Raw genomic sequence first — 72,089 nt, 5'->3', positions numbered from 1 at the left:
ATCATTAATACCAAATGCAAAAATAGAAAGAAATAAAAACTGGAGATGCATGTGAATAAGCAGTGAAAAGAAGGAAAGAAAATGAAACAAAAGGGCTCTGAGATTCTTGGGATGGCCAAGCCCAAGGAAACTCAAAAACCTATGAAGGAGAACAAGATATAGAACCTGAACATGACACCAATCTTCATTATTTCATCAATACAATTACATCCCTGCAAGAAAATACAATGGAGTTGCAAAAATACAAGATCTCTCCACAATAACACTAATGAAAATCTATATCTAGAGGAAAATTTTACTTGGTGCTTATAAAAAATTATTAGGAATCATTCCCCATAAATGGAGGAAAGTTTCTCTACCAAAATCCCTTGATTACTGGATCTAGTCCCCAATACTAGGAATCTGCATTAAATAGCAAGGAACACATTCCTAAATTTTCTCAATCATTCCCTAGAGGCAAATTCAACTTCGTACTTATAAAAAATTAATTAGGAATCATTCCCCATAAAAATCCCTTGATTAGCGGATCTGGTCCCTTGATTAGTGGAACACATTCCTAGATTTTGTCAATCATTGGAGTTCCACAATCTGTGCCATAATTCCATATTATCTTATTGATTTATTATTTATTATTGATCCTCTTGTAGTAGGGAACAGGTATCTAAATTATCTCCTCCTCCATGTCTTCATAATCTATCCAATATTCTCATAATATTCCACAAAAATAAATAATATTAGGCACAAATATCCAATTATCCATAAACCTTCCTAATGAATATATTAAAGTTAAAAATAAATTATCTAATGCAAGAAGAGAGGTTTAATATGCTGAAGGATGGTTAGATGGACTTTAATTTATGTTTAATTTCTAGGCATTGGCCTTAATTTATGTTTAATTTCTAGGCATTGGCCTTAATTTATGTCTAATTTAGAGGTCCAAGAACTGTCCACTTGAATGTTCTTCCGTTTTTTTCAAAGAAGTTATAGGGTAAGAAATTTTAGAAAACCTTTCTATAGATTAGTGATAATACTCGACCAAACCAATAAAATACCAAATATCTACATCATTTTTGGGGACAACCCATTATGGGATGGTTTTAATTTTCTCAGGATCAATAGATATTCCTTTGGATCAAATGACATGTTCGAAATATTAGATTTTGTCCTTATAAAAGTCACATTTAGTATACTTAGCATAAAGCTAGTTTTCTCGTAGGGTCTGTAGCACTAGTCGTAGATGCTCCTTGTGCTCTTCCAAATTGCTTCAATAAATCATAATATCATCAATGAAAATCAAGATAAATTTGTCTGAGGATGGAAAATACCATTCATCAAACTCATAAGTGTTGTTGGGGCAATAGTAAGCTCGAATGGTAAGAGAACAAACTCAATATGACCATAGCGAGTTTTTTATGTTATCTTACAAATATATGCCTCCTTTATCCTGATCGTGTGATAACTCGATCACAAATCAATATTAGAGAATACGGTGGTACTCTTAACTTGATCGAATAAATCGTTAATTATCAGCAACAAGTACTAATTTTTATAGTTAGCTTATTCATTTTCCTGTAATCAATACATAACCACAAAGTTCCGTCCTTCTTCCTCACAAACAATACATGAGCTCCCCAAGGTGACACACTTGGCGAAATGTATCCTTTGTCAAGAAACTCTTGCAACTGCATCTTAAGTTCTATCTTCTCATGTATGCTCATATGGTAAGGAGCTTTGACACTGGGGTTGCTCTCAGGATTAGTTCTATGGTAAATTCAATATCCCTCTTAGGTGGTAGCCCCAAATTTATTATGGAAAAGCATCAAAAAATTCTTAGATAACTCGTATATTTTTTAGAGAAGCTATCTTATCCTTAGAATTAGTATATCCTACCTGTAATGCATAGATTTGATAGATTTTTTGGGTACATAATTTAATTATTTGTGATAGGTCGCAACTTAATGCACCTTTTAATACCTTCAATTCTTGTTTAGCATCCTCATCTGTGAGGAAACTGATGGTTTTATATTTATAATTCACTAAGGACCAATGTCCTTCTAACCAGTCCATACCTATTAGCACAATATAGGACCCGAAGGACAACATGTTTAGATTTAATTAAATCTGATGCCTTTCTATTTTAATAGGACACTCTTCTACCTTAGCAGTCACCCTTCATTTAGCCCCAGTGGCCAGTTGTACTAGCCAAGGATTTTTAAATTTGACGCTTTGTAAATGACTCAACCGAACTACTTTAAGACTAACATAACTCAAACTTGCACGTGGGTCTATTAAAATGGAGTCAAAGCGATTAGCTATTTTACCTTCAATTTCTATCATCATTGGTTGATATTCAAATCGATTATCTTCCAATGCAACATTAATTCTCAGTATGTTTCTTCCACCTCCCCAGATGTAGAGGCTCCTTGAATATTAGTAGTCGGCTTTGCTATGGTACAATGAGGACATTTTACTATTAATGAACTCTCAGTCTAGCTTGTATGCTTGAACTAGGGCTTCATATAGATAGAATGTGATAACCACTAGCAAACACAGGGCCTTGTAATAGCCTTGACTTGATGAGGATGGAAAAGGTACTATACTCCTTTTTATGCACAAGTTATTTTTTGTTTAGCATTGGGGTCACCATGGGTTGTTGATTACTAGAAATATACACCCATGTTGTGATATTAGTTACTGTGCTTTCATGCTCTTCTTCATATATAATGGCCATAGATATATATTGGAATTTTTATTGAATTTTCATGATATTGTTTGGTTAGTAAGCTTTGATGAAGACATGCCTAGCTAGTGTAACAACACCTGAAATACCTTTCTTGTGTCTTATCATGGTACGATGAACATGGACTACTTGCCTTTTATTACATGAAGCTATCGTGTATGACTATGGAGTCCCTCATTTGCTAAACGGTGGAGGATTTCACCTCTTGAGTCCCTCAACTGCTGAAGGGGGGAGGAAAACACCTCTAGAGTCCCTCCACTTCTAAAAGGTGGAGGATTTCACCTCTTGAGTCTTTCATTTGTTGAAGGGTGGAGGGCTACACATATAGAGTCACTCAATTGCTAAAAGGTGGATGACTACACCTCTAAAGTCCCTCATTTACTGGAGTCCCTCAATTGCTAAAGGGTGGAGGAATGCACCTTTGGAGTCCCTCAACTACTAAAGGGTGGAGGAATAGACCTCTGGAATCCCTCATTTACTAAAGGGTGGAGGAAGCCTACCTTTGGAATCCTTGTACTAGCATATAGTTAAATACACAATTTCAAAGGGTGGAGGTCTGGTTAGACCTTTGGAATCACTGGAGTTCTAGTCATTAGGAAGGTCTTCATATGCTAGGGGGTGACAACTGGATTGGAAATCTATCAGTGGTTGAGAGGAGAACCATTAACTAAGTCTGAGTGCCCATTCTAATTTCCATAGCATTGAACGACCTATTAATGGTGATACCCAAATGTGTTGGGACCATTTATGTGATACTAAATTCTAGCTTTGTGTTTAACTCCTAATGTGCATGATCCATTGACATGAACTGATGGTCACCATTGTAGCACCAAGTGGGGATTGAAAAATATAATAGTGTGTGTTTAAACATTGTATGCCTCTTTATATACCAATATAGGCTCATGAGATGAATACATCCTATGTAATGTGATCTAACAACATGCAAATATTTTGTGTAACTTGAAGAAAATGCTAATAGGCTCATTTCATAGTCTACCCTTATAACTGATCTCAGGTTTCTTTAAAGTTGAGCTTATAGGAAATGAAATGAGGATTTGGCGCTCCAAAGATCTTATGTAGAGTACCTACGTTGTACCCACATGCCTCATGGTTTGTTATCTGTGGAACTATTATTGTTGCATTAAGTGCTAGCCGGGATGAAATGACATGTTCTCAAACACGATAACTAATTTTTTTATTAGCATCCATGATCTTCATTGTTTGTTTTATAACATAGATCATGTTTCTTTTGCTTTAGTAGGAATTGTACTATATATTCACATGATTTGGGAACCAAATATGGATGTCCAGTTGCCGTAAAAGGAAGTTATGGTATGACATGGTATCTCATGCATAGATACTGGAACTAAGGATGGTGCATGCCATATTGGTGTTTTATGTCGTCTCATAAGATAATATTTTTGTTCTAGCAAACAAATGGATAATATGATCTATTCCTTTAACTTCACCTAATGTCATAAGCCTTAAGGAAGTCACGGTTCTATTCCTTTTATGAGTTGCTACCACATAAGACTTGTGAAACCTGATTCTAAATGTTGGTTGACTAATTAGAATGGCATCATCAACATGGCATGTCCTACCATAACTACCAAAATTACAATCCTATATCATGTCATTGTGGGCCTATTATTCCTCGAATTCTAGTAAATTTCCCTACATAGGTTATGTTGATGCATGCACCTCAATATTTGTTGCTCAAACTTTGGATCTTCATAATACATTTTGGAACATTTTTCCTTCTATGAAGTATGCTACAATCACAATTATCTTGGTAGTCGAATAAATATTGCTCAGCAGAGTGAATAGAATTTTGTAATTACCATTACCATTGTACAGGAAAGTTTAGTTGTTCACATCCTCTACTCTTCATTCAAATAATATGCTATCAGTTTGGGTGAAGAACATAAGTCCATGTTGCGAAAAATTCTTTTGTTTTTTCTTATAAATGTAAATTGGAAAAAGAAGGGGTTAAACAAATTACAACCATCCATGACCATCACACACATTATTAAAGCCTAGGGTGTTAATACATAATTATTATGTATTTTATTGAATCATTCTTTCCTTTGTGTGATGCTCAAGAGAATTTGATCAAATTGAGGTTGAGAACATCAATTATATGACAAACTTACGTCAAGTGTGTGTATGTAAATCACAATCTTTTCTATCGTCCATAGTGTATAATTTCCTCCAACATTTAATATGCAAAATGTGGGTTTTCGATAGGCAAGAAAGAGCATAAAAATTTCACAAGTATAGTTATCATACTATCTCACTAGATTTACAAAGACAAATCAATGGTGTTAAGTTGAATTCAAAATGTATTGATTTAACTCTGGGTAATTAGTATTGGTTAAAGTGTGAATTCATGAACTGATTGGTACTTATAGCATACTAGCTTCACTAACACAAATCTTGGTGGAAATAAAAATCTAGTATTCATTATATGTGTCAATGAATCATTGCCAGCTCTCTAATTGTGTGTGGTACTTCAAAATAAATTTCAAGGACTCTATTCTAGAGTGAGGACTAGGTTCTAGAGTAAAAAATTTGGGTACAAAATTCTCTAAGGGCTTCTTTGCTCACTATTACTCAGAAGACATGTAAGGTTGAGTTTGGGATAGCAATTCCAATGCAATTGATAGTAGTGGGAAGCCATTACACCCGATCCATCTAAAGTAAAACAAACTCTGGTTTACAATCTCATCCACAAACTCATTGCAATCTAGTTAACATAAAGTTAGGCAAAAGCATCCATTGAATCCTTTCAATGAACTACCGATTAAATAGATTGTGTGTGGTTGCGTCACTTTTTCAATTAGTTGCCAATATTATGATAGGCATTCTCATGGTTGTCTCTAGGGTCTCTTGACTGAAGGCAAGGTAATGGAAACATGGATGAGATCTATTTCTCAGTTGTGGAATCTAATTACCTCAAGTGATCATGTCTCCGCTGTGAACCCAGATATCAAAACATTACATTACCTATCATGAAGATGTAATGTGTTTGTAGTTGTAATGGGTTCATAGTAGCGATTGGCCTTGAAAATGGAGTGAGTTTACTAAATTAACAAGGAATGTGAATATATTCCATCTTATATTAATGTACATAGTCTTATATAGGCATAAAAAGGAAACCCACAAACCTAGCTGAAACCAAATAACCAGAGGGTAATCTCCAATGGGTTATACTTGTTGAGCCCTGAAACTACATCTCTTCTACGCACTTTTCTAGACTTTTTCCCCTCACCAGTGCCTCATAAGCTATCAAAGATCATTACATATTGATTCTAAGAGTGCATTTAAGTGGTTTTCTAACTATATTTTTGTGTTTGCTATTTGAATTAGATTTTTCTCATCAGCTGCGGAATGCAGCCACTTTCCGCAGCTGACTTGAGATTCCGCAACTGTTTTTGTTGATCTCTAGGTTACAGGTGTCAGCAAGCAAAACAAGACACATGGGCAATTCAGAAATGATTTGGACATGGACTAGGTCCTATTGGTTTATCCAGATTCGTAGAGGAAAGCCTTGGTCAAACGGTGGTCAAACGAGGAGTTCTACGGCAAACAGGTCTCTATTTTCAACACGTGAAGGGTCCGAGACCGTTCCTAGATCCATGGATTCATTTTGACAATTGTAGACTGCCTCCACAACGCAAATCCAACATCCACCTTTTGGTAGATTGAATGATCATGGAAACCAACATGCTAAGCTTATGGGTGATGTCTTTTTACGTGTCTTCTGCTGAAGGTGTTCCATAGGAAAAAATAGTTATGTAATTTCCTTTATAAATAACACATTTCCAAATGTATGTAGCTAGTTTTTTTTTAAAGTAGTCTTGTTGTTAATTCATGTACTGTGCCGTGACATTGGTCCTGCTGTTGTAATGAGAGGATCCTTCCTCTGTTTTGCAATATAACAAGACTCTGTTTTATATGACTGTGTGAGCGTAATTTCAGACTGACAGCATGTTAACCAAGGCCGTGCAGAGGGCCCCTGCTGGCTAAGGTTTCGTTTCTTTATTTTTATAAAGTTTTTATATGTTGTTGTCTTATTTCCATTGTAGATATTTCATAGTTTGTTCACCTGTGTATATTTCATATTTTAGTTATGGTGTTAATGTTTCATTCCTGTACATGATTTTCCAAGCATTGTATATTTTTGCTAACACTGATCAGTGTGTTTCAAGATAGACTAGGCTTGGGCATTTTCATACAATTTTTGCAATAAAATAGTGACATGAGATTGGCCTCTTTGCTGACTTTGTTTTTCTTAGCTTTCAATTTCGGTTATGCTTTTATTTCAGTCTTATTCATTTGCTATTGATAGTTAGTTTAGATATCAAATTTTTCATGTCATTTAATGTTATCTCCAAAGCCATGGCTTAACCCTGAAAAGCTACTTGGCGAGCTATTGGATTATGAATGAGGTGATTTGATTTTACTTTCGTTTTTGCAGTTAGATATCAGTTTCTTCATGTTATTGACGTTATCTCCAGAGCCATAGCTTAACCCCAAAAAGCTACTTGGCGAGCTATCGGACTATAAGTGAAGTGACTTGATTTTATTTTCATTTTCAATTAGGTAATTTAGATATAAATTCCTCATGTTATTGACGTTATCTCCAGAGCCATGGCTTAACCCCAAAAATCTACTTGGCGAGCTATCAGACTACAAGTGAAGTGAATTGGTTTTACTTTTATTAGTTTGCATTTTTTGATTTGTTTGAGTGCAATAGCTTAACTTTTGTTTCTATATTTAGATGAGCAGCAGAGGTAGTGATTTCATGATCAGTTGTTTATCATTTGTTTGATTTGAATAGCTGCACATTTGCATTCTTGTTAAAGTACTAATTTCATCACTAGTATGTTTTGAGATCCTCTGAAGTGTTAAGCTCTGGAAGTCATCATAAAGGACATAATTTCCTTAAAATCTATATCCATACTTGCCTTCTAAAGTATTCTTAAAACTTAGGAATAGGGTTTCCATTTGCATTAGGAGACAAACCAAGATAAACCCCCCAAAAACAAAATAAAATTGAAAACAACAAAAAGTAAGAAAAAGGTTGTCTTGCACATACAGTGTGCCACATTTGATCAGTTTACGACTCCTGGATTGATAATTAATGTAGCAATTTAGGACATATTGACTAAACAATACTAACACCTAAGTGTTGTGTATGTCTCCAAAATTTGAATTCACCACTTAGACCTGTAAAGTGTGTTCAAGTGAGTGATGACTTCAATATGTATCAAATTATAGAATTATGATTTCATCATGTCACTGTATCTCGAACTTTTCAATAGTAAGGTGTTAGCAATAAGAAGTGAGAGTGCTCAATTTTAAATTATTTTGTAAATATTGGAAAGAGCTTATGTATAAAAGGAATGATGATATAATGTGGAGCACCCATATATAAAATAAGACCAACCTAACAAAGTGTCTATGCCATCATATGCACTTAAGCTTTTGTAGGAGTAAAAGAAAATAAAGATAAAAGATGGTTGTTGCAAATATGAATACAAATTCCCATGTTAAAAACCTCAGGATTGAGTAGCAATTAGATGAAAAAATTCAAATTTACTTAGAGTTCTAAGGCAAACATACATACCTTATAAATTATTCAATAATATTTGAAATGAGATTCATGTGTAATTTCATCTTTGTTTTTCAATGTTTTTTTCAATGCCCCGGAAGCTTTGGATAAATAGTGAATTTTCCCACCAAATATTCATATTTATTTAGAGTTTCAAGGCAAACATGTATACATTAAATATTATTAAAAAATATTTTAAATAAAATTTATTTATAATTTAGACTTTGTTTCATACATTATTTTGAATACACAAGAAAATTTAGATATATTTTACATGTATCACCGCACTCATTCAAAAGTTCAAATCTCTTACAAAATCAAAATATTCTTTTTTTTATTAATATAATAAAAAAAATTATAATAATTAATAAAAAAATTTGCATTTTAATTTATTAATATTTAAAATTTAATTAATATTTACAAATAATAACAAAAATAAAAACTTTAATTTAAAATCATCTATATTACAAACTTATTTCTAAACTCTTGCTTTCTTCAAGTTAAAGATCAAAGGAAAATATTAAAGATTTGAAAAAAAAATTACTTTCATTTTTAATTAATTTGAAATGTTTTCTAATTTCAAAAAATGAATCCATATAGGTGAGGATAATCTTTAGTAGTGGAGGAATGACTTGTTATATGGTTTTTTAAACCCAACGTTTCAGACTACCAAGTGAGTCATCCCTCAATAAATTTAAGAAGATATCACTAAAAGAGCTTTCATCATTTTCATAATCCTTATATATACTCTCATGATTAGCTCCTGCATACTTCAGTAATATCCTCTGAAATCCATTAAAGCATCCCTGATGATGGACTCACTTGGTAATTCAAAACATTGAATTCAAAAAACCTTATAACGAGTCATTCCTCCACTATTAAAAATATTTTCTAATTTCAAAACTCAAAACCTAAAATAAAAATTAAAAAAAAAAAAACCTAAAAATGAAAAATATTAATCAAATCAAATAAAACTTTTTTCTCACACTTTAAAATTCTAAAACGTTCAGTCAAGCCCTGTTCTATATTTTAGATAGAAAGAGATTGATTTTGGAACTGTATGATTTAGTTGTATGATTACATTAACTTATTATTAACCCCATTTCTAAATCCCATTTCTAAACCTGATTTACCTAACTACACCGCCATGCAGCTTGTTGAAACCTAATTTACCTAACTTTAAATTGTTTTTTCCCGAAGAGCTAACGCCTAAAATGATTAGAAAGTAATTATTTTAGGTTTCTTGATAGCATGTCAGAGTCAGATTGCTTGGTTTGACCCAATTCACTCATCCATTCCGTCCTTAGCTTAAAAAAGCATATCCATAACTACCGAATAAAGATTCGTAGCTAGTCAGTGAATGGAAATCCACGAGCTGCAAAAGTCAAAGATCCATCACTACTCAATAATGCAAATCCACATTCAAACGTCTCACTTAAAGATCCATCACTTCTCAATAATGCAAATCCACATTCAAAAGTCTTAACAACGTGGTTCTTGATAAGGTTAGAGATTGTGGCTAAACAATGAAAGAAAATCTACATTGACGCGATGTTTCCCAAAGGATTGTCTATATTTTTCATATATTTTAAAAATAGTTCAATAAGTGAAGTTTTGGGGTTTGAAATAGAATAATCCCCGTTGAAGAATTAACATAGTACATATATCGTCGAAGCGAACAGAGAGATTTCATTATACAGCATTATATAATCGCTGAAACGAGCGGAATTACACCGCAACACCGCGCGAAACACATCATCGGGATCAGCATCAGAAGCACATACGTCAAGAGCATCGGGATCAGCATTCATCAGCATCGGGATCAGCATCAGCAGCATCACGCCTGCAGGATTCGAACATGGCTAGGGGTGCGAAAGCCAACCGCCCCAGCCACCACATCATACACTTCTGTATTCAAAAAATATTGATGTCGGTATTAGTTTTAAATTTACCAAAAATTAAATAATTTTATTTAATATTTACTTTAATATATATATATATATATAGCCCACGGGGCTTTGGATTGACGGTGAATGGGTGCGCTGTTAAGGCACTCCTTGCGATAGGTCACTGGTTCAATTCCCCGTGGGTACTTAGTTTAGTCTTAACCTAGAAAAATATATATATATATATATTTTATTCTTTTTAAATCTAATTTTTCTACATTCTAATTAATTAAAATCTTATTCTATAATAATAATATGTACATAAACAATATGTTCACCTCTTATTTTACAATAATTACACATGTATTTGAATTGTAAAATCAAATCCCCAAAAATTATTTCTATACAACTCTCCTCACTCATTAATATTCAAAAGTTTGAATTTAATCAATGAATTAAAGCCCACGGAAACTCGCTCCCCCCTCCCCCCACCGAACGGCTTCTGTATCACATTTACAAAATTAATATTAAAAAATTCCTTTAAAACAGCCATACCCGGTGATTAATTCCTCGGAATGCCTGGAGGGCAAAGGGCGTGGAAGCGATCGTGGGTGGTGATTAGCATTTAATTATCACAGAAGGATCTTGTGGATTTCGAAAAATAAAAATTAAATCGCCGAAAAGTGGCCGCCAGCACTTCTCTCAATGTAATTATATTAATTGGCTGCGGCTGCGAGTTAACATGTTCGCCCCCTCCGCTAGCTTGTACGAACGTAGGCCCGCCTTGCTGTCGCTTTCTACCAATTTGATAAAAACAAAGACCTTTTCAAAATACAAACCCAAACCCTAAAGCGCAGGCTCATTCCCCTGAACCAAAACCAAACGAAGGTTCTTTGTTTTCTCTAGGGGACTTCACCAAGAGTTAGTTATTTCATTATTGCTTGGCTCCCACTAAGGTGGTTTTATAGGCAAATATAATAAACCCAATTAGTTTTATAATCGAATTTAAACCCATAAACCCAGTAGGTTTTATAATCAAATTAAAACCTAGTAGGTAAATGAGCACCCCATGGGGGATAGATTTGTCACAAGAATTTGGTGAGAGTGAGTCTAGTCCAATCTAACATGGTAGTGGTTTTTTCTGCATTCTATATTCTAGATTGATGTGCACATGTGCTTATAATGTTTTTCCCAATCTTATATATTCACATGGATGTATATAAGTCTTCACCATTGGCTTTTATTTATGACATGCATGGGAAGAGAGTCAAGATATTGAGTTTGAATGGCATATGGTATTTTATATCCAGTGATAATGAATGTGAATGTGAATGTTTTACATTTGATGGTATATATTTTAATATTTATTGTTTGATGAGTAGCGATTGTTATTAAATAAAGTGGCATTGCCATAGCAGGATAATAACATATTAAAAAAATATTTATGTTGACATTAATTTTAAATTTACCAAAAATTAAAGGATTTTATCTATTTTTTTTTTTTTTTAAATCTAAATTTTCTACATTCTGATTGGTTAGAGTCTTATTCTTAATGATAATATGTACTGAAACATATTAATAGCAATATGTTCACCTCTTATTTTACAATAATTACATATGTACTTTGGTTGTAAAATCACTAATTATTTCTATACAACTCTCTTCTGCGACCACAAGAATATGTGCTCAATATTTAATAATATGACGAAAGTGATGAATTGCATTTAAGGTGCGAGCATTGGTATCTACAACATTATCTATACATTAGTGATGGATTGCATTTAAGGCACAAGCACTGGTATCTACAACATTATCTATACATTAGTATCCACTTATGGCAAAAGGATTATTGCAAGGTAATAGAAAATGCAAGTTGTTGTGTGTAGTAGAGCTCCACCAGAATAGTATCTACAGCATTATCTATACATTAGTGATGGATTGCATTTAAGGTACGAGCATTGGTATCTACAACATTATCTATATATTAGTATCCACTTATGGCAAAAGGATTATTGCAAGGTAATAGAAAATGCAAGTTGTTGTGTGTAGTAGAGCTCCACATATTCTGGTGAACAGGTAATTGATGTGGGTGTATTTTTCCTATTTCTTGAAAAACTGTGTGATCTTCCAGTTACGAGTCTGTTGAAGCCATAACAGATATCTCATTGTTTCTATTTTCCCCGTTGCCTAATTGACACGTCAAATATACGACTTTCACTAGATACGTGTGGCAAAAAATGGAAATATCATGAAAATTGGGTACCAGCTTCCTTGTGAGAGGTGACAATTATTATGAAAAACATGTACGAACTTCCTTCAAATTGTTAAAGAAGAATAAGTGTTGTCATGTTCAAGTGTCATGGCAATGGTAGATAATTGGTGCAATATTTCAAAATGAGTCAATCATATTTAATGATTGGTTGAGTATGTTTTATATCAATATTTTTTAATTTTGTTTAAATAAAATTGTGGATTATTATTAATAATCAAATATAATTAAATAAAATAATTGTTCAAATTTGTTTTATGGATTAATATTAATAATCAAATATATAGATTAAGATTAATAATCAAATATAATTAAATAAAATTATTATTTATAATTAATATTTCAATAATTGAAATAGTTAATCATAATTTTATAATATAATTGTCAAAATGAATTATTGATTTAGTCAATTTTAGAAGTTTGATTAGTCAAAACTTTATATTTATCTAATTATTTAGTTAGTCCTAGTTTATTTAGTGTTTAGTTATAAATTAAAATTTAAATATGGTTTATGTATTCAGTCAAAATAAGTTATATAATTATTTAGTATTTCGTGCCACAATAAGGTAATAACGTATTAAAAAACATTGATGTTGACATTAATTTTAAAGTGACCAAAAATTAAAAATGATTTCACAAAGTTTACATTATAATATTTAAATTTAAATTTATTTATTATTAATTTAATTTATTTATTAGTTAGAGCCTTATTGTGCCATCATTGTACTTGGCGCTATAGAAATCCATGGTCAGTAGATTAGCTATTAGGGCATTTAATGGAAACGGTACGATATCTCATTTCATGCTACTTTCAATTAGATTAATTATTGAATCTCTGGAAAATCCTCTCCCTATCTCAATACCGGTTTAGCAAATAAATATTTCATATCACACGAACCTTCGACACTTCCTTGTTTTGTTTGGGCCTACTTTCATTAAAAAATCTTAAATTGATTTCTTACATTTGGAAAATCTTCTCCCGAGTCGGGAAAATCCTCTCCCTATCTCATTACCGGGTTAGCAAATAAATATTTCATATCACACAAACCTTCGACACTTGTTTTGTTAGGGCCTATTTTCATTAAAAAATCTTAAATTGATTTCTTAGATGTATCGAATATGCGGCCACCATCATGTCAATATAGAAAACAACGCCTTACCGGGTTAGCAAATAAATATTTCATATCACACGAACCTTCAACACTTGCTTGTTTTGTTTGGGCCTACTTTCATTAAAAAATCTTAAATTGATTTCTTAGATGTATCGAATATGCGGCCACCATCATGTCAATACAGAAAACAACGCCGTAAATTATTATTGAAATTATTTGGATGAATATATATATTCCAAGGTGATCTCAGTGGTTTTAATAATTATTTTAAAAATTTGTTTCTAAATGTGTACATGTACAACAATAAATTGAAAATAATTCCTATAAAATATTATTATATTTTCTTTCTAATTCACCAACAATTATGAGTAATGTCAAGTTTATGTAAAATATTATGATAAATGTAAATTAATTATATTTAATATAACATTAACAGTGTGTTTGAGTTGGAGAATACAATTTTTATATGATATAATTGCTTTTGAGTTAGTATTTTTACTTTTATTTAATTATATTTAAACTAAGCCGCAGGAACTCTAGCTATGCAGCTTTGTTATTATTAAAATAAGTTATATTGTTTTTTTGTTTTGGGTTAATTACTTTTAATACTATAATTAGTTAATACATTTCAAAATTCAATAATTAAATCAAGTAGCAGGGAAACCCTAGCGATACAGTCTTATTTATTTATGTTTTATAACAAATCTTATAATTTATATTTTTATATAATTATAAATTTCAATAATATTTTAAATCCAGAAACTAAGAAAAAAAAAATTGATGATATATCCCATTGAATAATAATTGATAAATATAAACACCTCAAAAGTTATTATATCCCCAATATTTATGTCGTGTTATGATGGAAAACGCCAAAGACAAGACTACACAATATAAAATCTTAGCAACCTGGGAAGGCCATCTGTAAATTTATATGTTCTTCATTATCATGGGCTTTCCCAATAAAATAAAACAACGACGCTCAGATTTCTGATTTTTTTAAATGTAATCTTGTCCTTCGAACCAGTTGAGATCACTACATGACATCATTAATCGTCCTTGGCATTTATATTATTCATGGATTGATTGATGTGTCGCTAGGCTGGCCGATGGATGTGGGCGATTCTTATTTCCAATCCCATAGGAAATTTATTGCGCCTGACATGCGTCCGAGATAGCCATATATAACACGCCAGTATTTTTTTTCTCTGTACCCATCACCACCGGCGTGTTATATATGGCTATCTCGGGCGCGTGTCAGGGCGCAATAAATTTCCTATGGGATTGGAAATAAGAATCGCCGATGGATGTGTGGGTGGTCTGGTCCTTCGCATTTATATTATTGATGCACAAAAAAGCCGGAATCACGTCTTACATAATTATTCAGTTTATAAACAGTGGGTCAGTCTCTTTTGTTTTTTTGAGTCAATGGTTGTCATTGCTATACAGATGACTATTATTCAAGTTATTATTATTTTAGTAAATTTTATTTTAAATTTAATTGGAATTGTATTTAAAAATTAAATATTCTTTTTTTTTTTTTGTCTATTGCATCTTAGATAGATAGTGATCAGGTTTTATAGATAGTGATGAGGTTTTCATTAATGCATTTTTTCGATGTCAAGTGGTGAGTTTAATTTTATGTCCTATAACACCTACCTATTATGTGTTGGTATTTGGAAGAAAAAATGTTAATTGTATTTTCATGAAAATAAAAATGGGAACAAGTTTAATTTTTTGAAACAAGGGTTAGAAAGGAGACCAGCCCCTTGCCAAGGCAAGGATGAGAGTTCGCATTCAGTTTTTCTATACACAGATTTCACATTCTTGCCACTGCTCACATAACCCAATTTTTTTGTATTACAATAGATCCATTTTAAATATGGATCTAACATGAGCCTAGAGGGATCCAATTTCTTCATATGCATGTTTTTTTATGAGTCGATATTATTTAAATGTTTTTTATAGTTATTTAATTTTTTTTTTTAGAATTTTTATTGTTTTGCATAGTTATTTAGTTTTTTTTTTTTAGATATTTTAAAATTTTATTTTGGCTGACATAAAAAAAGAATTCAACTTTGATGATGAATGGATAATGTTACGCATCATACTGGCCATGAGGCTATCCACTTAACAAGGAAATTATACAAAAAAACTCAATGGTTCACCTCCTCCCTCAACATATGGAACACCAACAACAAACAATCCTTCAACCCATAGTGACATAACTTTGACATTAGCTTGATATTATTATAAATTTATTAATTTTCATGTTAATCTTTTAAATTTTAAATTATATATATATAAGGGTTAGTTATAAAAATTAAATAAATGGTAAATGTTTAAAGAAATATTAAAAACTAAAAAAATTTAAATTATATATATATATATATATATATATATATATATATATATATATATATATATATATATATAATTTACATATGATTTTTTTAATTGAAATTGAAAATTAAAAAAATATATATATAAAAATAAAAACTATAAGATAATGATGATGATTAGTTTTCAATAAAACCAATGTGATTTATTGAACCTCCATAAATAAGAGATTAATTGTGACTCTTTAATTTTTTATTTCTTTGATCAAAATGAAGAGAAAGAAGCACTCTTAGATCACTATAATTTTTGTTGACTTAAGAAGTCAAGAAGGTTGGTGGTGTGGCAAATGTTTTGCAAATGAGAATAAATGTGAGTAAGAGCATGCAATCCAAGAGAAAGTGCTTTCCATTTTCAACCCACTTAGTATTGCAAAGTTCACAAATTCTTGTGTTCCAATATGTTTTGGGAAGCTCATGAAAATTAGTTCTTATCTTATAAGTAACATAATTAATATTAAAATAAAATATTTATAAATTAAAAATTATTAAATAACACAAAAGTAATGGACAAAATATGAAAGATAATTGCAATACCCATTTTATTCACAATGATGTGCATTTATACAATGTCTAATAACCCTTGGTTTTCATATTTCAAGTGGTCTCTTCGGCTCTAATGACTCTTCATATTCAAAACCATAACCCTTAGCGGATTAGGTGTCCAACAATCCCCCCCCTCTTTAATCAAAATGGTATATACGAATCCAAGAAGAGAGTTGTAATACAAAAGTCGTGGCCAATGGTTGAATATGCTCTCTCAAGTCAAGGTATAAGATGGGATAACTCGAAGTCTCAACCGACAATTGTTTAAGGATGACCACCAACACTTGAACACTTGTGCAGTTCCTGGTACTCTTCCAAATCTAGTAAGGCATTGAAGTCTTCTGCTAAAATAAGCGCTCCGTATTGTTTTGAAAAGGGATGCCATTAGGGTCTCAACCTAAAATGCTTAGTGCAGTTCCTGAAACAGTATTTTTTGAAAAGGGATATCATTAGGGTCTCAACTTAGAACGCTTAGTGCAGTTCCTGAAACAATTTTAAATATGACAATAATTCGTTAGTCTTCTACTAAAGGAAGTGTCCCTCATGCTTTGAAGAGGGAGGTCTCAACCTGTTATGGTTTAAGGAAGACCATGCTCATAAGCTAATTTGTCTCTAGCTACAACTCTAAATTTGGATATCACTAACTCTAGCTCTAAGCTTAGGTAGCAGGTTTAGGTTATGCTCAGGCTCGTTTGATTTATCTTTGAAGCTTGAAAATGACCATCAATTCCCTCATGTCAGATACAAGGTGAGAAGATGAAGAAAACTCAATTGCAAAACCTTTCAATACTCAAGAACAAATCATGTGGTTTGAGCCAAATATCTTCTTCGTTATTGAATCTCATTGTCAAGAAGCGATCCATCCAAGGTGAATCTTTGTTCTTGCAGGAGGCTTTATTTTGAAGCATTTTTTTGAAGAATGAGTGTGTTGATTGCAATGCTTACACAAGTGAAGATTGAAATAATGATCTCTAGCATGGTTAATTCTGTTACAATGTTGGCATTTTACATTTTGTTGTGGAGGAGGAAAAGGAACAAGTGAAGATGAGTTGTCTTGAAGAAATCCAACACTCTGAAACTGAATATGCTTGGAGTAGTCTGGAATATGAAAGGACACATCCTTGTCATATCCAAGATCAGTTCTATACTAGTCGCTGACAAGCTCTTACCAAGGTGTGATGATGGGCTTGGGAAGTGGGACCTGACCTTTTGCATCTTTATGTAAACTTGCTCCTGAAATGGGCACATGGTTGGAGTTAACATCAATGTCACTTGCTCCTGAAATGGGCGCATGATTGGAGTTAACGTCAATGTCACTTGCTCCTGAAATGGGCACATGATTGGAGTTAACATCAATGTCACTGATTTAATCAATTTCCGACTACACACGGGAGCCCACTTCATACTCAAAGAGAGGATTTTTTTGAGAAAAAAAAATGATGATTGTGTTGTTGTAGCTCCTCTTGCTATAACTAAGATTCAAGCTGCAAAAATTCAATTTTGTCATGTGCATTTTGCATACATGTACATATGTCAAAGAGAGTCTCTTTATTGATGTTTACCATCCCATCAATAATAAAATGTATTAAAGTATTCAACAAATCTAATGCATCATAAAGTCTAACCATTTTCTCCATCCTTACCATTAATATCTTAAAATAACACTGCTCAAATATGAATAGGCTCAGTTAATATATCATAAACTTCACATATAATATATCAATACACATATAAAAACCATTTACCCACTATTACAAATGTATATATATGATATATATCCCCTATCACATACCATACACACCTTCATACCATATATAATGCATCACATATGCATCACATACCGTATGAGGGCACTCTCTAACATATAGCATACATGCCCACGGCCTTCAAAGAGAACTCAAAGCATACATACTGTAAAGTTCACATCAACGCATACCATTCAATGTACAACATCATCACGCCAACGCACCATGTGCAGGCCACGACCATCTATACCCACAACCATCCAAATGCAACATTTTTCAGAGTAATGCGTTTTTCCAGGATGGTTCAATGTTCAACACAGGTTTGCACATTATTCAATTCATTACAGTACCAATTATATGTTGCTTATCCATGCTACGATGGTAGATTTGGTACGTATGGTAATGTTTAACGCTTTGATCAATGTAAATAAAGGGATATTTACCCAACACAACACATGAATTAGCGCTCAATACAAAGAGTCTTACTACTTTGACTCAGCGCATATATGACCAAAGCAGATTTTTTTTTTGAATATTCCGAAATCTAATGAACATGGGTGACCAAGACATGGGTGTGGTCACCAATGTCCATCAAATTCCCAAATATGGAGGGAATCCCCATCGACTTAAACTCACCGCAAAAAAATAACTCAACGCACAACCTATAATTCCCAAATATGGAGGGAATCCCCATCGACTTAAACTCACCAAAAAAATAACTCAACGCACAACCTATAATTTCCATTCAATGTAGAGAGCGCACATTCAACATAGGTATTAAAAAAGAGTGCACATTCATTGCAAGAGTAACGCATTCAAATGCATCATACACACCATATGCATTATTTGCGGGAGTTACCACATGGACTAGAGCACCCAGTGAGGAATTAAACAACGAAAAGCATGGATACTCAAAGGAACAACATAGAGAATGGATACCAATTCACGGGAAATTCATCAACCCAACGTATATATGATACCATGTTAAACACTAACAAGTTATAGACATTAGATATGATAAACGTTGAATTCTTGATCACGAAGAGACCTACTTGGGATGACTTCTCAATCTCGGTCTCCATTCTCGAGTGTTTTAATAATGATAACAAAAGTCGATTAGAGTCTCGGGCTCTATGCAACAAGGACTTGGTCAACTTACGATGAGAGAGGTGTTTGGAACGTTTGCAATGAGAGGGGCATTTGGAGGTACTATCACAGAGATAGATGAAATGGCTACCTTTGGTGATAGCGTCTGGTTTTTGTTAACATAGTTATTGATGGACGAGGGCAGGACTCATAATTCTTAGCATGACAGCTAAAAAAATGTGTAGGCAGACTGGAAAAAGCGTTTATGAAGTCTCAATGGAATTTTAACCATAGTGATACTATACACTAAGTAATCGCAGAAAATTCAGGTAAAGAAAATTGAACCGATAAAGAGTACAAATTTCTATCAACTTGTAAGAAAAAATGGTAAATTCAGGTAAAGAAAATTGAACCGATAAAGAGTACAAATTTCTATCAACTTGTAAGAAAAAATGGTTTTTGAAAAAGAGTAATGGCACGTTTTCACAATGGACAGAAATAAGCAGAATGCACTGAAATGACTATGGTACGACAAGTTGGAACGACTAATGGGCTAAGGTTGCAGAATGGACTTCCCAATCAACCTCGACCAGAAGATGGAAAGAAAATGTTGAGTGAAAAATACTGCCAAGTAGGAATAGAATAGGCATGGAAAAGACGCATTATCAAACGGCCAGAGCATAAACTGCTACACACACTGCAATAGATATAATGAAGGGCATAAATGTCCGCAAACCGGTCGCTCTCACACAATAAATCAGGCTCGGAAGGTACATGCTCTGATACCATTATTGTGGACAAGATAGGAAAGATAATACAGATATCCATTTTATTCACAATGATGTGCCTTTATACAATGTTGTATGAACCTTGGCTTTTATATATCAAGTGGTCTTTTGGAACTTAATGGCACCTAATCATTTTTAGTATTCCAAACCATAATTCTTAGAAAATTAAGTATTCAATAAAAATTAAATGAAATATGTTTGAAGTAAATACCACTAAAATACATATTATTACAAACAAGTATATTATGATGTCATATTAAATAAAAATTATATATTAAAAGTTATTATCAATCTCAAATATAGTAAAAGATGATTATCTAACTTACAAATATATACATATATAATAAAAAAAATTATTATTTAATTCGATTTTAATTGTTAAATAAATATATCTTTTAATTTTGAATATATATATATGTATATCCAAATTTTTGTATCTAATAAAACTAAAATTTTAATATCACTAAAATACATATTATTACAATCAAATATATTATGATGTCATATTAAAAAAAAATTATATATTAAAGTTATTATCAATCTCAAATATAGTAAAAGATGATTATCTAACTCACAAATATATACACATATATAATAGGAAAATTTATTATTTAATTCGATTTTAATTGTTAAATAAATATATCTTTTAATTTTGAATATATATGTATATGTATATCCAAATTTTTATACTTAATAAAACTAGAATTTTAAAATAATTAATCTCTCAACATATTATAAATATTAAATTAGAGATAATTTATATTAATAATTAAAATTATGGAATAATATAATGGGCCTAGAGTATGTATTATAAATGTTTTTGTTTGGTTAAGAGTTTGTCTTCCTAAGACTTAAAGAACTAGGTTAACTACCCAAAACCTAAAAGTATGTGGTAAGAGTGAAATTCTATCTCCTTAAAAAAACCAAGCACACTTATTTCTAGGTGGCATAGTTTTCCTTAAATAATATTTATAAGTAAGCCTATATTTGCAAATAGAAACCATAGATGGCTATTTCATTATTAGTTTCACAAGTAAGTTATGATAGATTTTCCAAAAAAAATGAAAATATATCCGTCTTTGTTTATTCAAATATTCAAGATTATTATGCATTGACACTCAATGGAAAATCACATTGTGTGTATATTGTGAGAATGGCTAAATTTCATGGATATTTATTCATATTTTCCATTTTTAATTGTTAAATATTAGTGTAGATTGTTAATGATGTTTAATTAATTTTTAAAACTTGATCATCTAGTATATATAAGCCATTCCAAATAAGATTGGAAAAAATGAAATAATCTAGCCATAGACTAAGATTCCATGAGATTGGAAAAATGAAATAATCTAGCCATAGACTAAGATGCCATAGCCATAGACTAAGCATATATTGCATGGTGGTCACTTTGTTAAGAATTCGATATGAAACTTTAGATAAGCATAAACTTTGTGCATAGTATGAGATTTGAGTCATCATGGATTGAAATCACATTGGGTCTTTGGGTGTATTAGAGAAAGAAAAAATTGTTTGTGTATTAACTCACATCATGGAATCCCCAACATGAAGGTTGAAGGCTAAAACACAAATCTTCCATTGGTCATCTAAGTTCCATACAAAGTACCAACCTATGGAAGTAATTATATGGAACCGTCTTTTAATTGTTCAATATAAATAATAGAAGTTAAACAAAAAATATTTTCTTGATTTTGAGAGTTTTTAAGTAACTTATTCAGGATGATTAGATCTCAGTCCCCTCAGTGTCTTACTTGGAAAGCTCTTGAAAATGTAAAGTAAATGTGAATAGAAGATCCTACATTCAAATCCCAAATTTCTTACCCTGGTCATGATGTGAATACGAGATCAACCTAGATGTCGATGAGTAATTGGAAATGGAAATCTCAAATGAGCGAGTAACATAGATTTATCCATTATATAAATTCATAATTGAATATGAATGTGACTAGTTTTGGTCATTTTACATCTTAAGATATTCATTGGAGAGATTTGTCCTTATTTTTTTGAACAATCATGAATTTCTTCAAAATGCATGGTGTGTATCCTATTATTACTTGAAACATTGAGATATTAGAGTCTTTTGAATTTCCTATTTAAAAGGATTAGAACTTGTTCTATTATTTATAATGTGGCTTTCAATCTAGTTTTATCATATTGAAGTTTGATATCAATTTCTTCTTTTAAAAATATGTATAATTAATGAGTTTGAGTAAGTTACTTGAAAATTTTATGAAAATAGTTTCAGATTTCTTTTTTTACTCTTAAAATATATAAATAACAACTATATATAAATGCATAAATTAATATTTATTATATATATTTATTATTTTCAAACTAATATAAAATATATAACTTTTTCCCTCAAGGATGGTGTCCACGAGCATGCTTTCCCTTCATCATTGATATAATGCTAGCTCAAAGGAAAGGGGGCTACAACTTTTATTATACTTTGTAGGTTGCATGTGCTCCCTTCACTCATCAATCATGGCATGGCACAAAACTAGAACAAGTTTAAATGTCATTTGAATATTGCATGCCACATATGCAGGTATAGGAGGACTCAAGAATTCTGTCAAATTAGCATAATTGAAGGAAAAAATTGACAATATAGATTGGAAGCTGACCATTCTAGCAAGGATCAACCAAAATCTCCTTCTCCTTGGATGACTGTAGTGAAAAACCAACATGGATGCTTGGAGATTCTTCCCAGTAGTTGTTATGAGTCATTGGTATAGTCTTTGTTATGACTCACTAGTTTTTTTCTTGCAACATTAATAGTATTTTTATAGGTTTCTATGTATAAGATTCTTTATTTATATGAAGTATTAACAACCTCTTAACCTATGTTATGCATACTTTACCTTAGGAAAAATGAATAACATAAAATTTTTGGCCTTTATAATCCTCATTTGATATATATATCAATTCCATCTTATTTTATTTTATGTTAAAGTTGAAAATTAAAATATAAATCCTCTGATGGGGGTGTTAATGGTGAAGTAACTCAGATGTTAGGGGTTGTGTCTTCCACCTCCCAAGTGTAATGTGCATTAATAGCATGCAGGGGAGCAACAAGAGCCCATTCGAGGCTGTATGTAGGTTCACTATTGGTAACATCTTTTATGGGTGTTAAAATTGAGGTTTTGGAGATTGTGGGAGCTTTTTGGAGTGGAGATGAGGGTTGGACCTTGACCTCCCTTTCCTCGATAATTGTTTGTGTTGTGGAAAACGCAAGTTCGATATTTTGGAGTGCGGGTTCATCACCTCAAATCTTCCATGATACTCGAGATTGCTCTAAAGAGTGAGGCTTTAGGTTCTATATTGGGATGGTGAGGGTGCTAATTATTTTCTATTGTGTAAATTTTTAGTTCCCTATCGTGGGTTTTTTGATTAGTGGCTCTTTTAGATACCTGAGTCGGTTTGTGTTGCTGGGTTCAGTTTGCTAGTCTGTTATAGTTTAGTTCTTGGAAGGGTTTAGAGGTCGACAGACCATTCTTGTGTTTTGGGGTAATTTTTTTCATGACTCAAGTCTTTAGGGTGACCTAAGTTATGGAGCTTCTGATTTTGTGATAATTTGTAGATTTCTTTTGGTCATTTCCATTAGAATTGTTTTGGGTTACCTATTACCTGGTTTCATTATGTTGCATGCATATTGTATCCAGGCTCTTGTGCTATATCTAGGCATATTAGGGTGTTTCATGGTGTTGGGTAATGGGGTGTTTGTTGAAAGTGATGAGTTTCCATTTGTACCTCATGTTATTTTGGTGGATTCAATATTGTTTGTTTGGAGATTTGGTGATGACTTAGTGGGATTATGGTTTAGTTGTCAACCTAGTGTGTCTAGTCTCTTTATTTGTTATTTTATAGGATGTGGTATTTGCAATGGCTTCCTAACATGGTCCCTCTTTGTTGTATCCATGCCTCCTAGATAGTGAAAGGTTTTCAAATAGGGAGGAGGTGGCAAAGCCTCTCTCGGTCAGTGAAGAGTAAGACACTTTGCCCATGATTTTGTTGCCATCTTCATTAATGTTGTTCCACCAAAGATGAGAAAGGAAATTTGGGTGTTAGAGAGTCAAGATGCGATAGAACTTCAATCCCATTCAGATTCAAATCTAATGGATAATGTTTTGAAGTCGGTTCCTAACCCTAGGTATATGAGGGAAAGAAACAACTTTTGAATTCATTAGCTTTACACTAGCAAATGATAATCTTGCTGAGATTGGTCCTTAAGGACAAGCAAGTGGATAATTATAATTTCTTCTCCTCCCTTGAAGATATTAAAAGAATGCTCTGAAATCAGAGGTTTTGTCTAGAGAGCCTTGATTCTCATTTGGCTCACGTAGAGGGTTACATAATAAGTGATTCTAATAGTGGAGATTATATGCACCCCCCGAGTTTAAGTGTTTATGTGTTGGCCACAATTTCCTCCTCAGACAATGCTTAGAGTTGCAATGGGCAGGTAATGTTGACAAGAATTCATATTCTTATTGTTCATGTTGGGTGGTCTCAAGGTTGGTTAGTAAGGTATTGTTGGTACAATGTTGTTTCATGTTTTGTTGGTTATTTGATGTGTGTTCTTATTCTTTTGTGTCTTGGTAGTCTTGGATTTAGACATGTTTTGTTGGTTATTTGATGTGTGTTTTTAGTTTTTTGTGTCTTGGTAGTCTTGGCTTTAGACATACCTGCATTTATGTTTCGGTGGGTCAATGGCTATTTGTTTCTTGAGAAGGTGGGTCTGTGTGCCCATTTCGAACTGTGATGACTACATGATTCCAATTACTATTATTTTGATGTGATTTTGGAGGCTCTTAGTTCCCCAAGTACTTGTGCCTATTATGGTAACAAAGGGTTTATCTTCTTGCTATGTATGAATTTTGTATGAGCTTTTGAAGGGAGGCTTAATCTTGGTTTTGATGTGACCTTGGGTGAAATTTGAACAATGCAAGTTGAATATATGTCTATTGACAAACATAAAGTTACGTTAAAAGAAAAAGAGAGAAAAAAACACAAAATTTATATCACCAAATAAATATTCTTATATGTGTATGAAAATTAAATAAAATATAGCTCACTAGGGATAGAATAGACGGTGATAAGGTGTATAGTTAAGTGGATTAGTGATGTGAAGGTCATTGGTTCAAAACTTTATGGACAAAAATCCATCCATATTAAGGGGTTGTGTGGCCTAGGCTCGATGTGATCCTAGTGTAAATATGATGACTTAAATGTTTCTCAAACCACAATCATCTCAAGACTCAAACAAATTCACAAACAAAAACAATTAAATATAATATATAAATATGACCTCATGTACCTGTCATAAAAACCTCATGTGAAGGCCTGTTTTAAAAACAAGCATGTCATTAGAAAATTAACAAGACGAATGAAATATAATATATAAATATGACCTCATGTACCTGTCATAAAAACCTCATGTGAAGGCCTGTTTTAAAAACAAGCATGTCATTAGAAAATTAACCAGACGAATGGACGTGCCCTCAAATTTATGCCTTGTTACTTTATGATGTGAGAAACGACAGAACCGGTGCCAATTAAATTATCATTTATGTGGTATATAAATTGAAAGAAATACTTTGCAGACGGCCCAATTCTTTTCATTTAGTTTTGAGTCTTGTCTTTTGCATTTATATTATTCATGTGCTAAACCAGTCTGAAGCACGATCTTTGACTGTAGAGATGGCTATTGGTTATATAAACCGCTTGCAACGAATGGTTTTGTCATCTCTCGTCTCCGTAGCCACATCGTTTATCTTCCTTGCATTCCCTTCTTTCCTTGCGTCTAATCAAATTGCCAATGGAGTTTCGTTGGATGTTCTCGTATTCTATCCTGGGGATAAGCTTCTTCATCATACTCCTCTTTTTGCATGTGATGAGGAGGAAGATTTCGAGGCTTCCTCCGGGGCCTCCAGGATGGCCCATTGTGGGAAATCTCTTCCAGCTCGGTGATAAGCCCAACGAAACGCTCTTCCACCTTGCTACCAAATACGGCCCTCTCATGTCTCTTTCCTTTGGAATGAAGACCACAGTAGTAGCCTCCTCTGCCGCCATGGCAAAGGAAGTTCTCAAAATCCATGACCACCTCCTTGCAGGACGGCCTGTGACACAAGCAAGCAAGCCTTTTACCAAATCTTCACTGAGTTTTGGCCAAATTGGACCTCGCTGGCGCATGCTGAGACGTATATCGACTACTGAAATTTTCTCTGTCAAGAAGATAGAAGCTCTGCAACATCTCAGAAAAAAACAAGTATATCAAAGTATTCGTCAGATCTTTGAAGACGCCGTGAAGGGGAAGTGTGTGAATATTGGACACACTGCCTTCAACATCACAGCTAATCTATTGGGGAACATGATCTTCGGTACAGACATGTCTGATCCCGATTCTTGTGTTTCTCAGGTGTTGCAAGAAAGCATCGCTAAACTGCTGGAGCTTCATGCAGTTACTAATCTGGCGGACTCGTTCCCGTTTCTACAGTGGTTTCATTGGGATCCGCAGGACATCTCCCGTAGTACAGCAATACACAGGAGAAAAGTATATGCCTTTCTTGAGAAATTCATAGAGGATCACCTCACCGCAAGAGGCAAAGGCACCGATGGAAGCGATGGTGAAAAGGACCTCTTGGACGTTCTGCTTGACATAAGAAGCGATGAATTTACAGTCAATGGTATCAAAGTCTACTTAATTGTAAGTCTCTCCTTATCTCAGGTTACTATAATACATGACGGGAGAAGTATTTGGTCATAGTACAGAAACGAACTGATCTGTCAAAACTGTTGCTTCAGCACTACCCTTTGCAAAAAGGTTGTAACTTCTTATGTTTAATGCCTGCCTTGTATGTTGCAGGAAATTTTGGGTGCAGGAACTGACACAAGCGCAACCACAATAGAATGGGCGATGACAGAACTGGTCCGTAATCCGCATGTAATGGAACGAGCCCAAGCGGAGTTGGACGGAGTTGTTGGGCGCAAAAGAATGGTGGAAGAAAGTGACATGGACCGTCTCCCTTACCTTCACGCGGTGATGAAAGAAGTGTTGAGATTGCACCCGCCAGTTCCTCTTCTCCTCCCTCACAGAGCAGATAGTCGTTGTGAGATTGGGGGATTCGTGATACCCAAACACAGCCAAGTACTGGTCAACTTGTGGGCAATCGGACGGGATCCTGCAATCTGGAATGAACCCTTGAAATTCGCCCCGGGAAGATTTATGGGAGAGGATAAGATGAGCCATCTGGATTTCAGGGGTCAACACTTCGATCTGATTCCGTTCGGGGCAGGAAGAAGAATGTGCGTGGGATTTCCATTGGCGAATCGGATGATTCATCTGGTATTGGCTTCTCTCATCCATTCATTAGACTGGGCACCTCCCGTAGGCACTAGTGCGGAGAACGTAGACATGGCCGACAAATTTGGAATGACACTGCACAAGGCGGTGCCCCTGGAAGCAATTCCCACGCCACGCCTGCCATTTGATATCTATACCTAGAAATCTCGCGGTCTAACTTTGTATGTCCAATAAGAATTGCGATAGTATTTATGTCAACATGATATTATAAATACCTAGAACTCTCGTGACCTTACTCTGTATGTCCCCAAAAAAACATGTTATTGTAAATACCTAGAACCCTCGTGGCCTTACTCTGTATGTCCAAATAAATGGCGCTAGTACTTATGTCAACATGCTATTATAAAAAATTAGATGGAATGAATTAAGATTATATTTGTATTTCAATTGCTATACGGATGCTATTTTATTTTAGAATTTAGAATTTTTCAATATTAATTTAGTTGGAAAGTCTTTAGTTGAAAAGTCGGTTGGGAAAGACAAAGGAGTAGATCTCTATAGGCATGGTAGTCACGGTTCACGGAATGCCAAACTACAAAAAGGAATTTCGGAAGGTGGAGTTTCACTCCAAAAATAAGGCATTCGCTTTGGTAGAATTGAGAAGCACTTCCATGTATTCTGGTTCAAAGTTGCCCAGGATGAATGCCAAACACCAGTGGATTTATTTTAACAACATAATTAACATGCCTATTTTCTAATAATTTTGTTTATTATGTCGTTAGCTTTTAAATTTGTCTATATTTTTACATATGTATGTAGAACTCTAGAGTATGGAAGTGGACAAAAAACTAAAACTTATATTGCTTGGATCTAGAGATTTAAGGTTTTTTGCCACTGAATGATATATAATGAGATTAGGTGTCCAATAATCTTGATTTCTTACTAGGCAATTTGAAACCACCTAACCAATTTTATCTAATATTAATTTGCTTTATATTAATAGAAAAAAATCTACCAAACTTAACCAAAAAAAATATTAGATTTAATTAAGCCATTATTATTGAAAGAACATCCACGTGAGATTACAATTTTGCTAAAATATTTTAAAACCGCCACCGTTTGCCACACTTTGAACGTGAAAACGCGGGTGAAAATTATTAATCTAATTTTTCTCTGTTTGTTTCATATGTGTGGATCAATTTTGTTTAAAACTACATGGGGGATTGACAAATTTATTTATTTTGTTTAAAACTACATGGGGATTGAAAAGTTTATTTATTTTTGGTAATTTGGTAACAGGAAAAATCCCAACATATAAAAGTTTAACTCTCCAAACATATGAAAGTTTGAATTATCTCTTCCTGTGAAAAGTCACGCTTTCACAAAATATTTGTCTCATCGTACGGATAGTAACGCGTTAACAATGGATGATGACCGTCCCAAAATAATGACTTGAAGTTCCAGGTAAGAGGGATGGGATATGTCAATGCCAACCATCGTCAAACTCGTTTGAGTCGTCAAAATGCATTTATTAAAAAAAAAAATCATCAATACAATTTTATATAATTGTGTTTTAAATTATTAATTGATAAGTAATATGAAAATTTTATATAAATTAGGGTGAAAAATAAGAGGAATTTTTACCATTCCTTTCCAATTTATTTTCTTGCTGCATTATCTTGAGCATAAACCACACTTCTTGATTTAAAATATGATCCAACGCAAGTATTTGAAATAAATACATTGATATAAAATAATGATCCATATTAACATATTAAGCGTCCCTCAGTGACTGCCTCTATGAGTCAACGGCAGGCAGATTCTCCTAAATTGATTTTCTATAAACTGACGTTAAAATCCATCAACGGAATTGTCGTCGGAAAACTTTCGATATGTGTTACGTCATAGTGATTGTCCCCGCGCCTTCCAGAGCCTTCCAGAGCTCGAGGCACGGAATCAAATTCAAGCGTACCCCGTGGATCCTATCTGTACGGACTGACAAATGCACAGTTAAATGGTTGACGTTGTACTTGGAATTATGTATAACGAAGGCCAAAATTAAACACTACCCGTATGCACTGACAAATGTACTTGGTAAAAAAACATTTTATATAGATTATATTTCTTATCACCATTCTCACCATTTTATATAGATTATAGGGGAGAGATTCCTAATGTTGTGCAGGGACCAGTAGTTGATATAATACTGGTCCCACCAAACCACCAGTGATTAAGACTTTTGAAACCAAAATTTAGACAGAAATAAATAACATTATGTATAAATAAGTATTAAATTATGTCCAAAAATCACCCATACATTGACTGGGCCCACAACTGTCCATAAATAGTATTTTACTACTTAATATTGCAAAACATATTGACCCAAGTAGAAAACAGCTAGAGCCATAAAGGCTTCCAAACTGGTCTATTCCAGAAGTACAAAACAGCAGTCACTTCAACCCCCACTCATCAGAACTGCAACTTTGCATCCCAAATAAATATGCCTACCTGCACATAACAAAAGGAATGTATGTCAGCATAACTGCTGTGTTGTTCAACAGCTAAACACCCTATGTTCAATAAATGACACCCAACCCAATAACAATTAAATCCACTTTGTTCAATAAATGACACCCAACCCAATAACAATTAAATCCACTTTGTTCAATAAATGATACCCAGACCCAATAACTGCAATAAATGACACCCATCTCACTCTATTTCTCATTAAAACAGATCAAAGCACATGGATCAACAAATAAACAATTCCCAACCATTAGATCACATCAAATTAAATCCATACCACACATTCAAAATGAAGCCATTGCAATCCATGTGCATCCATGTCCACCAATTAAAATCAAGTCCCCAAAACTATAAAAGAAGTCCACCCACTGTTGAAGTTCATCTTATGCTTTCAAACTATTCAGCAAACTTGAAGACAACATCACAAAACAGTGGCCAATATATTCAAGTTAGTTATATGAATTACAACTCATTCTTCTTACAGTTCTGTTTTCATTGTTTTCATTTATCAGATTTCTTACATTACAGTTCTGTCCATAGGGTGACAGTTAACCTATACAGTTACAGTTAACCTTTTTTATACAGAGTTTATGTATGTGTTCTAGCTTATTATATCATCAGCTTCATAGTGATTACAGCTTACATATCACAGAGGTTACGTATGTCGTGTTAGTACTGTAGTCATAGCTTGTTTACTTTACAGGAATTGAACCTTAGCTTACACCTTAGCTTACAGGAATTGAGCGAGCGATTATTATGGCTTGGGTTCTATGCAGAATGAGTTAAAACATAGAGCAAATAAGTGAATTTCTACTACTGGTGAATGGACCATAGAACTGTAAGATTTTAGATAATGAGAAAACACAATTATAAGTAACATAGCAGATGACCGTCTTATTGGCCTTCATATCTTTTCACCTCGTTGAGCTCGAGACCTTAGGGTATGGAGAGCCCGAGCCATACGAAGTTGTAAAAGTTGGACCAAAGGAATGGGGATTTACATAACTCAGCTCTGTAAATTAAGTCACAGATAATGGAGAGAAATCTTGGAGCAGAGATTGTTCTTCACAATATTCAAAATAACTAAATAAATTATATGAAAAATATAAAAAATAAATGACTGCAATGAAACTCGATTAAACTGAAGTAAAACCGATTGTCTATGACACCTAGGAGACCATAGAATCAAATGTAATAGTGATTACAGCTTACATATCACAGAGGTTACGTATGTCGTGTTAGTACTGTAGTCATAGCCAATAGCTAATCACTGGAAGAAGAAACATGACTCGCTATCCTTCCAAGCAAGCAATCCCCACATCCCTTCCTGTTCCTTATATAGTTTCATCTCCCTAGCCATATCCAATCGGAGACCGAGTCTAACCTTGAATAGCATCAGAATCAAAGCCAGCATTCGAACCATTTCCAGCCCAAGATTGATGCAATGCAAAAAAAGGTAGGTAGTAAAAAGGCAGTTAGTACTGTAGTCATAGCTTGTTTAGCTTACAGGAATTGAAGCTTAGCTTACAGGAATTGAGCGATTATTATGGCTTGGGTTCTATGCAGAATGAGTTAAAACATAGAACAAAAACGAATTGTAACTTTAATGACTCTGATAAACTTAGTAATTTTTCACATATTTTCAGACCTTGACAATCATCATTGAAACATCACATTGAAACATAATCGAAAGACATTGAAACATAATCGAAAGACATGTATTTTCAGAAGCATGAAGCTATTGAGAAAGCAAAAATTTTGATATTGAGTCGAAAGAATGCAAATAAGTGAATTTCTACTACTGATGAATGGACCATAGAACTGAGGAATGGTTTCTTAGAATGGAAGCCCGAGCGGATGACCATTTCTCTTTATTGGATTAGATGACTGTAAGATTTGAGATAATGAGAAAACACAATTAGGTAAACAAGCATGGTTAGAAAGAGTCATATGTAACCACTGTGTTCTAATTGCATAACTACTGTGTTCTAATACATAATCAATACATATGGATACACTGTAATCACTGTATATGTATATCCTAATGTAATACATATGGATAGACTGTAATCACTGTATACGCATATCCTAATGTAACAAGCTCTGTTTCCTCATTACTTTGATTTCCATGGTTCTACTTATGGCACTGATTCAACCATTAGTAATGATTACACTCTACTCTATAAGGTAAGTACATATTGAATAGACCTACTTATTACCTGTATTCCCTAATCTTTAACAGATATAAGGAGAATGACGTAATTCATACATGTTTACATACCTCATTGGTTTAGCTGTATAAAGCTGTTGAAAGTAAATGGAAAATGATATATGAAAACAGTGACATACATGTTGATAATTTCCTGTAATAGAGGAAAAGTATTTTTGCAGAAGTAATAAAGCATAATTTGACATATATTCTAATGTCTAAATGCAACATACATGTTGATAATTTCCTGTAATAGAGAAAAAGTAATTTTTGCAGAAGTAATAAAGCATAATTTGACATATATTCTAATGTCTAAATGCATGCAATAATTTTACAGGTTGTTGCATCTATGGCAAAAGGAAGTTACTCTGCTCGTACAAGGAGAAGTGGTAGGAGAGTGACAAGGGGTGCGCAGCTGCGATGCACATCGTCCGATGATGACAGGCCAGCTGATGTCAATGCCGGCAATGCACCAGGGAACATTGTTGAAAATGACCATGTGACAGCCGCTGATGTTAACACAGCATCAGCCACAAAACCACCATCAACAACAGTCCAAGGGGCAAGCTCAACTAAAAAGATCAGTGCTATAAGAGGATGGACAAAAGAACAAATGTTAGTTGCAATTGACGACATAGAGTTTAATGGATACTCAGTTCGGGCATCTGCAAAAAAACATGGTATTCCTCCCTCATCAATACATTATTGGATAAATGGACTGACTCATACAAAACGTAGAGGGCCTCTTACAGTTATGACTGAGGAGGAGGAGGCCGAGGTGGTTGAGTGGTGTAAAGAGATGGCCCAACTGGGACATGGGTTAGAGTTGATACAACTCAAATCAACAGTTGCTCAAATCTGTCAAGGGAGGCCAAACCCATTCAAAGATGGGTTTCCTGGTAAATCATGGTGGTTTGGGTTTAAAAAAAGGCATCCAGAACTTGTATTGCGTACTGCTGAGGGCCTTGACAGAGACAGAGCATTAAATTTGCGCCCTGCAGTTGTGCAAAAATTCTATGACACACTTTCTAGTGCTTATGATAAACATTCTTATGGAGCAGACCATATATGGAACTGTGATGAAACAGGTTTACAGGCAGGGAGGAATTGTGGCATGCGGGCAATTGCCAAGAGAGGGAGCCGAAATGTGCCAAAGATTTTGCCCAAGAGCAGGGAGTGGATAACTATTTTATGTTGTGTTAATGCAATTGGTACTTCAATCCCAGGATTTTATCTATTCAAAGGTAAAAATCAACTGAAAAACTATATACAGAACTGTGAACCAGGTGCATGCATGGCTGCACATCCCCATGCATGGATGACTAAAGAACTGTTTCTAAGTTGGCTTTTTCACTTTGCTGCATCGGTACCAGGTGGCGTCTCGCCTAATAACAGACACCTTTTGATATTAGATGGCCATGGGAGCCACATGGCTGTACAAACAATTGAGGAAGCAAACAATTTAGGCATCGACCTGTTGACATTGCCCGCTCATACCACTCATAGGCTGCAACCCCTTGATGTTAGTGTGTTTGGCCCTTTCAAGAACTATTTCAGGTCGGAGCGTGCTGCATGGATGGCAAAGAATCCAGGGGTTGAGGTGAAAAGGTTTGAGCTAGCAGAGCTTGCAAGTAAAGCTTTTAAAAGGGCTTTGACACCATCAAATATCAAGGCTGGCTTTAGGAGGACAGGAATCTGGCCACTGAACTATGATGCTCTTATGCATGATACTGGTTGTAGCCAAGCGTTTCATGTGGATGGTCAGGAAGAAGGGAATGTCCAAACAAGTGTTGAAGTGCAAGAAGTAGATGACCAAGATGATGTTGTTGCAGCTGGCAATATGATTTCCCTGTCTCAAGGACACTTATATGCTGAAGATGATGAAACTGTATGTGAAACACAATATAACAATGAACAAATTCCTAGTAACATGGAGATTGTTCCACCAACTCAAGAAAATGAAATTCCTGTTGCTGATATTGCTATTGATATTGTTGAACATGCAGTTGACAATGACCAATTGACATTGCCAAGCCAAGTAACCCCACCTTCATGGCTAGCAGAAGCAATGATCAATATGAATGCACATAGTGTCTCAGCAACCAATGAAGAAAGCATGAACATGCCCTCACAACCAGTAGAATTGAACAGTGAAATTGTTCATTTTTTTGTGGACAATAGATCAATGGAAGAAGATGAAGGACATAATGAGGCATCAAATGAAGATAATGATATGGTTCAATCAGTTCCAACAGATACTGAAAGGGAAGTACCAAGCAATGACATGCAGGTGGGAGGGGTGGAGAAGACACTTGGACGGTTCCTAAAGCTACCAGTAGAGAGAGTATCAATGAAAAAAAATCAAGGTGCACCAGGTAGTCTTCGTCTGGGCCGAAGCTCACAGTTACTCACCTCAGAGGACTATATAAACCTGTTAGTTGAGTCAGAAAAAAAGAAATTTGAAATGCAAGAATTAAAACAGAAAAAGAAGGATATAGTCAAGGAGAAGAAGGCAGCAAGGATTGTTGCAGCGCAACGTCGAGCAGAAGAACGGATTGAAAGAGATAAAGCAAGGCAAGTTAAGGACCAACAAAAGAAAATGGCAAGACAGGAAAAGGAAAAACGAAAGGCACAACAAATGCTTGAAAAGGAACAAGGGATGATCAACGATACAAGAATAGCTGATGAAACCAGGATTATTTCAAACTCATTGGACTCCATTGCAGACAATACACCATTATTCCAAGATCTCATAAACATTCAAGTGCCCCACTATCAAACTGAGGGTTTACCCACTTGCCTTGTTCCTACCAGAGCTGGTGTCAATTCTCTGTATGCTCATTACACACCTCCACTTAATGCAGGGGTCAGTAGGGAAAATGTGAGGTATGGGTACTCAGTACCTCCATGGTTGGAAGCTGCAAATTGGAATCAATCATATGGCATCAATCAACCATTTCCTAATCAGCCCTTGACTGGTAGGCCAACCTACCTGGCTCAAGAAGGTAACTCGGGGAGTTTTGGCACTCAAGATTCTCAGGGCCATAAAGAATAGGGGTGCCATATGTTTTTGGTTCTAACCACATTATGATGTGGATTTTGGATAGATTGTATCTTTTTCTTGGCACAGAAACATTTTGGCTTACAACACTAGATTGTATCTTTTTCTTGTCACAAAAATATTTTGGCTTAGAACACTAGATTGTATCTTTTTCTTGTCCTAAGAAACATTTTGGCTAACAACCTAGTAGTGATTTCTTGTGGCAACCTAACTGTGTGTTGATAAGAAATTTTCAATGGAATATGTCTTTCTGTAAAATATTAATTATGATAAAACTATTTCTATAAGTTATTCTGTGCACCCTCCCCGCCACGTCAGAAAACCACGCGTAAAAGCACATGGAGCCGATACAACACCTGTCCACCATGGAGCTCATGTGTTGGCCATCATATCATTGCATAAAACTTTGTGTTCGCGCCATTTCACAGGTTTGTTTGGGGTCATTGCTGCGATGTTTGGGGATTCAATAATAACATTTCAAGTTGCATATGAAAAAGGCTAAATATAGAAATCAAATGACCAGACAATCTTATTATGATTGAGAGCACTCATTATCAAGTTGAGTATGAAAAAGGCTAAATACAGAAATCAATGAGGAGGCAATCTACCTCATAATAAGTTTTATTAAATGTGAAAAAGCCACTAATAATTTTATTGATTGAGGGGACACTTGAGAAATTGAGAGCACTCATTATCAAGTTGCATATGAAAAAGGCTAAATATAGAAATCAAATGACCAGACAATCTTATTATGATTGAGAGCACTCATTATCAAGTTGAGTATGAAAAAGGCTAAATACAGAAATCAATGAGGAGGCAATGTACCTCATAATAAGTTTTATTAAATGTGAAAAAGCCACTAATAATTTTATTCATTGAGGGGACACTTGAGAAATTGAGAGCACTCATTATCAAGTTGCTCTCATTATCAAGTTGAGCATGAAAAAGGCTAAATAAGTGGACCGTTATCTAAAGGAACATCATTCAACTTGATAGCTCATGCTTCAACCATAATGCTTACAAAGCAATTTCTACCCATTGTATTCTGTAATAGCTAGTCAGTGAACCCCAAGACGGGTTGGAAACAGAGACTACTTCAGATATTCACACAATGAGTAAACTATTATATCATATACTAATTTACATTAGAACTTTGAAGTGAACATCTGAATCAGAGGGACCTAGGAATAAGTCATATTTGCTCATTTATATGATCCACATCCTTAATTAAATTAAAATGAACAGTAAGGCCACTGAATGTGCAAGCCCCATTCTTGGGAGCAATTGGAGGGATGACCTTGTTCGCTGGAAGTGAAGGAGGGAGAAGTATAGCTTTGTCCACTCAACTCCCTCACAATCAGATGGAAACCCTGAGACAGATACTCTTGATCATCCCGTATTGAACATTCTTTCGATTTCTATATGTGGTTCCATATTAATATGTCTCGGTTCTTCTACTTAGTGGACAGTTCACACCTCAATGGCTCAATGGCTAGACAGTTCGCACCTCAATGGTTCAATGGCTTTTCATGTGGTCAATAAATTTTGACATAAGATGTTAGGAGAGATGGGTTTGACACTCAACCCATTAATCTTTGGATGATCTTTTCTCTAAGAGCATTTTATACATTGTATTTTTTATGCCTTCGATCTCAACATTGAAGGCATCAAATTTGCAGCACTGTACAAAGCTCTAAACTCACTTATGGCTCCAATAAGTGGACCGTTATCAAAAGGAACATCATTCAACTTGATAGCTCATGCTTCAACCATAATGCTTACAAAGAAATTTCTACCCATTGTATTCTGTAATAGCTAGTCAGTGAACCCTAAGACGGGCTGGAAACAGAGACTACTTCAGATATTCACACAATGAGTAAACTATTATATCATATACTAATTTACATTAGAACTTTGAAGTGAACATCTGAATCAGAGGGACCTAGGAATAAGTCATATTTGCTCATTTACATGATCCACATCCTTAATTAAATTAAAATGAACAGTAAGGCCACTGAATGTGCAAGCCCCATTCTTGGGAGCAATTGGAGGGATGACCTTGTTCGCTGGAAGTGAAGGAGGGAGAAGTATAGCTTTGTCCACTCAACTCCCTCACAATCAGATGGAAACCCTGAGACAGATACTCTTGATCATCCCGTATTGAACATTCTTTCGATTTCTATATGTGGTTCCATATTAATATGTCTCGGTTCTTCTACTTAGTGGACAGTTCACACCTCAATGGCTCAATGGCTAGACAGTTCGCACCTCAATGGCTCAATGGCTTTTCATGTGGTCAATAAATTTTGACATAAGATGTTAGGAGAGATGGGTTTGACACTCAACCCATTAATCTTTGGATGATCTTTTCTCTAAGAGCATTTTATACATTGTATTTTTTATGCCTTCGATCTCAACATTGAAGGCATCAAATTTGCAGCACTGTACAAAGCTCTAAACTCACTTATGGCTCCAATAAGTGGACCGTTATCAAAAGGAACATCATTCAACTTGATAGCTCATGCTTCAACCATAATGCTTACAAAGCAATTTCTACCCATTGTATTCTGTAATAGCTAGTCAGTGAACCCTAAGACGGGCTGGAAACAGAGACTACTTCAGATATTCACACAATGAGTAAACTATTATATCATATACTAATTTACATTAGAACTTTGAAGTGAACAACTGAATCAGCGGGACCTAGGAATAAGTCATATTTGCTCATTTACATGATCCACGTCCTTAATTAAATTAAAATGAAAAGTCACTGATACAGTAAGGTTTTATCGTTGGAGCCCGAGAAGGGTTAGTTATTGAAATGCATTTTATGTATGAGAACATAATTCATTACTAAAAATATTTATTCTCTTATCTCTGTAACCATCAGTAACCGGTTTTGGAATCGACTGTAAAATGTGTGAACTTTTTTTTTCAGAGAAAAAAGCATCACAGATTATATTGACAATATAAAAAACATCATAAGATACAAAAGGGTGGCATATGACAGCCACTGTCCGAGACATCTCGAGGAAAGGAAAATGTCAGAGGTCCGAAAACATATACATCAGGTTCAGGAAAATAGCAAAAAGCATCAAAATTAATAACCAGGAGTAACAAATTCCAAAAACGAACAAGACTTCTCTTCCTCCATAGTTAAATAACTGCAATGGTAGACTTATACTGCCCCATACATATGGCCATTAAAGAATTTGTTATTTTCAGCGCAACCAAAAAAAACCCAAATTTGCTTAAACTGTAAATATACTCAAATTAGTCAATTGTGAGCAGCGTCAACATGGAAACAAAAAGGACTGTGTATACAGGATATCCATATTGCAAAACATATACATCAGGTTCAGGAAAATAGCAAAAACACCAAAATTAATAAGCAGGAGTAACAAATTCCAGAGACGAACAGGACTTCTCTTCCTCCATAGTTAAATAACTGCAATGGTAGCCCATACATATGGCCATTAAAGAATTTGTTATTTTCAGCGCAACAAAAAAAACCCCATATTTGCTTAAACTATAAATATACTCAAATCAGTCAATTGAGAGCAACGTCAGCATGGAAACAAAAAGGACTGTGTATACAGGATATCCATATTGCAAAAACATAGCAAAAAGCACCAAAATTAATAACCAGGAGTAACAAATTCCAACAAATTCCAAAAACGAACAGGACTTCTCTTCCTCCATAGTTAAATAACTGCAATGGTAGACTTACACTGCCCCATACATATGGCCATTAAAGAATTTGTTATTTTCAGCGCAACCAAACAAACCCCAAATTTGCTTAAACTGTAAATATACTCAAATTAGTCAATTGAGAGCAGCGACAGAGGGTTTCGAGGCTTCATTTCAAATACAAAAAGTGAAGTTCTTGATAGAAGCTTTCACGGACGAGGAGAAGATAAGTTATGCAAGTCAATTGAGAGCAGCGACAGAGGGTTTAGAGGGTTCGTTTGGGGTCATTGCTGCGATGTAGGAGTTTCCCTTTGTATTTCTGCTCGGGGGCCGAGGGCACGGGATGGCCGAGGAGCACGGGACGGCCTTGGATAACACCGAAAACAGCAAAAATAACAGCGAGGGCACGGGACGACCGAGGATAGCACGGGACGGCCTAGGATAGCACCGAAAACAACAAAAATAACAGCGAGGGCACCGGACGGCCGAGGATAGCATGGGACGACCTAGGATAACAGCGAAAACAACGAAATTTCAGATAAACCCTAAACCTTCAACAACAAACAGCTCAAAATATCCCATAAACCCTAAACCTTCAACAACAAACAGCTCAAAATATCCCATAAACCCTAAACCCTCGGAAAAAAATCCTCCAAAAAATGCCATAAAATGCCATAAAAGTTTACAAAATATCCAAAAATAGAGATGTTGTGTTGAAAAACACAGAGAATGCTGGTAGGATTAAAATCCTACCGGGTACATGGTCGCCGACCTCCCCCACCTTCCCTGGAGCTCGCCAGACCTTCTCCACACCTGCAACGACGTTATGCACACCTGCAACGAGAAGAAAAATATATATTAGGGAACTGAAAACCACAAAAACACCACCACAAAACAGCAAATTGACAACAAAACACCATTTGACCTCGAGCTCAGTAAAACAGCGACCGACTCCTCCCCAAACAACAAAATCGTCGAATAAGACCAGCAACAGAGAAATGCTAAACAACTGACATTCCAGAACGACCAAGAACTCCAGGCGGAAAAGCACAAGAAAAGGAGAAGCGCTGTGCCAACCACAAACCCTGAAACTCCAGCAAACATTCGCACCAGCACCTGCATACCAGGCGAAGCGCGCAGGTCCACAAACCCTGTCAACCGAACAAACGCCTCAAACAGCACACGAATAAACGACGAAGTGCGCAGGTTCCGGGGCCGTCCCGTGCCATAATCGGCGGGGGGCTTCGCCCAACAACCGGCCCCGAGCAGAAACACAAAGGGAAACTCATACATCGCAGCAATGACCCCAAACGAACCTGTGAAATGGCGCGAACACAAAGATTTATGGGTTGATAAGGTAGCCAACACATGGAGCTCCACGGTGGACAGGTGTCGTACCGGCTCCATGTGCTTTTACGCGTGGTTATCTGACGTGGCGGGGAGGGCGCACATGTAATGGCGACCCTCCCCTATGTTTTATAAAATTTATGGCTCTTCACATGCGTTGGCAGCCACCTTCATTTTAATTTTAATGTTTTCACTCACTGATCGATACTAAATTAGTGATTTTTTATTTATGTTTTCTAAAATTTATGGGGACATTCAAAGTTGATATGCATTGGCAACCACTTTTATGTTAATTTTAATGTCACTCACTGATGGCTACTAAATTAGTGATTTTTTATTTATTTTTACTGAGTGGAATATTTATTCAAAATTTAAATAAAGATGAATATTGGTTAATGGAAAAGTTAGATTTAAAAATAAAATTATAAATATTAATATTATTTAAAAATTTAATTATTAGTAATATTGTGATTTTTATGGAGTTGTTTTTAGTGTAATTTTTTGGATTTTTTAGTGTTGGAATCTGGCGGAAAAAGTTTAGGTGAAATCTTGATTTGTGTTATTTAAATTGTGTTTTTGATTGTATATATAGATTCAGTACCCTAAAAAATCCCTAGGGCACTTGGATTGTGCAGGGTTACCCATCAAAATTGTGATTTCAATAAATTCCTATAGGATTTCAGATAAACTAGACTAGAAAAATCCACCAGAAAAGCTTCCAAAAAATCACACTAATGACAACTCAAATTTGTATTAATTATTATTTAAGAACTTTTATTTATCAGGCACAATCATAGAGTTGACTGTAGTTTCTTTTGAAACAAGTCTAAATAAAATGTAACCATGCATTTGTTTAAGTTATGCGAAGCTGTTATCAGTTCTCCTTCTAATTTTATGTATGATACTGTAATTTAAAACTGGGCCTTTTACCATGGTCGGGATTCATGCATGTTGTTTACTCGCATAGTTTTATATGTTGAATATAAGTCATTGTATAGTAAAGTTTTGGCCCAGAATCGATATTTGTGGGTTTATTGTAATTATGTCCTGGTATATGCTTTAGCAGTGTTAGTTTCCAGTATTGTCTTTGTCTCCACATGTGTGGTGCATGCAAATATATTTAATTTGTTTTTTTTTTTGTATACAATCATTACCTGCAAGTACATGTATATTATTTTGTTTCATATACATTTAAACATTACTAGGTCTAGAGCTCTGTCTAGCCCCTTGTAATGAAGATGGCACAATGCTTTTAATTACGACATGCATTTTTTTTTTACTTTTCCCTTTTCTCGACGGCTAAAATTTATTGATGCTCGGCCGAGAATAGGTATTCTGGGACTAGTATCTTGACCCTTAGGGTATTTAGTTAGGTTACTTAGAATCTGGACTGCCTAACTGGAGCTCTGGATCGTCACCTCCGTCTAACCAAGCTCCCCTTGAATCTTTTTCATGATTCTTCTAGGAAGGTTAAGAAGTATATTGGTTTTCTATTTTGTCTCTCTAATTATTTATTTTGAAATAATTACTTCATTAATCGATATTTTACTGAACAAAATCACGTTTTATTCGTCACATAGTAATTGTTTCATGCACGGGATCACTGTAATGCCCTACTTAATCTTATCAGGCTAATTTTTATTAGTGTTTAATTTACCTGAAAATATTGGCTTATAATTATCAATAAATATTGGTATATACCTACATTTGTGAAACTGTAATTTTATTTTACCGATATAAATTTTATTATTGTTATTATTCAATTCCCAACTTGACCTACATTTGTGAAACTGTAATTTTATTTTACCGATATAAATTTTATTATTGTTATTATTCAATTCCCAAATTGTGTTCTCAAATTTAATTTTGGATAAGATATGGTCTCCTCCTGCTTATTCCAAATTAAATATCCATATCCCAATGTGTCTTTTCAAATCTACTAGGGAGAAGATATGGTCTTCTCTAAATTAATTCTAAATCAAATATCCATATTTTATTCCCAAAATGCTTTCTCAAATATACCAAATTAAAGGATGACAGAGTAGTCATAACATTAATGATAGATGGTTGAGGTGAATGGGAGGAAGAGCCATAAAGGGGAAAGATGATGAGAGGAGGGGATCCTTGGTCTTGGTTTTGGTTTTGGAGGATTTTGTTTTGGGAGGAATGTGGATAAAAAGAAAAGGGAGAGAATGGAGAGATAAATAAGAGAATTCAAACTTGGATCTAGAGAGTGTTTGTTTAACTTCGACACACTACATCTAGTTGGACTTAGGCTCGGAGGGATAGGAAACTTGTGAGGTTCCTTGGGCTAGGAAATAATTCCTAGTTGGGTGGGAGGAAAATTCAGACGGGTAATCGAGAGGAGCATCCAACGAGCATCTCAAAAAAGCTATTGGAATAGGTATTCTTCCATATATTGAGTACTTATGTAAATGGTTGCAATGAAATTATTACTTGTTTAATATGTTGTAAATAAATTTTAATTATATATTATCATCAAATAAATGTTGAGTTATAAATAAGTTATTTTCCTTTCTATTGTGTTTAAATAAAATAAATTTAGTTTGTACTTGGAGGACCCTAGGAAGAATCCTCACATATGGTATCAGAGCCATGTTTAAACTCTTTGGGATGTTATGGACTCGGCTGTCCATATGACTATACTCAATCATTAAATTTTGAATTCAGTTGCACAATAGAAAACAGTAAAGTGGATTGTGCAAACATTACTGCACCAGAGTTCTCAAATTGTGGAAATATATAAAATTATATTGCCTTAATATTTACTGCTATTTTCAAAGATATATACAAACGTCCTACACTATATTAAGTGCCCTTGGGTATTCCAGAAAATGAAAATTTATGTGATATATAAAATCTACAGTCATAATCGTCAGTTATTCCATTATTAAAGTATTATGCGTAACCTAAACTCGACACATCCCAAGAGAGATCCAAACGATAAAATTATTAAGAGTTGTTCAGATCAAGGTCGGTGCAAGTTGACTGTCGGTGTTGAAGTGGTGACCCAAAAGATGCCTCTAGCAGAGAATTGATTGAAGATCCAATAAATTTCCAGGTTATAGTGACTATCTATAATCATATATATGTGATATATGTATCTATACTATATAGTGATCCCCGTATAATCTGAAACAATTAACATGATATACTGAAGCCCTGGAGAAACATTTTCACAGGACCAAGCTATTACAATTATTTTACATGTAACTCTATGCCAGAAAGAAGAAATTAATCGATTCATTCTAAAACTATTCTTGTTAAAAGAATAATCGATTGATTGGGCAATCCCACTCCATTCTAGAATTGTGACCTCATCATTTTTATTTATTTTGGTTTGATTTCATAGTATTTGTTGGTAAAAGAAGAATAAAGCCATACTGAGATTGCAAACCTTTAAAACCATAAATTTTAATAAAACACCAATCATTGTTTCATTCCCATTCCGAAGTTGATTATTACAGTTACTAAAGATATTATATTTATGTATTATTACTTTATGGAAAAAATAGAACCAGCTTATTGAACAGGAGAGAGAAGCGAAATAGGTAGCATGGGCATTTAATTTCAGTCCCCATTTCACTTTCCCAATTAGTATTTGTCAACAAAGATGCAATGGGTGAGTTCGAAAAATTTGAAAACACTGCACATTAACAAAAACCCGGAAACATTATTGTGTTGAATGAAAGATGAAAAACGAAGGAAGTGGACTTATTGACCTGAAGTTTTTTGTTTTTGGTAGTGGCTACCTTTCTCAGTGTTATTGTATTAATTTTGAAGGTTTGTGTAATATCAACGGCTTCCTTAAGTTTAACCTTGACGGTTGATGTCTTAATTTAATATGATAGGCATAATTCTAAATTAATATAATAGTGTATAGTCATGTTAGTCTATATTCACATAGTCATATTATTAATGTTTATTTATTAATCTATAACATTTAAATATAATTTGGATTAGTTTCTGTAACTATATATATATATATCTATATATATATATATATATATATATATAATCAAATCAAATTTGTTTCTAAAGTAAATTTACATAGGAGTTTACTAAGGTTAATGCCCACCAAAATTACATTTAGATAGCTAAATATGTTTACCAAGAGTTACTGCCCACCATAAATTACGCAATTCACTACATAAATTTACATGGGAGTTTAATGAGGTTAGTGCCCACCAAAATTACACTTAGATAGCTAAATATGTTTACCAAGAGTTATTGCCCACCATACATTACGCAATTCACTACATAAATTTATATAGGAAATTACCTAGGTTAGTGCCCACCAAAATTTATGCAAATTGTGGTAGAACCTTTAGATAGAAGAATTATTGACATAGTAAACAAGGATAACCTATCTATGTATACAAGAAGGTTGCAATTTCCTATAGAGTTAAGTCCCTTTAATAAAATCGAGATTATTTCTTAAAAACTTAGATTAACAGTAATACAAAGAAATATTATTTTGCATTTTATATATTTTCTTATAGCCATACTAATTCATATAATGACAAGATTTAGTGAGAAGGTTGACCTTTTAAGTTGCATTAAAGCAAGTTGTTTATTTATTAATAATATTCAATAATATAAATGAACTTAAGTGAAATTTTTACAAGTTACTCACATTATGCTTGATGCCATGCATATTTCTAAACTTTTTTCAGATGCAACTTCTTGAAATTTTCTTGAGACACAATAGAGTTATAACATTAATAGGCATATGTTTTCAAAAAGGAAATCCAACATATTTAGATTAAAGTTTCAAAGGTGAACACCAATTGATTAGCACATTAGAACTTCCTTTAAGAAAATATATAAAATTGAAATACTAAAACATGTAGCACTAGCCATTCTACATATATCATTGGGATAGTAAATACCTAACAATAATGTCAGTGTTGAGTTGATTGAGGCCATTAGACACTTACTTTGAAAACACAAGGATAATATATATATATATATATATATATATATATATATATATATATATATATATATATATATAATAAAAATGACAATCTAGCATTATTGATAGAATTTCAAGAGGACACCTAGTTATAATAATGTGATTAAAATGGTAATTTAATGTTTATGTGAATGCTCAAAATATATAAGATGGATTTAGGATGATTGTTTAGGGATATCTAAAGATATTTGAGGGTGACTAGCAGTGCGTCGTAGCACTTTCTTAAATAGAAATGGGAGAGGATTTGGTAGATCCACAGTTATCTTTTCAATATTAGAAATACTTATTTACAAGCATAACAAAAGGAAAACTTACACCTATCATTATGCAAAACATGTGAGAGCAGAGTAAGAATTGGCAAGGCCCTACGTTGTGCTAATAAGTCTTGCGTATTATACAAATATTTGAACAATTTTGAGGACGTGAAGAAATCAAGGTCAAGGAGCGTCATCACAAGGACCTCCTACAAATAACCCATTATCTTCACCGGAGTTGGCTCTCATTTTGCGTTCCCTAGAAGCAATTAATGAGACTTTAAGAGGGCGCCAAACAATTGAAGTGGAAGTAGAGCACCCTCCATTAGGGTTGGGAAATCTCGAGGGATTAAGAGACTCTGATAGAGCACCTCCAATTGAGGAGATTACTAGGGAGCTCCAAAAGATTAAGCTCCCAGATTTTGCTGGAGGTCGTGCGAACATGCAAAAGCTTGGTTAGAAGGAATGAGAAGGTGCTTCGCACTAAGAGATTATACTTCCAATTCAAAAGCTAAAATAGCGGTATTCCAACTCAGAGATAGTGCTCTGAATTGGTGGGGTAACTTAGAGCGTCAACTACACCTCACTCTAGACATAGTTACTTAGGAGTTATTTGAGGAGAGATTCAAGAAAAAGTACCTACCAACATATTATGAAGAACAACAGGTAGGAGCCTTCCATGCTTTAGTCAGGGAAATCGTATGGTGGAAGAATATGAGATTAGATTCATGGAATTGGTCAAGTATGTCTCCTACATGGATACTGATCAGTGCCAAGCTAATCATTTTATTTGGATTGAACCTATAAGATTAGGGCAATGGTGTGGATGTGGAAACCATCCTTAGTTGCAGAAGTTGTGGATCATGCTCGTTATGTTGAAGAGCACTTAGAATTAAAGGGTGGAAACAAAACCATTTTTCCACAACAACTAAGGTTTAAGGGGGAGGCCCCTCATACCTTCCCCACAGGGGGAGTTTGAGGCCACTGCCATATGGAAACAGGGTTGTACCCATAGCACCGATAGTGGGGATTTCAATGGTTACTAATGCAGCTTCACTCGTAGCTTCAAGGATTCGTGCAAATCAAGGTCCTACGCGAGGAGCATTAAGTAGGGGCCGAGGTCCCAAGGGAAGGAACTCTTTCCAAAGAACTCCACAAAATTCTTTTCAAATCCTACCACGCATCACTTGTTGGGGATGCAGGGGACCTCATTACTAGCGTGACTGTCCTAAGTTACAAACTGGTAACAACTGTAGAGAAGGAAAAGCACCAATGGGGGGACAAGTAGCCACCATTCAAATCTATGTAGCAGTTGATAAACAACAAGTTAACACCAATCTATTGTGGTAGAAACCTCAAGTACAATAAACAAAGTAAAAGTTAATTTTTTTTTTGATTCAGGGGCTACAAAAAGTTTCATTTCACTAGTTACATTAGAAAAATGTGGGTTGGCAGCCTATGATCATGATGAATTTAAGAAAGTTGAGATGGCTTATGGAATAAACAAGCAGTAAGACCTAGTGTTGACCAATGTCAGGTAAACCTCGAGGTGTGTATAACTAAGTTGAAGGTAGACATCACAACATTGGGGACGTACGATGTAATTATTGGAATGGACTGGCTAGGAGCTCATTGAGCTTGGGTAGATTGTTTCAAGAAGAAGGTGATTTGTTAGATGATGAAGGTAGGTCAATTGAGATTTGTGGAATGAAGAGAGGAGTGTCGCTACAATTCATATCCATGATGAAGGTAAAACGTTGTCTCCGGCAAGGTTGCAAACTATATGTGGTCAAGGTTGTAAGTGACCAGAAAGGACACTCCCTAGATCAACACCCAATTTTGTTAGAATAAGTATGTTATTCCTAAGGAATTCCCTGGATTAACTCTTGTAAAGGAGATTGATTTCACAATCGACCTAAAACCTGGTGCAGAACCAATATTTAGGACACCCTATAGGATGACAACTCTAGAACTATGTGGGTTGCAGATGCAGTTAAAAGAGCTTTTAGACTTGGGATTTATCATACCTAGTATTTCACCTTGGGGTGCACCGTGATTTTTGTCAAGAAGAAGGATGTTTCCTTAAAGATATGCATAGATTATAGAGACTTTAATAGAGCCACCATAAATAATAGGTACCTGATACCTAGAATAGATGACCTATTTGATCAAATGAAGGGAGCAGTGGTTTTCTTAAAGATCGATCTATGATCTTGATACCACCAATTGAGGATTAAGGAAGGTGACATCTCAAAAACAACATTTCAAACTTGGTTTGGGCACTACGAGTTTGTAGTTGTTCCATTTGGTTTGGCCAATGCACCAACAATATTCATTGGCCTCATGAATGGCGTGTTTAGGAAGTATTTGGACCGATTTGTGCAAGTCTTTCTGGACGACATTCTTGTATATTCCAAGAATGAATAGGAGCATGAACAGCACCTAAGGGTTGTATTGACTTAAGTAAGGGAAAATCAATTGTATGGAAAATTGACAAAATGTTCCTTCTTTCAGAAGAAAGTTCATTATCTTGGGCACATCATTTTAGGAGAAGGGATTTCAGTTGACTCGGAAAAGGTAAAGGCCATAATGAATTGGCTAGTACTGAAAAATTCTCATGAGGTGCACACTTTTATGGGGCTAGCAGGTCATCATCGTAGGTTTGTGGAAGGGTTTTTGAGGATTGCAAAACCCATCACCACATTACAGTGAAAAGGGGTTAGGCATGAATGGACAAATGAATGTGACACTACATTCACTAAACTAAAGAGGTTACTAGCCAGTGCACTGATCCTTTGAGTACCGGACATGGCAAAAGACTTCACTGTTTGCACCAATGCTTCGAAGCAAGGATTGGGAGCAGTATTGATGCATGAAGGCGGAGTAATAACTTACACATCTAGAAAATTGAAGAAACATGAAGAGTTGTATGCTACCCATGACTTAGAGTTAGTAGCAGTGATGTTAGATTTGAAACTGTGGAGACACTACCTCATTGGGAGAAGATTTGAGTTAAGAACACATCATCAAAGCCTGAAGCACCTCTTCACTCAAAGGGATTTGAATGCTAGACAAAGGTGGCGGAGCGAATTCATGAGTGAGTATGATTTTGAGATCTCATACATTAAGTGAAAGGAGAATGTGGTGGCTGATGCACTAAGTAGGAGGCCATGAACCTTCTCCCTAGTACCCATGAGGGTCAATTTAAGGGAATGTGTGTTGGAGAAACTCTTTGAAGATAGTTGGTATCTAAAGGTTATATTAGCACTCCAGAGTGGGAAGCAGATAGAACCAAAGTTTGAGGGATATGTCCTTGAACCAGATGGACTATTGAGATTTCAAGGGAGAATGCACATACCTAAGGAAGGGGGTATAAGAAGAACCATCCTCAAAGAGTCACATAGAGCACTCTATTGTGCACATCCTGGAGTGAAGAAGATGTATGCGGACATTAAGAAACTCTACTTTTGGACAGGAATGAAGCATGACATAGTCTATTTTGTCACCAAATGTCTTGAATGTCAACAAGTGAAGGTTGATCATCGCCATCCAGTAGGACTCCTACAAACTCATGACATCCCTATGTCTAAATGGGAGGTAATTTCTATGGATTTTGTTGTGGGTTTGCCACTCACTTCACAGAGGCACAATTCTATATTGGTTATAGTTGATAAATTGACCAAAAGTGCCCATTTCATCCGAGTAAGAGACACTTACGATGTTACTAATGTGGAACGAGTTTTTATAAGTGAAGTTATTCGACTACATGGGTTACCCACAAAGATCATTTATGATAGAGACTCTCGATTTACATCTAGGTTTTGGACAAGTTGGTAGTCAACACTAGGGACTTAGTTAAACCTAAGCATTGCATATCATCCAGAAATAGATGTGCACACTAAAATTAAATCAGGTTATGGAAGACAAGCTTAGAATGTACGTCATGGATAATCAGACTTAGTGGGAAAGGTACTTACCATTTGTAGAGTTTTCCTATAATAACAATTACCACAATTCAATCGAGATGCCTCCTTATCAAGCTCTATATGGGAGGCCATGTAGGACACCATTGAGTTGGGAAAAGTTGAGTAATAGTTGGGTCGGAATTAGTTCAAGAAATGGAGGAAAAAGTGAGGAAAATTTGACAAAGGTTAAAGGAAGCGCAAGATATACAGAAGAGATATGATGATTCACATAGGACTGATCGAAGTTATGAAGTAGGAGACGAAGTTTTTATTTGTATCCGACCAAACAAAACCACCATTCGGTTTGGGAAAGGGACGAATTTGTCACCTTAGTTTATAGGACCTTTTAGGATCAAGGAGAAGATTGGACCAGTTGCCTATTGTCTTGTATTGCCACCCCATTTGCATAAAACTCATGATGTTTTTCATGTATCTATTTTACGACATTATGTTTCTGATGAATCTCACAAACTAGATTGGAGGGAATTACAGGTCTTGGACGTGGGAACCATAATGGTCAAATCGTTACATATATTGGACCGTAGGGTTCGATAGCTCAGACGCCACATGGTGGACCAGGTTAAGGTCTAGTGGGACAAGTATAGCCCAGGATCTGCTACCTGGGAGGATGCAGAGACTTTACGTCATGACTACCCCACTTTTTGAGCATCTATGATTCCCATTTTGACTTAGATAACTACCTATGCTAAGGATCTATTTGTAATTCCATGTTATTTATTTATGAACGTTATGCAATATTGATGCATTTAGTTGGACAGGTGAAACTACATATATAAATCATTAGATGGATTAGGTATTGATGATTGAAATGTTTGATGTATGACCTAGTGTATGACTTACTTGGTTATGATTTATCTAGTGCATGACTGATCAGAGTTATTGTTGTTTCATGTATGGCTTAAATGGTTATAATTTATCTAATGAATGACTTAGTGAAATTATGATTTATCTAATGTAATATTTATTTTCAGTATGAACTACAAAATTGACACGTGGATAGTAGACTTAATAATATGATGTTTAAGATCACATATTTATATCTATTTTTTGTGTTATATATATGCATGAATGAGAACTAACCTGCAGATTGGAAAGAACTGTATGATGACCAAGATCTACTTTTCCATTAGGGAAGGTCAAGACATCCAATGAGGAATGGTATGATGTACATTGTTCTACTACATTTGGTATCTACTTGATATGCACTCTTATGACATGAGTAAAATGTAAATGGTAGGTGACAAGACTACCTGACTGGATTATTCGATGACAAGTATCCAACCAGCACTGTAGTGTAGTCCATATTAGGGTGTTGACCCTATTTGTGAGAGGGGTGGAGGTATTTCCCACCATGTAACATCCAAACCTGGAATCATGGGAGGGAAGTGATGGACACACTCCCCTAGACGTGTGATGACAATTGCCAGTTTCCTGCTGGGGAAGTTAGGTCGATATAGTCGACTCTTCTGCCGTATTGGTTTTATCAGTGGTTAGATTGATATAGCTGATGCCATAGTATATAACAGCAAAGGATGGATAGGGTGGAAGTGAAAGTAGGTTAGGAAGGATAGGAGGATATATATTAGTTGGAGACTCTTGATGGGAAGTGGTATCATTGTCTGACTTAATTAATTTTACTACTATGACTCTATCTCTATTTTGTTATGCCTTATTGTTGAACTTCTTTCGAACTCCTTGTATCATTTTCACTCTAACTTCGGGACAAATTTTTCTGAAGGAGGGGTGTATGTAATGCCCTACTTAATCTTATCATGCTATTTTTATTAGTGTTTAATTTACCTAAAAATGTTGACTTATAATTATCAAGAAATATTGGTATATACCTACATTTGTGAAACTGTAATTTTATTTTACTGATATAAAATTTATTATTGTTATTATTCAATTCCCAACTTTTGTTCTCAAATTTAATTTTGGATAGGATACAGTATCCTCCCATTTATTCCAAAATAAATATCCATATCCCAGGGTGTCTTTTCAAATCTAGTTTTGCAATTCCCAACTTGTCTTCTCAAATTTATTTTTGGATAGGATATGGTCTCCTCCCATTTATTCAAAATTAAATATCCATATCCCAAGGTGTCTTTCCAATCTACTTGGTAGAAGATATGTTCTTCTCCAATTTAATTCTAAATCAAATATCCATATTCCCAAAATGCTTCTCAAATCTACTTTGAACAAAGATATGGTAAGAAAAGTCAAGGATATTAAATGAAAGGATGAGGGGGTAGTCATGACATTAATGATAGGTGGTTGAGGTGGATGGGAGGAAGAGTCATTAAAGGGGAAGCATGATGAGAGGAGAGGGGATCCTTGGTCTTGGTTTTGAAGGATTTTGTTTATGGAGGAATGTGGAGAAAAAGAGAAGGGAGAGAATGGAAATATAAATAAGAGAATTCAAACTTGGATCTTGAGAGTGTTTGTTTAACTTTGACACACTACATCTGGTTGGACATGGGCTCGGAGGGCTAGGGAACCTGTGGAGGTTCCATGGGCTATGAAATAATTCCTAGTTGGCTGGGAGGCAAATTTAGTCGGGTAGTCGAGAGGAGCATCCCAACAGAGCCAGAAGCATCTCAACCAAGCTATTAGAATAGGTGTTCTTCCATTTATTGATTACTTATATAAATGGTTGCAATGAAATTATTACTTGTTTATTATGTTGTAAATAAATTTTAATTGTATATTATCATCAAATAAATGTTGAGTTATAAATAAGTTATTTCCTTTCTTATTGTGTTTAAATAAAATAAATTTAGTTTGTAGTTGGAGGACCCTAGGAAGGATCCTCACAATCACGATACCCAGGAATTATTCTTTCCACATGCCTTTATCATCATTGGCTATAATAAAGAAATACCAACTATTAACTACTACACAACCTGTAATCCGAAAATAAAACTAAACAGAAAGTAACACTATTTCTCAAAGTTCACTTTTAGTATATACAGAACTCGTAAAAACTTATATGTGTCTCTCTTGATTGGTTGTTTAGCACCTAAGAAGACCGAGCTTCCCAACCACGATCCTAACAATGACGTCAAGACTCTCTCCTGAGCTTCCTTGCTCCAAACAGTTACAACATTCAACCACTGAGTTAATCCATTATGAACCTCAAGACTTACTAGTCCATCTTAGAATTACACTTTTTCAATGTTTCTATGTTTTAGGGTTCCAATGGTTTGGTGTCCATCTCAAAAACACCTCAAACCTAGTAGAAATCCACCCCCTTACAGAAACTTCTGTAGTGATTCTATTCCTCAAGTTTTTCACTTCTCCGTTATCTAAATCGTCTAGCTAACTTTCAGCCATTGCTCAGATTTCCCCCACCAAAATCGGGTTTTCCTTCTTTTCCCTTTCTCTAGGAAGAGAGAAAGTGACAATTTTTTCTAATTTTTTGGAGGCTTGGAGTCCATTACCCTTGGCCTCTTTTAATATTTTTCAAACACACCTTTTTTTTATTTCTAATCAACAAAGTTTATTAAAAGGTTCCACTAGGCTCTTCCACCGAGCCACAAGTTCCAACCAACATACGAAAATCAAAAGTACTAAAATAATTCAAATAAAAGTAACTATAGTAACGTATGCATCTTGGGGTGTTACATCTCCCCCCCCCCTTCTGTGCAACATTTTCCTTGGTGTTTAATCCATCCCTTTGGAACAAATCAGGATAAGCTTTAAGCATGAAGTTTTTATCCTCCCAAGTGGCCTCCTCTGGGCTAAAGTGTTTCCATTGCACCTTAACCTGGGTGATAGCTCACATTCGTAACATTATTTCTCTTTGCTTGAGAATACGTAGAGGCTCTACCAGAAATTCATCGTCTGACTCGACCTATATCACAATTTCAATCTAATATTAGTTTATGACAATCATATATATATATGCTGAAATAAGAAATTATCTTTCTTAATTACCTGCACCTCTTGCGAGTTAATCACATGTCTAGGATGATACACATATTTTTTTAATAAGGATATGTGGAACACATTATGAACCCAAATGTGACTAGGTAATGCCAACTGATTGGCTACTAGCCCAATTCTTTCCAGGATTTGGAAAGGTCCATAATATCTAGGTGCTAACTTGATGCAACTACCCCACCGTAAAGTACTTACTTTTGGTTTGACTCTGATGTAAACATGATCTCCTACTTGGAATTCTTTATAGGTATTTTTCCTATCCGCATATTCCTTTTACCTATCGAAAGTATGCAACATGGGTACTCCTTAGATGGGGAATTAAATTTTTCATCCAATGAGTACTCCCGCTCGAAATTTAAGTAACAACTTAGGTAGATAAGTTGAAAATACAAGTTGAAAAAATAGTTTTATAATTTTATTATTTTTTAATATTTTTATTTTTTTACTCCAAAAATGGTGAATCATCTCCCATGGTTGACATTGTCATCTTGAATCCTACTGGTCCTTATAAAGTTTATTTTGGTTGTACAATTATCTTAGGAGGCCCATTTTCCTCAAATTCACCTAATGGAAATTCAACATCTTTGAAGTTAGGTTTAACTAGTATAAAATGGGTTTTTTTGCTCAGCTTGTTCACCACAAGTAAGATAGATTCATTTTGTTACTTTTTTTTGGGTAAACTTGTAATGAAGTCTAGAGTGATTGTGTCCCACTTCCATTCAAGTATAAGTAGGGGATGGAGTAATCCAGCAGGATGTCGGTGCTCCACCTTCACCTGCTGGCATTCTAGGCACCTTCCTAGATGTTTTGTAATGCCAAATTATTCTTGTTTAATTGCAGAAAACAATTTTTGATAGCCCGGGTGGGAAACATATGAGCTTTTATGAAAGTCATTGAGAATAAATTGCTTGATGGAGATTTGGTTAGGAACATATATCCTATCCTTGAAGATTAACACGTCATCATTATTTATGACATAATTAGACTGTTGATTAGATTTTTGTGCTTGACTTGCTTATTGCCATAGGAATTTATATTTAGGGTCTTTACGGGCAGGTTCTTTAATTTTTGCAGTGAAATTAGTTTGTATTTGACTGTAAGAAATCTCATACATACAATGTGTCTTTATTCTTAATGCACCAGCCACCTAATTTTTTTCCCTTAAGGTGTCTTATTTCGAAATTGAATTCGCTTAGAAAAGCAGTCCACCTAACTTGGCGAGCATTCAAATTAGGCTGATAAAAAAACTCGTTAAGATACTGTGATAAGTCATTAAAATGAATTTCTTTACCAATAGGTAATGTCGCCAAACCTTGAAAGGGTGAACTACTGTAGTCAGTTCCAAATCATAGGTAGAGTATCACTGCTCATGCTCCTTCAACTTACGAGATTCGTAAGCTATCATCTTTCCTTCCTGCATCAACACTCCTCTAACTCCCTCTTGACAAGCATAAGTGCACAATGTACTCTTTTTTCGAATCTACTACCTTCAACATAGGAGTTGTGGTCAATGCATGTTTTAGTTGCTCAAAGCTTTGCTAGAATTTGGTTGTCCATTTGAAAACTTTTCCCTTTTTCTGAAGTGAAGTTATAGGATATGCAATCCTAGAGAACCCCTCTATAAAACGATGGTAATATCCTGCCAACCCCATAAAAGACCGAATATCTGCAACATTTTTAGGAACATACCACTCCATGAGGGTTTTAATCTTTTTAGAATCTATCACTATACCATCTGATGAGATAATGTGTCATAAATATTGAATCTGAACTTTGTAGAAATCACATTTGTTGTATTTGTCATAAAGTTGATTGTCACGCAATGTTTGCAGTTCTATCCTCAAATGTTCCTTATGTTCCTACATGTTCCTTGAGTATATTAGAATATCATCAACGAAAATCAAGACAGACTTATCTAAATATGTGTGAAATATACCATTCATAAGACTCATGAAAGTGGTAGGGGCATTGGTAAGCTCGAAGGGAAATACCACAAACTCGTAATGACCATAGCAAGTTTGAAATGATGTTTTGCAAGTTTCTTTATCTTTAATACAAATACGATGATACCCTGAGCGTAAATCTATTTTTAAGAAAACACTAGCTCCTCTGGCAAGATCAAATAGATCGTCAATACGGGGCAGGGGGTATTTATTCTTAATGGTAAGCCTATTTAATTATCTATAATCAATACATAGTCGTAGCGTACCATCATTTTTTGTCACAAATAGTACAGGAGCTCCCCGTGGTGACACACTCGGTTAAATATAACCTTTATCTAGGAGCTCTTGCAACTACATTTTGAGTTCCATTAATTCAGGTATACTCATACGATAAGCGGTTCTAGAGACATGAGATGATCTTGGAACTAATTCAATGGTGAAATCGATGTCTCATTTAGGTGGCAACCCAAGTATTTCCTCTGGAAAAACATCAGTAAATTCTTGTATAATTAGCATATTTTCTAAGGAAAGAGTCTTATTTTTAGAGTTAGAATAACCCACTTGCACAACATAGATTTGACAACCATTCCAAATACATTTTCCTAAATGGTTGGCTATGTTTGGTCACAATTTAAAATATCTTTTAATCCCTTGAATTTCTTGCCTAATTCCCCCTTCATTAAGGAAATTAATAGTTTTCTCTTTACAATCCACTAGAGATCAAGGTTTCTCTAACCAATCCATTCCAATCAATACATCAAATGAGCCTAGGGGTAATATATTCAAATCCACTTCATTTTGTTGTTCTCCTATTTTAATAGAACACTTTTCAATCTTAGCATTCACTTTCCGCTTAACTCCTGTAACTAATTGCACCAACCAGGGATTTCTAAATTTAACCATTTGTAAATGACATTTTTGCACTATTTTTGGACTGATGTAACTCAGACTTGCACCCAAATCTACCAAAATAGAAAAAGAGTGGCTAGATATATTATCTTCTATTTCTACCATGGTGGGTTAATATTTTGCTTGATTATCTAGCCACCTCTCCCACTATAGATGCTTCTTGCACATGAGCAACCTGCTCCATTTGAGTACGATGAGGGCAATTTTTATAGTAACAGGGCTCTCCAAATCCCCAACATGGAAGAGGAGGTTTCTTTTGCTGGCTGTTTTCTGGTTTCTTACCACTTTTATGTGCCTATTATCAGTTTCTAATCCAAATTTCTGCGGATTTATTCTAGAAAACTTGGTCTGTTGTTTTTGGTGCACATTCCTTCCACCAAAAATTTTCACATTTCTACTATTCGGAAAGCCTTTATGTCCCTTTTTGAAGGGCCCTTTCCGATTGACTTCTCCTTTTTGTTTCATTTGTTGATAACATATTCTAGCTTTCTGAATCGCTTCATCCACTATCTTTGGATTATCAAAGTCTAACTTTTACCTCATAAAGGCGGGTAGACTACTAGTAAAATGTTACACCTTAGCGTTCTCCCCCTCAATTTATGGAATGTATATCAACAAGGAGGTGAAACTTGTTACGAACTCATCCATTGTTAACTGACCCAACCTCAAGTCATGAAAATCCGTCGCCTTTTTATCATAGAATCATTGCCATATAGTTATCTTTGAAATGATTTTGGAAGTCTGTAAAAGTTACTTCATGTTCCTCAATTTTTTGTACAGTTTTCATTTCTTCCCACCACAGGGTGGCTTTACCCTATAGTTGGTATATTTCCAATCTGACTTCAAGGTTTTCACCATACTCGTAGATTTGAAAGTACTTGTTCATATTATTCAGCCAGGCTTCAACTGCTTCCTTAACCTCATCGTCAATGCTCGGGAGTTTTATCGTTTTGAACTCCGCTTGTAGTTTTGTTTTTTTCCTCCTAATTCCTTTGTCCCCCGAAAAATTGTCAGATCTTCCTTTACCTTCATTTCTTCCTACTTTAGATTCTGCATGATCTTCCTTCTGTTGAAACAAATCAGTCTTGTTCCCATCGCGAGAACTTGTGTTTGGCTCCTGCTAATTTTTCTTATCAGATAAGCTCTTCAAAATTATTTCCTGTTCCTGCCTTAATTTTTCATTATTAGCCCTCAAATTAATCATTTCAGTTCGCAACTATTGAACTATTTCCAGCAGTGTGACATTACCTTAGCGAGACTCTTCCGCTAACTATAACAACATTTTTAGATTGGCTTCGACATATGATGCCTATGGCCGGGTTGGTGGTCCAGCTCCTCTCCGCATCTTATTTCAATTCTACCTCTTTGTGTACATTAACACAATAATGATTTTCTTAGTTTCCCATGTTGGCCAGAGTGTAGCAACCTTACGCTCTGATACCACATGTCACATGTCTCATCCATAACACTTGTTCAATATATATATATATATAGAAAAAATAATTTACTTACCATAAAAAATTATATGGTGTCGATGTATGATTAGGGAGCAAAGAATTTACACATTAATCATTTATGAACGTTATTATTGAAAGGAGGTGAATACACTCCTCACACTATGTACAACCAGGATTTACATCTGGTTAAAATTAATTCATACTACACACGTGTTAGTTTTACATTAATTATCGAATTCCTCCATCAGCTATAGTCTAATCTATAGTACATAGCTTTAATGATTATCATATGAAATAAATTTTGTCCATCCATATTACAATGTTCTTGGGTGAGTTATGAGGTTGAATGGTATCATGCAAACCCTTCTCCCATGTGTTCAAAGCATCATCCAATGGTGGAAATGTAGAAAATTGTTTTTGTAACTAATGGGTTGCTCCCGTTCTATGCCCAGTTCCCCATTCTGTCGTCGGTTGCTAGGGTTTGGGCTCTGTTCTCCACCCTTCCAGTCCTAGGGTTTCAATCCATCCTCACAGTCTCTTTCCAGGTAAGGTTTGCAGTTATTCTGCCATGTTATTCTAGACTTATAATGTGAATTTTCTCTCCCATGGCTTGCACTCTGATTCCGTTGAATATATTTGTTCATAGGTGTTCATTGAATTAGGTTTCCCATTGATCGACGAGGGGGAAAATTTTGTGGTCGTGCTCAGTCAGGTTTCCCTCTTGTTCTTAGTTCGACTATGTCAATAGAATTTTCCTTACAATTCTCTAGAAGCTCAATTAGCATATTTTGAACAGCAAGTCCTCAACATTACTTTGTCAAATAAGTTCATTCTGAAATAGGTAATTTATATTGTTATTTGTTGATTGACTCCAACTCTATTTTTATTTCGAAATATTTTCATCACTACTAGGAACTGGATAATTTCTCCATCCCTTGGTTACAAGTTAGTTCTTTAGTTCCAGGTACTGGATTGGGAACCTCAAGCTTAGATCGGCCATAGATTACAATTTCTCACTGGGGTTTCTTCGTTTTTTATTCCAGGTTTTTTTCTCGAACCTCATCCTTCAATGAGAGTTACTTCAAAACCATCACTCTTCTCCCTGATTATCAATATAGTTTACGGGGAAGGACTAGTTAAGTCTAGCCGTGGAGACAGGACATACCAGGCCTCGACCCAATGGGGTTAGATAAGAAATTCTTTTTCTTTTTTTGTAATATGGTCATACTATCTTAATTATCAGGCACAATCATGGGGTTGACTTTAGTTTCTTTTGAAACAAGTCTAAACAAAATGCAACCAGACATTTGTTTAAGTTATGCAAAGCTGTTATCAGTTCTCCTTCTAATTTTATGTATGCAACTGTAATTTAAAACAAGGCCTTTTACCTTGGACGTGATTCATGAAGGTTGTTTATTCTCATAGTTTTCTGTTTTTGTCTCCACATGCATGGTGCATGCAAATGTATTTAATTTGTTTTCTGTATACAATCATTACCGGCAAGTACATGTATATTATTTTGTTTCATATATATTTAATCATCACTAGGTCTAGAGCTCTATTTGGCCCCTTGTATATATGCCAATGAAGATGACACAGTGCTTTTAATTACTACATGCATTCTTTTTTACTTTTCCCTTTCCTCGGTGGCTAATAATTATTGATGCCCGACTGAGAAAATATCCTGGGTATTTCGGGACTAGTCTCTCGACCCTTAGGGTATTTAGTTAGGTTACATAGAATCTAGACTACCTAGGTGGAGCTCTGGATCATCACCTCCTGCTAACCAGGTTCCCCTTGAATCTTTGTTATGAATCTCCTGTGAAGGTTAAGAAGTATATTGCTTTTCTTTTTTGTCTCTGTAATTTTTTTTTTAAATAATTACTTTATTACTCAACATTTTTATTGAACAGAACCACGCTACATACATCACATTGTAATTATTCCATGCACAGGATCATGATACACAAGAATTATTCTTTCCACACGCCTTTATCAACATTGGCTATAATAATCCTGGATGTGGGTGCTTTAAAGGCTTGGCAGCTCACAGGTGGTGCGTCACATGGGCATGTGTCAGCCCTTGCGTGCAACGCAGTACCCTACAGAATGTTTCAAATGGGCGCATGCAGGAACTTCAATGCGGGTACTATTACTGGTCTTGTCCTCCTTAATTGGCCTCCTGGTAACCTGTGCGATGGCGCTTCATATTCCGGGAGCCTCTGTTACATTTACGCATTCATTTGAAGTTGTTGGGCACTCCACTACAACGCTGGAGCACTCCTCGGTGATGTGGGCGATTGCACAGGGACATTCTTGCTCTGTGCCTAACTCAGGTATTGTCCCAAGCTTGAGAGTGGTTTACAAGCATTGTAAGCCAAATTCTGCGGCCCCCGTCTTGGTTAATTTCTCCTCTCCGGGTTTCTGCAAGCTGGTTCATCCTATGAATTTAGCAATGAGGAGAGAGCGTCTCAGAATGAGCAGTCGACGAGGAGGCTCTCGCAGTCGGGCTACCGCTCAGAGGACTGGCCCCATTTCTCCTTCTTCCTCCATCGAAGTTACATCTGAGCAGCATCGTCTCCATGGCATAACAGCGGGACGTGGCAGAGGGCCTGGGAGCGGAAGCATAACAGAATGTGGACATGAAGCGCACCCCATAGTCAGGTATCGGATGCCTTGCACACTCGCCAACTCCACTTTCATTGTATTTGTTACTGTCGAGCACTGTGATAATCTCAGAGGTCAGGCGGAAGTAAATCAGGAAAACACACCACCAGCTCAAGGGACAATGCCCACAATTGATCTGCAACGCCTTGCTATGGAATGTTCCACCCCGGCTACTCAAGCAGGCCTTGCGGGTCCAAGCGAGCCTGCTAAGGGGGTACCTACTTGCTCGATGGTCCCTCTCTCTGACTCGGATGACTCCTGGAAATTTGGGTGCAGGGTGGAGGAAGAGCCCTACACCACGGACGATGATTAATCCAATCAACCAGTTCGCTCTCGGCAGCCTGGAAGTGGGAGCATTACTCTGTCTTCGAATCTTGTTTTCTGTATGTGTTTGGCTTTATTCTGGATTTTAAAATATATGTGTCGGCAATATGGATCCATATGTCTGTTAGTCCATGTTTAAGTAGTGTTCAGTGTCGATATGTTCGTTTGTCTCAGCATGTCCATGTTCAGCATCCAATTTTTGAATATGTTCAACTTTGGGTATGTATAAATTTGGGCAAACTGTCAATCTCTCGGCAGGATTTACAGGGCCATGGCCTTGTTGTAACACTGATGTAACTTTTTGACTTTTTGTATCATAATAGAAATAGCCTGATTCAGAAAAAAAACATTGGCTATAATAAAGAAACACCAACTATTAACTGCTACACAACCTGTAATCCAAAAATTAAATTAAACCAAAAGCAACACTATTGCATAGAGTTCATTATTAATATATACAAAACTTGTAAGAAACTTATCTGTGTCTATCTTGATTGGTTGTTTAGCACCTAAGAAGACCAAGCCACCTAACCACGAGTTTGGCAATGACATCTAGACTCTCCCTCGAGCTTCCTTGCTCCAGACAGTTACAATATTCAACTACTAAGTTAACCCATTTTGAACCTCAAGACTTACTAGTCTAGCTTAGAATTACCATTTGTCAAGGTTTCTTGTTCGAGGGTTCCACTGACTTAGTGTCCAGGTCAAAAACACCTTAAACCTAGCAGAACTATGTCCCCTTATTAAAACTTCTACAAGGATTCTATTCCTCAAGGTTTTCACTTCTCCGTTCTCTCAATCCTCTAGCTAACTTTTAGTCATCCCCCAGATTTCCCCCACTAAGATCGGCTTTTCCTTCTTTTCCCTTTCTCTAGGAAGAGAGAAAGTAATGATTTTTTACCACCGTTTGGAGGTTTGGAGTTTGTTACCCTTGGTCTCTTTTAATTTTTTTCAAACACACTTTCTGTATTTTTAATCAAAAAAGTTTATTAAAAAGTTCCACTAGGGTCTTCCACCGAGCCACAAGTTCAAAACAACATACAAAAATAAAAAGTACTATGATAATTAAAATAAAAGTAATCATAGTAACTTATGTATCATGGGGTGTTACATATGAAGACTGACACTAGTTACATTATTCAACACCATTGATATAATACTTCAACTTCTGCTACCTTTTTGGTTTGTGGTATTCCTTAAACCACCACTAATAGAATACTTCAAATTTTTCTACCCCATTTAATTTGTGGTCTTCCTTAGACCACTAGATTTAGTGTTCACATCTAGCCATTGGTTTTTATTTACCTTCATATTTTTGCTCTCTTCGTGGACTCACATACGCCCTTCAGATTGGTGAATGTTGGAAACATAATCCTTAGGGGATTATGTAAATTGTAATATTCACTTATGTGTAAATAAAAATGACACAAGTGAACATGAAGAGTTATGAGAAGTCCAAGAAACCTCTTGGAATATGAAACCAAGTGACATAATCTTTTGTTTTTATGTGTATCGTATGAATAATATTTGAATGTCATGTTTATATAAACTTTCAAAAGGGCCAGATGCAAACATGAAAATGGAACCATCCATGAAGGATCAAGTCAATGAGAAAAGACAAAAAGTGCACCCCTTCTGAAATGTGATGATAAAGGGAGTGAGATGGTTACATGATAATTTCGATGTATTCATTGTTATTATAGTGAATATATAATAATTTGATTTCAATTTTATCATTATTTTTAAAATTTTATGTACATCATCATGAAAATTTCTTAAAATGGAGAAAGAATTTAAATTAATTTTTTAAAAATTCATATAATCAATTCAACTTTGAAATTTCCTTATGTCTAGCTCAAATGGTGGAAAGGATATTTTTTTATGATTTCTGTCAAATTCATATATTATTTATGACATGACTATCCCATAAATTAAAAATTAAAATATTAATAATTAAGAACATTAAAAGAAAAAGAATTATTGGAATTGTAAATATCCATTGTTGAGATAAAGGATAAATTATTAAAAACTCTATCCAAATTCAAATATTATTTATATCTTTGTAAATTAAAAAATTAAGATATTAAAAATTAAAATATTAAAAAAATGATTAAAATTACACATATCAATAGTTGAGATGCCAAATTTCAAAATTCAAATAGGAGGGATGCGTTAATGAACGGATGCATGGCCATCCCATCTGCATAATATTTTAATGACTCTGGCAGTGTAGGCGAGTCCCTACGGAATACGCATACAGACCTGAAGTGATAACTAGTTTTCCGACTTTGGCAGGGGAAATGATCTCCGTGTTTAGTTAAACGGACGGCAACGGAGGAAAGGAGGGCGCCGGCTGGCCACGTAATGATGTTTGCCGACACACAATTTCGCCGGACATTGACACTGTTTTTGCTGAATCTTTTAAAAGTCCAGATCTTACACAGTATATTTTCGAGTGAGAATTGAATATTGAGCTTTCCGTTTATATGGTCATGGTATTTTATGACTTTTCAGGATACTCATTCACCTCTAACCCTGCCGGCTCAAATGTCGTGGAATTGTTGTGGTCTGGCATGAGGGATGAAAATTTAGAAATGGTTTCAGGTCTGGTTATAATGAATTTTCGCATGACCAAAAGATCTCACATTTACATTGGTGGATTTAATGAACCTAAAAAAAAATGGTGATTGTTTGCATATTATTATCATAGTGTTGTAATCACCGTTGTAGTCACCTCTCGACATTGTTAAAGTGTAGATAAAGATAAAGTAGTGATAGATTGTTATATAACGATTATTTATTAGAGGTATTTTTTATTAAAAATATTAATAGTAAATTAAATAAAGTCTTTTGATAGATATTATATGAGAGAATTGTTTGGTGGATGGGTTTCGAACCAACAAGTGTGGTTCATTATGAATCACATTTGTTGATTTTAAATGAGTCCGCCAAAAAATTCTCTCATGTAATTTCTACCAAAAGTCTTTGTTTAATTCATTATGGATCACAGAACAAAAAATATTAATAGAAATTAATAATAATATTATTAATAATTACCATTATTATTATTTTATTGTTATTGTTATTAATAATAACTAATAATAATTATATTAAAAATAATTAAGATTATTAGTAGTAAATTCATTCATATATCAATAAAAATTAACCATATTTATTATTAATAATAAATATTAATATTATTAAAAGGTCTTATAGGAATGAGGGTGGAAAATTAGTTGTTGGATATTTTATCTTTTTCCCTAGATTTATTCTTTCTCCATTTTTTCTTCCTTCTTTTGTTATCTCTCCTTCTGCCTTTTTCATTTTAATTTTTTTTATTCTTTCTCTTTATTCTCTTATTAGTTTGGCTTATTTGTATTTTTATTCACTTTTCTTTAGTAAAGTTGGATTATTTAATTAAAATAATGTTCAGTTTTATTTATTGATTTTAAATTAATCAAAATTTTGTAATTTGTTTTATTTTGTTTATTTGTTTATCTTTATTTTTATTTATTTATTTAATTTTTATTTTTAGAAAATTATTCCCTTAATTATAATAATGGTTGACTTTTTTTCAATCATCATTCTATTGGAATTTACTTCTAATAATAATAAATATAGAAAATAATAATATTTTTATTAATTAAATATTTAAGAAGTTAGGGGAAGTTATTTCCTTATTTGACAATATTAACAATTTCTCATTAAATAATATTTTTAGCAATAATTTATTAAACTCAATAACCTAATCTAAATTCTCTAAAGTTCATTTTAATTATTTTATTCATTTATCTCTACCGTTCATGTTCGAACCGTTGTGCATCTCTACACTATATATCAGCTTGATGATGAGTCATTTATCATAGTTTTTATGATGAACCATACTTAGTGGTTCGGAATGCGTTGACCTATTAATCTGAAATGTGATTTGCTAGAAGAATTATAGTAAGAAACATTATGAATCACAAAAATTTACATTCTCAAATAACATTAATAATAATTAATTCATTTATATAATAAAAAATTAATTAAAAATTAAATAACAATTTATTATCTCATTTATATATAATAATTAATTACTTTATAATTAATAATAATTAATTTATTAACTCATTTATATTTAATAATTAATTATTTGATTTATATTTAATAATAAATTGATCATTACTATTATTTATTAAAAAATATAGACATTTTTTTTATTTTTTATTTTTTATGAACCCTAAAATAAAGATGGTTGACCATGGTTTACCATTGTTGATTTTCTTATTCAGACAATCTTTGTCACAATTTGATGTCGGACTATGGTTGACTATCATTATAAAATCAAAGGATTTATATTAAACCCAAGAGAATGATATTATAAACCCAAATGAATAATAAACCCAATGGGTTAATACTAAAACGCCGAGGGATTATAAACCCAAGGGAATAATATTAAACCCAATGGATTAATATTATAAACCCAATGGATTGATATTATAAACCCAAGGTATATAAACTCTAAGATAAATATTATAAACCCTAAAATAAATATGGTTCACCAGAGTTCACCATAATTGATTTTAATATTGAGACAATATTTGTCACACTGTGACGTTAGACCGTGGTTGACGACGGTTAATAATGGTTGACTATGGTTGATATTCATATTGAAACAATATTTGTTACAATGCGACATTGCACCATGGTTGACCATCATTGATTTTCATATCGAGGCAATCTTTGTCACAATGCGAAGTTAGACCATGGTTGATTTTCATATTGAGAAAATATTTGTCACAATGTGACATTGGAACATGGTTGACCATGGTTACATTATAGATGTTATGAATAATATTATATGCTAGGAATATCAACCCTTAGAATAATAAAACCAAGGGATTGATATTATAAACCCAAGTGAATAATAAGTCCAAGGGGTTAATACTAAAACCCCGAGGGATTAATATTATAAACCCAAGGTATATAAGCCCTAATATAAATATTATAAACCCTAAAATAAACATGGTTGACCATAGTTGACCATGTTTTATTTTCATATCGAGACAATATTTGTCACAATTTTACATTGGACCATGGTTGACCATTGTTGATGATGGTTAACAATGGTTGACCATGGTTGATATTCATATTAAGACAATCTTTGTCACATTACGACATTGGAACATGGTGGACCACATTTTCCTGGAATAAACATGGTTGACCAAGGTTGATTTTCATAATGAGAACACCTTTACCACAATGCGATGTTGGACCATGCTCAACTATGGTTGAACCCTTAGATTAATAAATCTAAGGGATTGATATTATAAACCCAACGGATTAATACTAAAACCCCAAGGGATTAATATTAAACCCAAGGGACTAATATTTTTGTTGGGCATGGAGCCTGATTATCTTCTTTATTCAAAGGTATCGCTGCATTCAACCCCAGTTTGTAATGGGGCGGTAACGCCGCCCTCTTTTTGCACGTTGCTAGGGGGTACAATGGAAATCGGGGGCAATGCCCTCGAAGCTAAAAATAGATGTAAAATTTCCTTGTAAAATGTTGTAATTTCGTAGTCAATCTATCCGTTCATTAGGCGAAAATATGACGGTAGAATTTATGTTTAATTTAGGGTTTTTTTCCCTTGAAAGCAACCCCTTACTATATATGAGGGAATTGTATTGTGACTATGTAGATCTGTGTTATGAGTGAGAAAGAGAGATGAGATTGTGTGAGAGCGAAGAGGGAATTACAGTGGATCTGTTGTAGGTTATATCTCTTCATTTTAGTGGATAATATGAAAAGGAAGGATTGGTTGTTTGTCCGTGGATGTAGCCCAAATTGGGTGAACCACTTATATCGGTGTCTCTCTTGTTTTATGTGTTTTCAGTGTATATATTTCTGCAATATTTTATGTGTTCGATTGCTATTTAATATATAGTTTTCTAACAACTAGTATCAGAGCTGAAGGTCTATTTGTCTGATCACTCACGGGAGAGAAGGGTTAATAGTTTGAGTGGGAGAAATGACGGAAGATGGTAGGTTTAGGGAATAAAAATTTAACAACCAAAACTACCAGCTGTGGAAGATGTAGATGGAAGATTATTTGTATCAGAAAGATTTGTATCTATCATTGAGCAGAAAGACAAAGAAGCCAACAAGTATGATAGACACAGAATGGGATATGCTCGATAGAAAGGCACTTGGAACAATACAACTGTTCCTAGCGGCATCGATAACCTTTAATATTTCAAAGGAACTAACAATAGAGGGTTTAATGTCGGCATTGGCCAAACTGTATGAAAAATCCTTAGCCTCAAATAAGGTATTTATTATCAAGCATTTATTTAATATGAAGATGTCAAAAGGTGGATATGTTTTTGATCATTTAAATGAATTTAATACAATTACCAGTCAGTTGAGTTTTGTAGGGATAACTTTTGATGATGAAGTTAGGGCTCCGTTATTTCTATGGTCATTGCTAAAAAGTTGGAATCGTTTAGTTATGTCCATTAGTAACTTTGTCTCTGGATCTAGTACTTTAAAGTTTGATGATGTTGTTGATGCAATCCTTAGTGAGGAAATGCGATGGAAAAGCTCCAGTGAGACATGAGATAATGCTTTGACTGCATAGACTAGGGGAAGAAAAATGGAAAGAGGAAAGAACCTAGGATATCTAGTAAGTCAAGAAAAGGCAGATCCAAGTCCAGATCAGGATAGTGTGCTGGAAATGTGGGAAGAAAGGACACATGAAGAAATATTGCAAGTCTCAGAATGGAAAAGAAGGATACATGTAGAAAGAAAACAATCATGAAGTGAATGTGACAGGTGATGTGTTGGAAGATGATTTGATTATTTCATTAGAAAATATTATTGATGCTTGGGTGGTAGATTCAAGGGCCAAATTCCATGCCACACCTGATAGGAAACATTTTCACTATTATCTTCAAGGAGATTTTGGACAGGTTCGATTGGGTGATGGTAAACCCTCTAAAATCATTGCAATGGATATAGTTTCCATAAAACAATAGAATGTAAATCAATGGTTGTTGAAGGAGGTAAGGCATGTTCCAGATCTAGAGAAAAAACTAATTTCAACAGCGCAGTTGGGAGGTGAAGGTCGTGTAACTACTTTTACAGATAAAACTTGGAAGGTCACTAAAGGAGCCTTGGTAATATAAAAATGAGAAAAGGTTGGTACATTGTATTTATGCAATGGTATTTCTAATTATGTTAATGCTTTAACCTCTAAAGGAGAAGATACGACATTATGGCATCATAGGTGTGGGCACACGAGTGAGAAGGGGATGCAAATTCTTCACTCAAGAAATTTTTTGCAGGTTTGAAGCAATTGATTTGGAATTTTGTGAGAATTGTGTTATGGAAAACAGAAGAGAGTCAGATTCCTCAGAGTTGGGAAAGAAAAGAAGAGAGAAAAATTAGAGCTTGTGCATACAGATGTATGGGGACCTTCTCAGGTATCATCTCTCAATGGCTCTTGTTATTGTGTTACTTTTATTGATGACGCAACCAGAAAAACCTAGATTTATTGAATTAAGAATAAATATGATGTATTTGATACTTTCAAGAAATGGAAATATTTGGTTGAAAATGAGACAGGAAAAAGGTTGAAGTATCTCATATCAGACAATAGAGGTGAATATTGCAGCAAAGAGTTTGATAGGCACTATTCAGAGAATGGTATTCGTAGAGAGAAGACAATTCCAGGAACACCACAAGAAAATGCTATGTCAGAAAGGATGAACATGAAAATCATGGAGCGTGCAAGGTGCATGAGATTGCATCCAAGATATCCTTTACAATTTTTGGCAGATGCTATAGATACTTCTATTTATCTAATAAATAGAGGGCCTTCAAGTTCCTTGGATGGTGGTATTCAAGAGGAGGCATGGACAGGTAAAAAGATAAACTACTCTTTTTAAAGACTTTTGGTTGTGAAGCCTTTGTCCACATTAATAAAGAAAATATAACAATGCTTGAGGAAAAATCAAAGAAATGTGCCTTTGTTGGATATGGTGTTAATGATTTTGGTTATTGCTTTTATGATTATGAAAAACACAAAATCATTAGGAGAAGAGATGTCATATTCAATGAAAATGTTTTGTAGAAGGATTAGATGCAGGAAAAGAAACAAGAAAAAGAAAACAAAGAATACACAGTGCTTGATGAGATCACAGAAAAAGTGAAGGTGCCTAAAAATCATAATGATCAACAGTCAGAACAACAACAACCACAACAACAAGAAGCAACTCAAACTCCTGAAAGTGATGTTAGAAGATCTACCAGGATAAGTAGACCCCCTAAACAATACCCTTCTTCATTATATTATGTATTGTTGACTAATTCTGGTGAACTAGAATGTTATGAAGAAGCAGTGCAGGTTGAAACTAGGAAGAAGTGGGAGCAAGCTATGAAAGAAGAGTTGCACTCCTTAGTACATAACAAGACTTGGGACTTAGTCAAGTTTCCTGCAGGTAAAACAACATTGTAGAATAAATGGGTTTACAGGTTGAAGGAAGAAGAAGGAGGTAGAAAAAGTTATAAAGGTAGACTTGTGGTCAAGGGGTTTGCACAGAAAAAGGGTATAGACTTTGATGATATATTTTCTCCTATTGTTAAAATGACTTCAATCAGAACTATTTTAAGTCTAGTAGCAGCTGAAGATTTGCATCTTGAGCAATTAGATGTAAAGGAAGCCTTTCTCCATGGGGATTTGGAGGAAGAGATATATATGCAATAGCCACAAGGATATGAGGTAAAAGGGAAGGAGAAACTAGTGTGCAAGTTGAAGAAGAGCCTGTATGGCATAAAACATGCTCCAAGACAGTGGTATCCAAAATTCGATAGGTTTATATCTGAACAAAGTTATACTAGATGTCACTCTGATCATTGTGTTTATCTCAAAAGGGAAAAAATGATGGCAACTATATTATATTGTTATTGAATGTAGATGACAGGCTTATTGTGAGTTCTAATATGCAAGAAATAAATGTGCTCAAAAGAAAATTGGAAAACTCATTTGCAAAGAAGGATTTGGGTGCTGCAAAACAAATCCTTAGTATGAGAATAACTAGAGACAGGAAGAATCACAAATTAACATTTTCTCAGAGTGAGTACATACAAAAGGTGTTTAATATGCAGAATGCAAAACTAGTTAGTATACCTTTTGCTAGCCATTTCAGACTAAGGAGGTGAGTCCCAAGACTCAAGAAGAAATGGATTATATGTCTAAAGTTCCATATGGATCAGCAGTTGAAAGCTTAATGTATGCAATGGTCTGCACAAGGCCTGATATTTCACATGTAGTGGGAGTTGTAAGCAGGTACAAGGACAATCTAGGCAAAGAACATTGGATTCTTAGGTATTTGATAGGTACCGCAAATGAAGCATTATGCTTTGATGGTTCAAACATTCCTCTACATGGATATGTTGATGCAGATATGGTGGGGGATAGAGATAATAGGAGAAGCACCAAAGGGTATGTGTTTACTGTAGGTGGAACAACTGTTAGTTGGGTTTTAAAACTGCAAAGTGTTGTTACACTCTCAATGATGGAAGCAATATGTTGCTGCTAGAAAGGCTAGTAAAGAAATGATTTGGTTACAAAGGTTTCTGGATGAATTGGGTAAGAAGCAAGATCCTGGCAGGTTATATAGTGATAGCGAGAGTTCCACACATCTTGCAAAGAACTTCACATTTCATTCCAAGACTAAACATATACAACTCAAGTACCATTTCATACGGTTAGTGTTGGAAGATGGACAATTGATGCTGGAAAAGATACACACTAGCTAGAATCCCACATATATGTTAACAAAAGTTGTAACCAGGGAGAAACTAAGATTCTACTCGGTTTCAATTGGTATTCAAGTATGATGATGAACATGACAAATAGCTAGGTCCAAAATGGAGCCATTGTCCAGCAAATGAACCAGCGGTGGAGTTGCTATAATAAGTCTCCAAGTGGGAGATTTTTGGGTGTGGAGCTTGATTATGTTATTTATTCAAAGGTATAGATGCATTGGACCCTACTTTGTAATGGGGTGGCAATGTCGCCCATTTTTGTGTGCCGCTAGAGGGTAAAAAGGGGGCCGTTCATTGGGCAGAAAATATGACGATAGAAGTTATGTTTAATTTAGGGTTTTTTTCCCTAGAAGGAAACTCCTCGTTATATATGAGGGAATTGTATTGCGGCTATGTAGATGTGTATTCTGAGTGAGAAAGAGAGAGGATATTGTGTGAGACCAAAGAGGGAATTACAACGGATTTTCTATAGGTTGTATCTCTTCATTTTCTTGGATAATGTAAAAAGGAAGGACTCGTTGTTTCTTTGTGGACATAGCCCAAATTGGGTGAACCACGTATATGTGTCTCTCTTGTTTTATGTGTTTTGAGTGTTTATATTTATGCAATATTTTATGTGTTCCATTTCTCTGTAATACATAATTTTCTAACAATTTTAAACCCAAAATATATAAACCCTAAGATAAATATTATAAACACTAAAATAAACATGGTTGACCATGGTTAACAATGGTTGATTTTCCTATTGATACAATCCTTGTCACAATGCGACATTGGACCATGGTTGACCATGCTTAACCATGGTTGATTTTCATATCAAGACAATCTTTGTCACAATGCGATGTTCGACCATGGTTGACCATGATTAACCATGGATGACCATATTTGATTTTATAAAACGTGGTCAATCGGGTTGACCAAGGTTGACTGTCATTATCATATTGACATAATTTGTTTCATAATGTGATGTTGGACAATGGTCGAAACAATAATTAATTTTCATATTGAGACAATATTTGTCATAGTGCGATGTTGAACCATGGTTGACCTTGGTTAAGTAATATTAATCCCAAGGGATTAATATTATAAACCCTAGATAGAAATTATAAACACTAAAATAAATATGGTTGACCATGTTTGACCATGGTTGATTTTCATATTGAGACAATCCTTGTCACAATTGGACATTGGACCATGGTTGAGCATGCTTGACCATGATTTATTTTCAAATCAAGAGAATCTTTGTCACAATGTGATATTGGAGCATGGTTGAGTCTCATATTGAGACAATATTAGTCATAGAGCAATGTTGGACCATGATTGATCGTGATTGTTATTATAAACACAAGGGAATAATAAACCCTAGGGATTGATACTAAAAACCCAAGGGATTATAAACCTAAGGTAATAATATTAAACCCTACAAATATGAACCATTAGATTAATAAACCTAATGGA

At 34.6% G+C, this 72,089-nt stretch overlaps 1 protein-coding gene and 1 long non-coding RNA gene across 2 annotated transcripts; one reads left to right on the top strand and one right to left on the bottom strand.

Moving 5' to 3' along the window:
- The first annotated feature begins 26,030 nt into the window (after window positions 1-26,030).
- Window positions 26,031-27,906, top strand: LOC149231922 (cytochrome P450 76T24-like). Its single transcript, XM_089376389.1, has 2 exons — window positions 26,031-26,906; window positions 27,066-27,906. The coding sequence occupies exons 1-2, from the start codon at window positions 26,034-26,036 to the stop codon at window positions 27,702-27,704; spliced, it is 1,512 nt and encodes a 503-aa protein (XP_089232515.1). The 5' UTR covers window positions 26,031-26,033; the 3' UTR covers window positions 27,705-27,906.
- Window positions 27,907-29,733: 1,827 nt separating this feature from the next.
- LOC149231921 (uncharacterized) lies at window positions 29,734-39,819 on the bottom strand. Its single transcript, XR_016247498.1, has 2 exons — window positions 39,743-39,819; window positions 29,734-30,011 (listed from the first exon to the last, which is right to left on the bottom strand). It is a non-coding gene; the product is annotated as an uncharacterized LOC149231921 (long non-coding RNA).
- Window positions 39,820-72,089: the final 32,270 nt, after the last annotated feature.

Source organism: Pinus tabuliformis, chromosome J, assembly GCF_031772625.1.
Source record: "Pinus tabuliformis cultivar Carrire ecotype Pingquan chromosome J, CPIR1, whole genome shotgun sequence".
NCBI lineage: Eukaryota > Viridiplantae > Streptophyta > Pinopsida > Pinales > Pinaceae > Pinus > Pinus tabuliformis.
Note: the sequence above shows the minus strand (reverse complement) of the source record. Positions and strands in the feature narration are given on the sequence as shown.

Excerpts from the sequence above, each read along its gene's own strand:
- LOC149231922 (XM_089376389.1), top strand. The coding sequence starts at position 26,034 with ATGTTCTCGTATTCTATCCTGGGGATAAGCTTCTTCATCATACTCCTC. Across the intron at positions 26,907-27,065 it reads GTATCAAAGTCTACTTAATT|GAAATTTTGGGTGCAGGAAC; the intron begins GTAAGTCTCTCC and ends TGTATGTTGCAG.